The sequence below is a fragment of the Phodopus roborovskii genome, unplaced genomic scaffold (genome assembly GCF_943737965.1).
Source record: "Phodopus roborovskii unplaced genomic scaffold, PHOROB, whole genome shotgun sequence".
NCBI lineage: Eukaryota > Metazoa > Chordata > Mammalia > Rodentia > Cricetidae > Phodopus > Phodopus roborovskii.
In genome coordinates, this window is record NW_026126480.1 from 59,353,972 (window position 1) to 59,426,060 (window position 72,089).

Genomic DNA, 72,089 nt, shown 5'->3' on the forward strand with positions numbered 1-72,089 from the left:
AAGTGTTGAACCTTTTCTTCTGGGGGAACATAGAGCCTCTGGTTTGTGATAGATTTGTGCATCTATCAACATACAGTCTTATTCTGTGTGTATCTATTAAAACACTCTACTTAATATATAATGTTACTTCATAATATTGAACTTACATCCAAAACCACCATATTCACTCTGATTAAAGCTTATCTGGTACTTAATTTGTTCCTGAGTATTTTATTCTTTTTGGGGTTTCTCTCTTTAAAGCTAAAAATTTGGGGCTGGAGAAATGAGTCAGCAGTTAATAGCACTTGTTGCTCTTGCAGGGGACCTAGGTTCAGATCCTAGCACTTACATGGTGGTACATATCCATCTGTAAGCCCAGTTCTGTAGAATCTGATGCCCTCTTGAGACCTCTGTGGATACCAGGAATGCATGTGATCCATACACATACATGGCAGACAAAATACTCAAGCATAAAATAAAACAAATAAGTCTCAAAAAGTTTTTTGCTTTATCATTTCTAATATTTGTATTTGCGTGGATGTGTTCTTTTTGACTTTCTATATGTTAAATATGTTATTTCATTATCTTGGAATAAGGATAGTTTTTTATGTATAGAGACCTAGCTTTATGTCAGGATACTGAATGTCTTTCTATTTCTTGATTTAGATTTTCTAATATAATGGTAAATCATAGAATCTTTATTTTGGCAGTTGTCCATCCTTCTAGATCAGTTTGGATAACAGCCCTGTTCCTAGGGCCTTATTGGGCAGGTTTTGTAATCCTAGAGGTCTCATAGTTGGCCCAACCTCAACAGCTTTGGGCAGAGGTCATCTGACCTGTGAAAACTAAAAATTGTTACTCATTTTTGGAGACTGATGAGGGAGCCCTGTAGTTCTTCAAATCACCTTCATGGTCATTCCTTCTTTGTCTTGAATGATGACACATATTTTGCTGAACAGCTCTGTTTTGTTCTAGCTGTTTTTGTTCCTAACTGTACTAACTTATCTTACAATTGGAGGATAATTTGGACACACCCTTACTGTTGTCTCTGAATATTCCTCACTTTTAAGTATGGATAGGCTGGTACTTTCCCAAATGCGTTGGTTTGACTAAGAATGTCCCCCATAAGGTCTTATATTTGAATGCTTAGTTACGAGGGAGTGTTGCAATTTGAAAAGATTAAAAGGTTAGGAAGTATGGCCTATTGGAGAAAGAGTGTCACTGGGAGTGGGCTTTGAGCTTCCAAAGCCCATGCCAAGCCTGGAGTCTCTCTCTTTGGCTGTGGGCAGGCTGTAGAACTCTGAGCTACTTCTCCAGAACCATACCTGCCTGCATGCATGCTTCCATGCTCTCTGCCATGCCGATAATGGAATAACTGCTGAAACTGTAAGCAAATTCCCAATTAAATATTTTTGTTTTAAAATAAGAGTTGCCTTGGTCATCTGCCAGCAGGGTGGTAGGATTAATGGTCAAAAATTTATCAAAACTCAGCTGCCTCTGCCATTAGACACTTTCTGGGCTATCTCTGATAGTTCTAATCTCTTCTTTCCTGAAACCCCATCCATCTTTTGTATCTTTCTTTGTATGTCAGGTGCTGACTGAGTAACAAAGGCCTGGTTAATCGCCTTGAGATTTTCCAGATTCTGTGGGTCTATAGATGTGTATAACTGATAGGTGTTAAGGAAAGCTGAAGGCGATTCATCTGGGCCCTGTTTCAGATCTGTTACCTTAGATAGGTCAGTGGGCTTCTGGGCTGCCCATTCTATCCCTTCTAACAGAATCTGGGGGGTACTCACTGAGTGCCTCCCACCTTTTTCTGTGTTGTAGTCCCATTGGGGTCTCCTTGGCAGAGCATGGCCAGTCACCTCTGCCCTTTGGTCATCGACCATTGAAGCTATTCTGGGGAGTGCTTCAGTTGTTTTCATGAGAATCTGTTCCCTTTCTTCAGTAGTGAAGAGGGCACAGGGAATCTGCTGACAGTCATTCCATGTGGGGAGATGATTGAAAAAGAATCAATTAGAGAAATTAAGGAATTGAGACTAGTGCCAAAAGGGGGTTCTGTTTCTTCCAGTTGTAGAGGTCTGTGATGGGGACATACTGGTAATAATCATCAGGAATGGAGATGTCAGGAGTGGAGTAGGGACTGAAGGGGGTACCATCTCAGAACTAGAATGGGAGAAGTCAGGAGGCCCCCTGACTCCCTGGTGGGTGTGAGGAGGAGAAAAGGCAGGGGAAGAAGGTAGGGAAGAGCTGAGGGTTGGGGGAGAGGATAGGTGGATGTAGGGAAGAACTAGATGGTGGGGTAGGGGTAGTTGCAGATGTGGGGGCAGAGTGAGGGCTTGGTCATGAGAACAGGGGTGGCAAAGGTGGAGGTTGAAGTGAGGAGGAGAGAAAGGGGCAAATATGGCTATATGGAAGGACAAGGGTTCTTCCTCCTGTGAGTCCTGCAGAACAGTTTTATGAAGGGGTTCATTGGTCTACAGGCCCTCAAAAGGTCCATCTGCTGACAACGAGTGCTTGACCACCTTGCCTATTGCAGAGCATATGGACCTTCTTCTAGGGGGGCAGGTTGGAAGTTGCTTCATCCCAAGGCAGGATGTATCCAATCTGATCTGGGTGTCCTGGGTCACTGCAGGTGACATTACCCACTGCTCAGGCTATCTGAGAATCAAAAGTACCCTGGGAGGGCCAGTCAAGCCTTAATGTGTGCCATTCAGTTTCACAGAGTGTTCAGAGGCGACTCTTGGCAATAGGATAATCATAATCCTCCTTAATTATAGAGGGGAAAAGTTTATCAAAAATTTTAAGAACACAGGTTAGAGGAATGTTAGGTTTGTTACCAATATTGTTCCTCAGTTCAGTCACCCCATGTCCAAAATAATCCAGTTAACACAGAAAACACAATTGGCAGAAAGGACAGTAAAAATGAAAGCCAAGACAAGATGTACAAAGACAAGACCAACATGACATAAAATGAGACAAAGAACCTTAGGTGGGTGGTGAGACTTCTCACTTTTTGCCTTGGACTGGGAAATGTTGGGGTTCCTTTGAACTGCCTCCACATCCCAGATAAGGATTCCACAAGACAGCACCATACTATAACTCACCAGGAAGCCTCTGTAGATGCTTGATGCTTTTCTTAGCATGAAAGTTCACTCTGAGAGTTCTCAAACTGAAGGTGATCCCTGAGGCTTGGAACATCTGAAGGCCCTCTCCTCCTGAGGCAGCCCCCTAGCTCCTCTGAGTTCTGGAGAGAAGGTCTTAGTTTAGAATTTGGGTGGGAAGTCCGAATTTATCTTGGGCTCTCCAGAAAATGTTAATCCCAATAGCAAGAATAAGACCATTATCACAATTGGAGCCAAATTTTAAGTAAGCTTGGTTTTTATTGGGGTGCACTCAAGATCTGACCAGCCACTACCTCATAAGTCAGATTAAAGATATCAGGTCCAAATCTATCTCCCGGGTCCATTTTAAGAAGAAAAATTGCCAGTAGTTTTACAGAAGGGAGACAATGGGATAATAAGGAAACACACACACACACACACACACACACACACACACACACACACACACACACGCTAAACAAAAAACAACAAAAACCTTAAAAAATCATGTGGTCAGGGGGAGCTCATGGACCCCAGTCGGATAGCTGGGAAACCAACATAGGACTGACTCAGACCCCCTGACTGTGGGTGTTAGTTAGGAGGGCTGGGAAGTCTATGGGGCCTCTGGTAGTAGATCAGTATTTATCCCTAGTATACAAATGGACTTTGGGAGCCCATCCCACATAGAGGGATACTCTCTCAGTCTAGACACATGGGAGAGGGCCTAGACCCTGCTCTAAATGATATGACAGACATTGAAGATCCCCATGGAAGGCCTCACCCTCCCTGGGGAGCAGAAAGGGGATGGGATGGGGGTTGTGGGGGGGATAGGAGAGGAGGGGAGGGAACAGGGATTGTCATGTAAAACAAGTTTGTTTCAAATTTAAATAAAAAATATCATTAAAAAATTATGTGGTCACCTACTATGTGATTAGGGAGGGGTCAAGGTATTCTCAGCAGCAAATCGAAGTCATAGGCCAGGCAGGTTCCTCTTCTTTTTTTCACAGCAATAGAATAAGATACCACGTCTTCAAGTTCTAGTTTGCTTAATGTCGTCTTTCAGGCATTTCTCTTTTTTGTTTCTCTTTCCAAATAATTCCTTTAACAATTTTCTTAGAAGTCTCATTAGTTAGTGCCCACACGGGCAAGTCTCCCCTCCATAAGGCACTAAGGCATGAATAATACAATTCACCCACGTTACTTGCCATGTTATAGAAAGGAACACATTTTGCAATCCTGCCCATAACCTCATTTCCACCTAGACTTAAGCTGAAAGGACTTTACTTTCTATTAACACTGTGTTCACAATTGCTTAGGTATTTTGTAAGAAGATGGAAGTTGTCTCTAGGACTTTCCTCTTTTTTTCTGATTGTTCATCAGACTTACCCTTAATGGTCTACTCATGACAATGCCATCTTTTAATTGCACAAGTTTTAAATCCTTCCAGCCTCTTCTTATTATGCATTAAAAGTACTTATTACAACAGCATGTCCACGTTTTGATAACAATTTTTGTTTTAGTTTTAGCTCCTATAATGAATTACGAAGAGGCTTATAAGCAACAGAAATTAATTTCTTGCAATTCTGGAGACTGAGAAGTCTGAGAGCAGAATGACATCATGGTCAGGTTCTGGTGAGAGATGCAGACTACTGGCTTCTCACTGTGTCCTTACGTGAAAGAAGCCACACAGTTTCTGTGGTTACATTACCCTCTTGTCAGAGTAGGGATGAGAGACAGTGCTTTAGCACTATGTATGGAGGCCATTTTAAACAGCAAAATAACCAAACAAAAATACAAAATCCCTCCCAAATGTGGCACTAAACACACAAGGAAAATTGCTCTCATTTATAACATGAGAGTCCTAAACAGGAAGGAAGTTGTCCCTTTGACAGTTATGGACTGATTTTCATTTTTCTTTTGCATGATTTTATATCTTACAAAATTTTGACTTTGATAATTAGTTATAATAGCTGCTTTGGTGGGGTATTTGGAATTTTCTAAATACATAACCATGACATGTGTAGACATTTTGAGTTCTTCTTTCTTCTTTTGAATGCTTTAACTTTTTTCTTGTCTAATTGCTTTAGCTAGAATTACAAGTATTAAGTGACCTATAAGGAAGAGTCAGCTTCTTTGTGTCACTCCTTATTTTAATGAGAAACTCTTCAACTTTTTAAGCATTAAATAGGATGGTAGCTGTAGGCTTGTGTTACATAATCTTATTATATGAGGTTCACTTCTTTTATACCTAGCATGGTGAGTTTTTTAAAATCACGAAATGATAAATTTTATCAGTTAAAATTTCTGTATCTATCAATATGGTCATTTTTATTATTCATTCTATTATTGTGGTACATCAGATTTATTTCTCTAATTATGTTGATTACATAATATTCCAGAGATGAATTGTATTTGATCACAGTGAATAATTTTTGAATATGCTGTTGAATTTAGTCTGTTAACATATCATTGAAGACTATGTAGTTTTCATTATAACTCACAGGGGACATGCAAGAATTTTTGTTGCTTGGTGCTTATGTCATCAAAGTTGTTTATAACAGAGGTCCAATTTATGGCAAGTCTTAGGACAACAACCAACTGCTGTACTTGACCATTATCATATTTTAAACTCTCAGTCACTTCTCAATCATACAACTGTCTTTATGGAGTCACAAAAATTATTTTATTTCTTGTACATTAGTAAGACTTAAAAATAGAAAAAAATTTATTTGTGTATATCATAGAGCTTAAGTGAAATTTACAATATGACTTTGTGTGTGTGTGTTGGTATCTGGTGTCTTTCTCACTCACTATTTACCTTATTTTTTGAGAGACAAGGTTTAGCACTGAACATGGAGCTCCCTAATTCAACTGTACTGGCTGGCTAGCAAGTACCTAGGATAAACTTGACTCTATCTCCCAAGCTCTGCCATATCTGACTTTTTAAATGTGGGTGCTGGGAGTAGAAGTCAGACCTCATGTCTGTATGGCAAGTACTTTGTAAATTTACTCATCACCCCAGTCCTTGATGTCCTTGGGAAAAACAGACCATGATACTAGGAATGTTGGCATTTGGTTAGACTCAAATGAATTTGGTAACTTGGATTCCTCAAATGATTATGGTTTTATGTAGCCATGGAAATAGTGCCTGTTTGAAGAAGACACATGTTTGGTAAATATTTAAGTTCATATGAATTATGCATTGCTTTGCAAAAATGATACCTACCCTCTCAAGATCTACCTGTTCAGCCCCCATCACTGCCAACTCACATCAGTATGCTCCAGTAGGGATGAGAGCAACCCATGGGTTGCTTAAATGATATTGCTAGATAGTTTTGGAAGTATGCTGGAGACCACATGGACAACATACTCTAAAACTGTTATCAAGCAGGATATCCTATAGAATTAGATTGTGTAACACATATATTCTGGATTTTGAAATCACTGTCTCAGTGTGATCATCTGGGAGTAAATTAACACTGTTTACTGAATCACACGGTGACCTGAATTCAATAGACCAAGGTGACTGATGTAAGTGGAAGTTTTCTGTCCCGACCTCCCAATCCCAAGTAACCACTCAGAGGCTTAATATTACTTATAAATGCTTGGTCAATAGCTCAGGCTTATTACTAACTGACTCTCACATTTTAAGTTAGCCTATATTCTTTATTTACTCTTTGCCATGTGGTGGTACTTTTATTAACATGGCATGTTCATCTCCTGCTCCCTCTGCCTGGCGACTTCCTGACTCCACCCTTTTTCATCCAATCATCCTCAATTTGGTTTTCCCCCTTAACTGTATCCTGTTCACCTATTGGCCAGTCAGCTCGTTTATTAAACCAATCACAGTGACACATATTCACACTGTATGAAGGAATGTTCCACAGCAGACTGATCTCCTCTGGCATAGTTTAGAGCAAAGAATCCAGTGTTTCCTGGAAGCGTGAACGTTAACTTGAGTTTGTTGTGAGAGATGTGCATGAAATATTTTAGAAGCAAAGGGAGACGTCTCTTAACTAAACAAGGATAGTTAAGGGAGGAAGAACCAGTCTTTGAAAAGCAGTATAAGAATGACAGTGGTAGATGTTGCCACTGAGGATGCCTTGAATTTGATAGGAAGGCTAGTGCCAATGTTAAGCTTCCAGAGACAGAGTGAACATAGTCAACCTATTAGGTAGCAGGAAACACAATCTGAACCTGGTCTTTTTAAATTTTTATTATTATTATTTTTTCTTATTTTACACATCGATCCCAGTTCCCTCTCCCTCCCATCCTCCCATGCCCTTCCCCGACCCCTCCTCCCATCCCATTCCCCACCCACTCCCCAGGGGAGTGTGAGGCCTTCCAGGAGGGATCATCAAAATCTGTCAAGTCATTTGGAGTAGGGCCTAGGCCCTCCCTCCTGTTTCTAGATTAAGGAGTATCCCTCCATGGGAAATGTGCTTCTGAAGTCCATTTATATACCAGGGATACATCCTGGTTCCACTGTCAGAGGTCCAATAGACTGCCCAGGCCTTCTAACTGAGACCTACACTCAGGGAATCTGGGTCAGTCCAATGCTGGTTTCCCAGCTATCAGTCTGGGGTCCATGAGCTCCCTCTTGTTCAGGTTAGCTGTCTCTGTGGGTTTCTGTATCCTGGTCTTGACCCCTTTGCCCATCACTCCTCCATCTCTGTAACTAGATTCCAGGAGTATGGCTCAGTGTTTAGCTGTGGGTGCCTGCTTCTGCTTTCATCAGTTACTAGATGAAGGCTCTATGATGCCATCAATCTCATTATCGTGGAAGGGCATTAAAGGTAGCCTCTTCACTATGGCTTAGATTTTTAGTTGGGTTCATTCTTGTAGATCTCTGGGAATTTCCTTAATGCCAGATTTCTCCTTAAATCTATAATGGCTACCTCTATTATGGCATCTCTTTTGTTCTCCTCTATTTTTTTCCGTCTCAATCTTCCTGTTTCCTCATGCTCACTTTTTCCATCCTCTCCTCCCCTTCTCTTTCTCCTAACTCCCTCTCTCCTCCCTCCATGATCCCAATTTGCTCGGGAGATGTTGTCCCTTTCCCTTTCTCCAGGGAACCACCTATGTCTCTCAATGGCTGGGAGTACCATTTTCCCCATAGACTCTTAAAGCTGTGTGCAATTTAGCCTACTTCCAAGTGGTGGCAGCAACATCACACAGGGGCCTGCGTAGATTTTTGATAGTCTTAGATTTAATCATGCTAATTGAGTTGTCAGGCTCATGTTCACTTCAACTGTCTAGTTTAATCACAAAAATCTGAAACCACGAATGATCAATAGAGTAGCTGTCCATAGTACAGTAGGAAATTGAATTCAGGTCCTGAGCTTTGTCTTAGATTTATTAGGGAGACCTGATGCAAGACTTTGAACCTGTTGAGTTGAAGATTTTGCTGGTGTCTATGGAAGAAATACAAGCTGATACAACGTTTCAAATTCATTATGAGAATCAGGATGTTTTACTTCTAAATACCTCTGTATTTCTTTCTGGGCTTTGTTTCAAATTTACTCATTAAAACACCAATGCTAACGTGCAATAAAACATAAAATCAAATTTTAGGAGAATCTACCAGAGAATTCAATCTAATGTGTACAGTATGCTAGTGAGATAAATTTAAGTTTGATTTTATATTATTGTCTTCTACTGTGCTTTCTATGCTTTCTAATTCTATATGACATTTATTTGTCTACATGTATTTTTTTTTTTTTTTTTTTTTTTTTTTTTTTTAGTTTTTCAAGACAAGGTTTCCCTGTGGAGCTTTGTAGATCTGCCTGCCTCTGTCTCCTGAGTGCTAGGTTTAAAGGTGTGTGCCACCACTACCATCTGGCCATGGTTTTGTATTTTTTAAATGTGACAAAACTAAATAAAATTAAATTAACCATAAAGAGCTCTCTAGAAAGACAGAACCAGCAAATGTGTTTATATAGACTGTTAGAATGATAGGTAGATGGATCACAAACGGAACATTTCCCAGAGGAATCCTTCATGTGATCATGGAGGAAAATTAGCTCCATAAAAGGCTGTCCAGAGGTTGGAGATCAGGTAGGCTGTCTTGTGACTCAGTTCCAGTCTGAAGGTTTCAGAACCAGGCAGCTGGATGATGTAACCAGAATGATGTGTGAGCGGAGGGCCTGAGGACTTGGTAGCACAACTGATGTGAATTACAGAGTCCAAAGGATGGAGCCATGCTGCTTAAGAGCAGAAGAATGATACCAGCTTCGGGGCGGGGGTGGGGGGTGGCGGGGGGGAGGGGAGCGTTGCTGTTGCCTCCATTTTTGTTCCTCTGGACTCCCAGCTGACTGGATAGTATCCACTCTCCGTTTTGCTCAGTTCACAAATGCCAAATGAATGTTGTTACTGAGGGCAAATACTTTACAAGCTACATAGATGTCCTTTAAAAAATGGCCGCCTAAAATGAACAATGATAACATTTTATGCATTAAAATATTTTGCCTTTAGATTATTTGATATGTGTAGTGTTTCACATACATGTTTATATGTGCACCACATGCATGCCTGATGTTCGTGAGTCCAGAATAGGGCATCAGATTCCGTGGGGCTGGAGTATGATTATGAACCAGTGTGTGGGTTCCAGGGGTGAACTTGCATCCACTGCAAGAGCAGCTGCTGCTTTGACTCACTGGGCCATCTCTCTAGCCCCTCATTTTATGCATTTTAAGATGTAGTTCTTAAGTGATAATACTAATTGCAATGCACATTAATACTTATACACATTGGTATTAGACACATTGTTTTGTAGATTTACTTTGAGCAAGTATATATTGACTGCAATCAGATTTGACTTTTTAAAAGATAGAAGTATAGCTTGTGGTTTTAATATAAGTGTATTTGAAAGTGTCCTTTATCTTTCCATTTCTATAAAATAGGTTGACAAACACATGGCATGACCCCAGCCTCCACTTTCCTACTTGGGACGCTGGGGCAGGAGCCGCTCTCGGATCCAGGACTTGGAGACCAGCCTGGGATTAAAGGCATGCACCACTGTTTTTGGCTTGATTTCTTTATTATTTAGATTCTGTCTTGATCTCTTTATTTAGATTCTCTGTTTAGCTTTTTATCATTGTCATAGTGATCAGAATTGCTGTTGTAGACAAAGTGTATTGCTACACTTTCTTATTAGCAGTACATAATTATAGAGTTTATTTATTTTTTTTAACTACTCAGATTTTTTTTTTTTTTTTGAGACAGGAAGTCTGTGTAACAGTCTTGGCTGTCCTGGAACTTGCTCTATAAACCAGTCTGGCCTTGAACACACTACCTGCTTTTGCCTCCCAAGTGCTGGGATTAAAGGCATGCACCGCCACTGCCTGGCACTACTCAGATCTTTACTTAATACCAATATCACTCTCCACTCTCCACTTCATGCATGAGGCTGGTTTACTTCCAGTCCTAATATAAATGTTTCTTGCAACCAAAAGCTTCTTTGCCTTTCATGCTCACATTTTGATTACAGTGATTTTAGCTACTCAGTTTTCTTACCTAAATTAAGCCTGTTTCCTTGTGTAGCAGGAATCCTAGTAATCATATTCCTGCACAAAGAAGATACATTTTCATACATATGTTTATTCATCTAGTTTTTATATAGTTTAGTTGGCTTTTCTTTCTCCTCAGTTTTTTACACTTTGAAAATCTTATATATGTCTGCATTATATCTTGATCATATACTCCTTTTAACCCCTCCAGGGCTCCCAGTCACATCTCCTCCCCAACTTCATGTTGTCCTTTTAAATTTATTTATTTACTTATTTAGACCCAAGGAGTTCAACCAATGCTTCCCATATGCACATGAATATGGGGGCTATTGTCTTATTTCTTGTTTTGCTTTTCAGGCTGAGGCTGCTAACTCGATTTCTATGACAGAGTTAACACTTTTTTTCTATAAGTTTTATTCCTAAAGAAAATATTTCAAAAGAAAGAATGAGCAAAAAAGAAAAGCTGCGTTTCAAAATAGGAGGCTTTTGGAGCTCCATGGATCTTGGATGGGGGTTCTTTTTACTGAACTCCAGAGGACTTGACTGGCATCCACAGGGAACCACACAGGCAGGGACAATACTGGGAGTAACACCCAGCCATAGAGAGAAAGTGACTTGTTTTCATCACAGTGAAAATGAATCACAATAAAAAGTGAATTAGGAATTTCTCTGATGTCTTTGCATGTCACAAGTCCACAGAGAAGGGGAAAGAGACCTGGTTGATGAAGGTGATTTTATACAAGAATGTTTCCTCTTGCCAATCCTTCAACTATCTGGATAGTCCCTGCCCCTGCCCCTCCCCCCCCTTCCCCCCCCCGCTTAATTTTTCTTTTTTATTTAGTCCCTCCCCCCAGAAAGTTTCTCACCATGTAGCTCTGGCTGGCCTGGAATTAGCTATGTAAATAGGTTGGCTTGAAAAAGAGATCTGCCTGCAGTTCTGGGATTAAAGGTCTGAGCCACTACACCAGGGTCCCATCTCTTTTTTTTCATTGAGCTATCCCCCACATTTGTTTATTTTCACTCCAGTTTACTGAACACCAATCCTTTGATTTGCCAACTTTTAAGAGGAAACTTAACAAGGCAGCCACAAATTGATTATCAGAAAAAAAAAAAAAAAAAAAAAAAAAAGGCTTCATGGTTTGGGGTTGCATGGAGCAGCGCCTGCTGCTCTATCAATCATCAGTAACTTTTTTTTTTTTCTGGTGAATGAAGATTCTAAATTTAAAATCCTTCAAAAATCTCTGTTGTTTGGTCCAGCATATATTTGTCAGCATTGAAATCTTTCTCTTTGCATTGAGAATAGAGAAAGCACTTTTATGCTTGGTTATCAAGGAGGCTTATTAATAAATGTTCACTGCGGTGCAAAACTGGAGAGAAGCAAAAGAGCAAAGTATATATTAGGTCACACTTCCCAGACTAGTGTGTTTATTAGTGGGCAACTAAAGAGACTCACAGCAGAATGTTTTGGATGCCAAAAAGAAGCATTGGCGAGCTATTTGAAACAGGACATGTCACAAATCTCTCCTCTAAAAAGGGCCTGTAACTTGAGTATAGAATTCACTTCAGCAAAACCACTGCAACCCAGGGTGTGTCTCTCATTTTTCCAACCTCTCCAAATCTTTCCCAGATGGACTGGAGCTAATCACATTCAGATAGATGTTTGTCTGAGCCTCCATGCCTATTTTAGCTTCCAGCAAAGAACAAAACTGCAGAACTTTGCATTTGGACCAGGGCTACAACTCTCCATCTGTTGAGGGATACATGCAGACAAACAAATTGTATATGAGGCTATTTGGAGAGAAAAGAATCAAAGCTAAGTAGACAGTGTGTGCCAGGCACTCATGGGTCCAGATAGAGGACTAAGAAAAGTTGAGGTCCTAGGACATGACACTTTCCTGTTTCTCTCTACGAGTATTACTTTTTGTCTGTCCCCAAACACCCATCCTCCTTGTTGTCAATGTATTATTTATAGGTTGGTGAATGGGCAATTTTCCCTTTGTTTGGTCAAAGAAACTTTTCTTTCTACAGTGGTCCTGATATGCATTTTGTTTATCTATTTTAAACCAATTTCATGGTTTGATATGTAGAATTTGGTAGACACCTGGTTGCTGGTCCTATGATTTACCAGTTACCCTTAATTCATTCATTCATTCATTCATTCTTTCTTTCTTTCTTTCTTTCTTTCTTTCTTTCTTTTTTCCCTTAATTCTTTATGGGACACATGTGGCTGAGAACAGTTATGGATGTGGTCCAACACAAAATCATATACTTACTCAAAATAGTATGAGCTCCCTAACTTGAGGGCTTTGTTCTCCAGTGTGATATAGATGACCATGTCAAGCTGCCATGTCAAAAGGTGGGACACACCTGCAAGGGCATGTTGCACAATGCAGGCTTTCATGAGATGCTTAATCCCCACTCCAAGATCAATCATTTTCTATCTTTAGTCTTAAAAGTGAACAAATGGGTCAATGACATAGCTCAGCCCCAAAAGGGACGTATTGCAAAATTTGATTACTTGAGTCCTGTGTTGTGGAGTAGAGAATTGATTACTCCCAGTTGTCCTCAGCCCTCCACATGCACCCTTTTCACCACACACACACACACACACACACACACACACACACACACACACACACGGATGATTTTTAGTTACAGAAAATTGGACAAGTGTACTGCTCACCATTTCTGTTATCATCCACACAAAGGATGATTATCCCTGCTTTAATAACCTGTGTTCATATAGCTCATTGGCTCTCCTGATGTAAAACTGAGCAGGGGAAGCCCTCCTGCTTGCACATCCAATGCTCTCTATACCCTCTTGGATGATCAATGCTCAACCTTCCTGAGCTCTTGGTGTCTCATCTTTGCAGACATAAACAGTTGTTTATATCAGAGTTCACCTCTTTCATTCCCCTCTCAATGCTGGCCAGGCTCCTGTGCAGTATGACTGGCTCACTGGCCCTTCTTCCCACAAGCACAGGAATAGCCGCAGCAGTCACTCACAATCATGGTTTGGAACCTTTACAAGCTGAGTGTGGAAGCATCTCTCTTCTAAGCTGCCAGGCCAGATGGCTGGCTGGCATTGTCTAACTGGGAAACGGGCAGACCACAGACTTTTATGGGCCACATTCTAGAAGCAAAAATGCAGCCAAGTTCTGAAATAAAACTATGATGTTAGACTTTGCTTCAGTGCCTGCACACATAGGGAAGTCAGCATGCATAAAGAGTGGTTTGGTATTATATGGCAGAGTAGTGTTTGTTCTAATAAAACTCTAAGATAAAATAAGCTATTTTAAGTCAATATGAATGGACCTAATTATTGTATGAACAGACAGTTTAGCAAAGAGTATTTTATTAATTTTATATAACAAAGCCAATTAAATGAAAACAAACATATACAAAATTGGGAATTGGGGGGGGGTTCTTTCCAAACTACCCGCTGGTAAGGGGCCCTGTCTTGGGGGTTGGGAGGAGGTTGAGGGTCTTGGGGGGGTGTGGGGGGGGGTTGTGTCCAGTGTAAAACTTCTGTCTTGCAAATAAGTAATCTGGGTGTTTTTTATCTTACACAATCTTTAAGAGGAAAGCTTGAGTCACACACACACACACACACACACACACACACACACAAAAGGAAATCTATTCACTGACTCCAATTTCATTTCTGATAACTGTGAACTGAGGAAGTGGCATGCAGGGCCACATCTGACCCCTGACTTTGACCCTCAACCTGCAAAGCAACCATCAGTGAGACTCTATTTGGGTTGAGCTGTGCTGCTGCTGCAAGGTATGTTGTGAACCTAACCAAGAAGATGTGGCTTCTGAGAAGCCTTGCACTACTGGCCTACTCTCCTGCCACCTCATGTATCCTGTGACAGATACCACTGACAACTGGGCGTGTGTGCCTACCTGCATGCCACCTATTTCCCTCTTAGTTCCTGCCTTTATTATGAGACAAAGCTGGTGTTCTTTCTGCATTTAACATTTTTGGTGTTGGTAGATTTATATTTTGGGAGGCTCTGGAATTGTTTTGTATCACAGATGTTGTTTTTGGTGGTTTTCCCACAGAAGGACATGCATGAAATTTCTACTCAGCCAGCTAACGTTTATCCTGGTTTTGAAAGAATGTTCTGGCTTGACCCACACGCTAGGCATGAGCTCTTCCTCTGAGTCACTCTGCAGGTTGGCCTTAATACATCTGTTTTACTTTGACTAACTTTGATTCAATTGGTTTGTTTTCATTAAGACCATTTTACATTTGCCAATCATGATTGCATTATTATGATATTCAATGTGGTTTGTTCAAAGTGGAATGATGGTGCCAAGGTGATGAACATATCCTCCATTACCCACTTTTCCCTTTGGCATTCCAGATGTGCTATGTCTTGGAGGTGTCTTCCCAAAGCACGTCTTTTTAAAAATTATGTATCTATATCTGTCTGTATGTGTTTGTGGCATGTGTATGCGTGTGTAATTGAAGATAGATTCTTCTCTTATTCAATACATCCTGACCACAATTTCCACTCCTTACAGCTACCTATCACCTCCCCCACTCCCCCGCCAGACCAACTCTCCATCTGTTTCCTCTTCAGAAAAGAGCTGGCCTGTAAGAGATGACAGTCAAACAGGACAAAACAAGATACAATAAGGCAAGGCAAAATCCCTCATATTGAGGCTGGACAAGGCAACTCAATAGGAGAAAAAGAGTCCCAAGAACAGGCAAAAAAGTCAGAGATGCACCCAGTCACACTGTTAGGAGTCCCACAAAAACATCAAACTAACAAACATAACATACAAACAGAAGACCTGGTACAGACCCATGCAGGCCCTGTGCTTTTTGCTTCAGTTTCTGTGAGCCCATATGAGCCCTGCCAAAGCTCCTGTATTAACAACTGGATTCCTTGAATGAGACATTTGGGAGGTGGTAGAACCTTTGACAGATTGGAGCCTAAACAATGGTCACAAGTCATATATTATGCAAGTGCCTTGGACCCAGTCTGTCAGCCTCTCTCCCTCCTGGTGAGGGGCAACACTAACAGAAAGTCTATTAGTCAGCTGGCAACTACACTGGTGTTTGGGATCCCAGAGTGGCATTTCTCAGGGTGAGCTTTAAGCACAAAACCCATATTCTCAGCTGATAACTTCAGTCAACAAGAATAGTAAGCCAGAAGCAGAACCACAGAAGCCAAAAAGCAAGATTAGCGCACTTAGAAGCTTTTCCAGAACTATGGACTTTGATGGAGTAGGTCTTTGTTTACATTTTGTCAGAAAGCACTGTCTACATGCTAAGCTTGACAGCTTGAATGGCACTTTCATCATAGATTCTGAGGCCCTGTTACATTCACTGGCTCCGGATGTGGGAGATTTACTCCAATGTGCTCCCCACCATCGGCACCAGCGCTCTCATCACAGCCGTAGAGTAACTGCACTGTTCCGTCTTGGACCACAACGTCTAGAACTGTGGCTAAAACCATTTATGTCTTTATAAGTTAATTGCCTCAGGCATCTCACTGTAACAGTTGATAGCAGACTACTATGGCCTGTTTACTTAAAGGCAAGTTTGACTGTACTCTATTTTCCAAGGGTGATTTTCCTCAGAGTTCCTGGTGATACACAGGACAGGATGGGGGTGCAGCCTTTCTTGGTAAGCATCTCTGTGATGTTATCAGCCTGCCAGTTTGGAAGGAGATGATTTCACAGTGCTCTCTTGGTCACCTTTCTTCAGTCAGTGATAACTGACACTCAGCGTTCTAGCATAGGAATAGTGTTTGGCTCATCAAATGTGTTTGATCTACATTTGCTGAATGAGTGAATTAACCTTAGCATTTTATTGTATGCTACTGATTTGACTCATAATGTTGAAATTCTCCTGGTTTTTATGCTTAGAAAATTTCCAGGCCTACCTAAACAAACCAAACCAAACCAAAACCCCCAAAAACCAACAATGAAAACACTAAAATGAATGAGTTATATAGGAAAAAAGTTTTTGTTCGAGATCTCAAGTAAATAAGATTGTCATGACTATTCAATAATTAACATACTCTATTGCAACAACACATAAATTCATTTTCTTTAGTTTTAAAAGGGTAAATTTATAAAAGTGCCATAATGAAATCTACTTTATGTATGCTAATTTTAAAGAGCTAATGAAAGAATTGTTTTAGAAATGAAATTCATAAAAATTGTGCATTGGTAGACCTTATTTTTTCAGGTCAATTAAAATGTGTAAGAACAGGTATTTAGGTTTTTTTCCTTCTGTATTTGATACAGAATTCCTCTAACAGATTGCAATTTAAAATTTTTAAAGCTTTAATTATAATTTTGGAGTGAGAATAAATGTGATTCTTTTACAATTTAAATGTTCATGCATTTATATATCTTTACCACCTGAGAATAATACTTCACTGTGGAAATGCTAAGATAACAGTGTAAGCTAGTTAATTTTGTGAGAGAAGTATTAAATAGAAAGTTAGGGTGAAATAAGTGTGACTAGACATGTGTAAATAAAACATTTTTTTTCTACTTAATGATTAGCAATTAAATGTGTTTAAATGATTTAAGTTTTTGGAAATGCTACATGAGCAATAGTATGTTAGTCATTTACTTATGCTGAAAATATGAAATGGCTTTAAAAAATGGCTTCAAAATACTTTTTATTTTGTGTTAAACATTTGGATTGAATCCACATAGGTTTCTTACTCTTTCCTAAAGCTTACCTATAAATGATACTAAAATTAAAAAAAAAAATTAAGCACAACCACTGAGATGTGGGCCAACGAGATGGTTTAATAGATAAAGCTTGCAGCCAAGTCAGATGACTTGAGTTCAAAACTCCAGGATCCACTTGGTGGAAGGAGAGAATAAATTCTTGCCAACTGTTCTTTGATATTCACATGGGGGCTGTGGTGGTACCCCTCCACACAGAATACATAAATGTTTAAAATATGGTTTGAATATGGACTGTCCCTAATGGTTCATGTGTTTAAAGTCTTTTCCCAGCAGACAGCACGGTTTTAAGAGGGTCTGCGGTCTTCAGAAGGTGGAGCTCGCAGAGGGAAGTGAATCATTGTAGCCAGTCTGCTTCTCCGTCAATCTCCCACTGCCCCGTATCAGAGCCGTCCGCCAGCATGCTATCTCCACCATAATGGATTATTCCCTTAAACAGATCCTATCTGCAGCAAATTATTTCTGTTGGCTGTTCTGCCATAGCTACAATAAAAGCACACAAATGGGTAGGAAAAGTCGGAGAGAAGAGAATTGATACTTCTCATGAAAGTAAGGTAGTAGGAACCTGCACAGAGTGGGCAGGACTGAAAACTGACCCTTCAGCTGAAAGTGTAACACAAAACAACTAGGTTTCTAGGCAGTCCTTCTCCCCATCTTGTGTTCAGACCGCCTTTTCCATAGCCTGTCATCATTCCATCAAAAGACAGAGCCTATAATCAAGGGCTCTGTGGGCCCAGGTCCATGAGATATGTCTAAGAGGGAAAGCTGATACAGCTGAAAGCTGAAACAGAGGGGTAAGATCGTGTCTACACAACAAGGTGCTGGAGCCCCCATTCACCATACACATTCTACTCTATCCCACTAACTCTCAGAACACTGCTTATTAGGTTGGAATCTCCTGGGAGACAGGATGCTTCCAAGCAGAGCCCAGACTCCCCAAGACAAAAAATAACTGCTTATGCCTACACTGATCAACTAAAATTCCCTGTAGGAACAGCAGCAGAAGCCCAGCCAACCACAGTCCATGACCATTAAAGTCAAGCTTCACGCTTTCATCTTTAAGGGAGTAGACTTTAATTTTTTTAAAAGTAAGTCTAGTTGCATATCAACGTTGAGCAGGAAGTAAAGAGAGTCCTCACAACCCTCCTACCCTTACACAAGTGAACCCTTCCTCATTTGTTGCCACTGTGTCAAAATGGTGTTTTTGGTACAGCTGATAAACCCTCACAGGAACATTATCACCCAACACATAACTAGTTTTCATTTGTGCTCTGCTTTCTGTGCTGTTCACTGTGAGTTTTGACAAGTATGTGATAACAGGCAGCCAACATTACATTATCTTATAGTCCTAAGTGTTTCTCTGTGCTCTGTCCATCTCTACCTGGTGAATGAATGACCACTGATATTTTAAATGTCTCCATAATTTTGTCTTTTCTGGAGTATCAGACAGTTAATAGTATATATACATATATTTTTTTTTTGTTGTTTTAACTTAGCACTATCCATCTAAGATTCTTCTGGATCTAGTGTTTTACTTTGATACTGTAGTTATTAATTCTTTTTTACTTTTATTTATTTATTTATTTATTTATTTATTTTTTGACATAGGGTTTCACTACATGGCTCAGGCTGACTTAGAACTCATTATGTAGACCAGGATGCCCTTGAATTTACAGCAGTCCTCCTGGCTCAGTCCCCTGAATATTATATTACAGATTGGAGGCGCCATGCTGGCTTATTTTCTTTTTCTAATTGAAACCTTCTAATGAATATTCAATGTAGGTAACAACCAATTACCTACAGTGTGGAGTACCTTTACTATAGATTATAAAGCTTTCATATTTAAAAGTTCATGTAAGACTACCCTGCAAAACCTTCTCAAGTTCCAGCCCAGCCCTCGTCCTCTTCCACCGGCTATTGGCCAGAGGTGAGTCTGGGCCCAATTGGGGCTGCCTATCCCCTACAACCTCTTTTCCCCCCTCCCCTGCCTGAACTCCCTGGATTGGCCCCTGATCCTGCTGCTCCTGTCTCTGGTCCCCATCGAGAGCACCCTTGGAGCTCTGATACACCCCCACCCATCCCCACCTCCAGCCTACCCCCCTACCCTGTGCCCTACCCCACCTACAGTCCTGCTGCTCTGGTTGAGCACTGGGACAGAGGGTGGAGCCAACAGTCCACCCTACTTCAGAGACTTCTCTGAGCAACTCCGAACAAAGGAGACCTGACTATCCACGCAGGACCACCTGTAATTTCCACCGGGCTTGGTCTCTGACCCCGCCTCCAGTCCTCTGGAGTCCCGGGCCCCTCCCAGAGATCCGCCTTTCTCTGTGGGTCCACTCGGAGTTCCTGCAGGCAAGATCCTTGACCCCCAAATCCGGGCCCCTGCCAAAGAACGAGGTCTCAGCGGGAGAGCGCCAGTTTCCAGTGAGATCCCACTACCCTGCAAAACCTTCTCAAGTTCAAGCTCAGCCCTCGTCCACTTCTGCTGGCTATTGGCCAGAGCTATTGGCCAGAGCTATTGGCCAGAGGACCACTGTGAGTACCTGCTGGCATCTTCTTCTGGATCCTCATCCTTGACCCTATCCCTGGATCCCTGTCTGCAGAGAAACCTCCTAGAGAGCTTGAACCACACAGAGCTACAGATATTGAATCTCAGATCCACATAAGCCCATTGGGGAAGTACCAGAGAGAGAGGGAAGAGACGCCACCAACACCTACTAGAAGAAACTATGGGAAGAAAGCAATACAAGAGAACACCTAACAACAGAAAGACAAACATGACACCACCAGAATCTAGGGAATCTACACCAACTAGAATGGAACACAACAACAAAGCAGAGGAAGCAGAAGGGTACGACTTAAAAATCACCATCATAAAAATGATAGAGGCCCTCAAAGAAGATGTGAGAAAATCCCTTAAAGAAATGGAGGAAAAACAAACAAAAAAGTGGAAGAAATGAACAAATTCCTTAAGGAAAGTACAGAAAGCCAAGAAAAAACAATTAACCAGGTGAAGGAAACGGTTCAAGACTTGAAAACTGAAATTGAGAAAATAAAGGCAACACAAACGGAAGGAAGGCTGGAAACTGAAAAGCTGGGCAAAAAATCGGAAACCACGGACACAAGCATAACCAATAGAATTCAAGAGATGGAAGAGAGAATCTCAGGCGCAGAAGATAAACTAGAAGAAATAGATTCATCGACCAAAGAAAATCATAAATCCAACAAATCCTTAACACAAAACATCCAGGAAATGTGGGACACCATGAAAAGGCCAAACCTAAGAATAATAGGCATAGAGGAAGGTGAGGAAGCCCAGCTCAAAGGTGCTGAAAACATATTCAACAAAATCATCGAGGAAAACTTTCCAAATCTGAAGAAGGACATGCCCATGAAAGTACAAGAAGCATACCGAACCCCAAATAGGCTGGACCAAAGAAAAAAGACCCCTCGACATATAACAATCAAAACACCTAGCATACAGAATAAAGAAAGAATATTAAGAGCAGCGAAGGAAAAAGGACAGGTAACATATAAAGGCAGACCTATCAAAATTACACCTGACTTCTCCATGGAAACCCTCAAGGCCAGAAGGTCCTGGATAGATGTTCTAAAAGTATTAAGAGGACACGGATGCCAGCCTAGGCTACTATATCCAGCAAAACTCTCAATCAATATAGATGGAGAGAACAAGATATTTAATGACAAAACCAGATTTTCCCAATATGTATCTACAAATCCAGCCCTACAGAAAGTATTGGAAGGAAAACTCCAACCCAAAGAAGGTAACTACGCCCACAAAATGTAGGCAACAGATAATCCAACTACACCAGAAACCTAGGGTGAAGCAGAACAAATATATTCACAATACCACTGCCAACAACAAACCTAAATCAAACAAGCATCAACAATCAATGGACCTTACTCACCCTCAACATTAATGGTCTTAACTCACCTATAAAAAGACACAGGCTAACAGAATGGATACGAAGACAGAATCCATCCTTCTGCTGCATACAAGAAACACATCTTAGCTCCAAAGATAGACATTACCTCAGGGTAAAGGGTTGGGAAAAAGATTTTCGAATCAAATGGAAATAAGAAGCAAGCAGGCGTAGCTATCCTAATATCTAACAAGTTAGACTTCAAACCAAAATTAGTCAAAAGAGATGAAGACGGACATTTCATATTCATCTCAGGAGAAATCCATCAACACAAAGTCTCAATTCTGAACATCTATGCCCCTAATACAAAGTCACCCACATTCGTAAAAGAAACACTACTAAAACTCAAAGCTCATATAAAACCTCACACACTTATAGTGGGAGACTTCAATACACCACTCTCAACACTAGACAGGACCACAAATCAGAAACTCAACAAAGAAACAAAAGAATTAACAGAAGTTATGTCTCAACTGGGGTTAACAGACATCTATAGAACATTCCATCCAAAGACAAAAGAATATACCTTCTTCTCTGCTCCACATGGAACCTTCTCTAAAATCGACCACATACTAGGAGACATAACAAACCTCAACAGATACAAGAGAATAGGAATAGTCCCCTGTATCTTATCGGACCACCATGCTTTAAAATTGGAATTCAACAACAACACAAAAAGCAGAAAACCTGCAAACTCATGAAAACTTAACAATGTGCAATTGCACCACTCCTGGGTCAAAGAAGAAATAAAGAAAGAAATTAAAGACTTTCTAATATTCAACGAGAATGAGGATACAACATACCCGAACTTATGGGACACCTTGAAAGCAGTGCTGCGAGGGAAGTTCATTGCACTAAGTGCCCATATGAAGAAAACAGAGGATAGTCACATAAAAGAATTAACAGCCCAACTGAAAATCTTAGAACAGAGAGAAGCGAATTCACCCCGCAGGAGTAGACGCCAGGAAAGAATCAATTTGATGGCTGAAATCAACAAAATAGAAACCAGGAAAACAATACAAAAAATCAATGCAACAAAGATTTGGTTTTTTGAGAAAATTAACAAGATAGACAAACCTTTATCCAAATTAACGAAAAAGCAGAGACAGAACATGCAAATTAACAAAATCAGAAACGAAATGGGGAACATAACAACAGACACAGAGGAAATCCAGACAATTTTCAGGTCATACTTTGAAAATCTGTATTCCACAAAAATTTAAAATTCAAAGGAAATGGACAAGTTTCTGGATAACTATCACTTACCAAAATTAAATCAAGAACAGACAAACAACTTAAATATACCTATAACCCGCAATGAAATAGAAGCAGTCATCGAAAGCCTTCCAACGAAAAAAAGTCCAGGGCCAGATGGATTCAGTGCAGAATTCTACCAGACATTCAAGGAAGAACTAATACCACTACTCCTCAAACTGTTCCACAAGATAGAAACAGAAGGTTTATTGCCAAACTCTTTTTATGAGGCCACAATTACTTTGGTACCCAAACCTCACAAAGACACAACTAAGAAAGAAAACCACAGACCAATATCCCTGATGAACATCGATGCAAAAATATTCAATAAAATACTGGCAAACTGAATTCAAGAATACATCAGAGAAATCATCCACCATGATCAAGTAGGCTTCATCCCTGGACTGCAGGGATGGTTTAACATACGAAAATCTATCAACGTGATCCACCATATAAACAAACTGAAAAAGAAAAACCATATGATTTTCTCCCTAGATGCAGAAAGAGCCTTCGACAAAATTCAACACCCTTTCATGATAAAGGTATTAGAGAGGTCAGGGATAACAGGAACATACCTAAACATAATAAGAGCAATATACAGCAAACCAACTGCCAACATCAAACTGAATGGAGAGAAACTTAAGCCAATTCCTCTAAAATCAGGAACAAGACAAGGCTGTCCTCTCTCTCCATATCTCTTCAATATCGTACTAGAAGTTCTAGATAATGCTAAAAGACAACAAAAAGAGATCAAGGGCATCCAAATTGGAAAGGAAGAAGTCAAACTGTCTCTATTTGCAGATGATATGATAGTTTACATAAGCGACCCAATAAACTCTACCAGGGAACTCCTACAGCTGATAAACACCTTCAGCAAACTAGCAGGATACAAGATAAACTCAAAAAAATCAGTAGCCCTATTTTTTTCAGACGACAAAGAGGCAGAGAAAGAAATCAGAGAAACATCACCCTTTACAATAGCCACAGGCAACATAAAGTATCTTGGTGTAATGCTTACCAAACAAGTAAAAGACCTATATAATAAGAACTTTGTGACTCTAAAGAAAGAAATTAAAGAAGATACCAGAAAATGGAAAGATCTCCCATGCTCTTGGTTAGGTAGGATAAACATAGTAAAAATGGCAATCTTACCAAAAGCAATCTACAGATTCAATGCAATCCCCATTAAAATCCCACCACAATTCTTCACTGACCTTGAAAGGATAATAATCAACTTTATATGGAAAAACAAAAGACCCAGGATAGCCAAAACAACCCTATACAATAAAAGAACGTCAGGAGGCATCACCATTCCTGACTTTAAGCTCTACTACAGAACTATAGTTCTGAAAACAGCCTGGTATTGGCATAATAATAGACAGGTAGACCAATGGAATCGAATTGAAAATCTTGATATTAATCCACACACCTAAGAACACCTGATTTTCGACAAGACAGCTAAAATTATACAATGGGGCAAAGACAGCATCTTCAACAAATGGTGCTGGCACAATTGGATGAGGGTGTGTAGAAGACTGCAGATAGACCCATGTCTGTCGCCATGCACAAAACTCAAGTCCAAATGGATCAAAGACCTCAACATCAATCCAGCCACATTGAACCTCTTAGAAGAGAAAGTAGGAGGTAGCCTTGAACAAATTGGTATAGGAGACCGCTTCTTGAACATAACTCCAGGGGCACAGACACTGAAAGAAACAATTAATAAATGGGACCTCTTCAAACTTAGAAGCTTCTGTAAGGCAAAGGACACAGTCGACAAGACCAAACGGCAGCCCACTGACTGGGAAAAGATTTTCACTAATCCTATATCCGACAAAGGGCTGATCTCCAAAATACACAAAGAACTTGGGAAACTAGTCAACAAAACACCAAATAACCCTATTAAAAAAATGGGGTACAGAACTGAAGAAAGAATTCTCAATAGAAGAAATCAAAAAGGCTGAAAGACACTTAAGAAAATTCTCCACATCCTTAGCTATCAGGGAAATGCAAATCAAAACAACTTTGAGATACCATCTTACCCCTGCCAGAATGGCTAAAATTAGAAACACCAGTGATGGCTTATGTTGGAGAGGATGTGGAGAAAGTGGAACACTCCTCCACTGCTGGTGGGAGTGCAAACTCATACAGCCATTTTGGAGATCAGTATGGCGGTTCCTCAGGAAAATGGGAATTAGTTTACCACAGGACCCGGAAATCCCCCTCTTAGGCATATAACCAAAGGATTCACATCCATGCAACAAAGACATCTGTTCAACTATGTTCATAGCAGCACTATTTGTAATAGCAAGAACCTGGAAGCAACCTAGATGCCCCTCAATTGAAGAATGGTTAATGAAGATGTGGCACATCTACACAATGGAATACTACTCTGCAGAAAAAAATAATGGTATCTTGAAATTCGCAGGCAAGTGGATGGCACTTGAAGAAACCATCCTGAATGAGGTAACCCAGTCACAAAAAGAGGAACACAGTATGTACTCACTCATATATGGATTTTAGAACTAGATCAAATGATCACCAGCCTATAATTCACATCACCAGAGGAACTAGGATACAAGGTGTATTCTAAGAGATTCATATAAAGTCCCTCACAGAACTGGGAAGGGACAAGTCCCCCAGAGCTCAGGTGAAGTGGGGGAGGACAGCGAATGGAGAGAGAAGTAGGAGAAAATGAGGGGGAGGGGGGGGGGGGGGGGGGGGGGGGGGGGGTGGGGGGGTTGGGAGAAAATGAGGGGGGGGGAGGAAGGAAAGGGGGGGGGGGGGGGGTGGGGCCGGTTAGGAATGGAAGATAGGAAAGAGAGAGAGACAGAGACAGAGAGAGAGAGAACATAAAAGAGGGAGCCAATATTGTTTTGAAGATAAAGTTGAACACAAAGAAAGGTCAAGAGAACTACAAGATTGCTCCCAACTAACAATCTCAGCTTCTGTGGAAAGGCTATCATAAATGCCCTTCCCGGAGAGTGAGATCAACAACTAACTTCTCCATGGAGCCTTCAACTAATGCCTGTTGAAAATAGGAACAAACACCCATACATAAACACTGAGTTGAACTAGAACCCAGAAGCAGATGGAGAGGACAAGTCCATGCGGCAGAAGCACATAGAGACAGCTTACCTGAACAAGGAGGAGCTAAGGACCACGAGACTGATAGCTGGGAAGCCAGCAGGGGACTGACTCGGGCCCCCCTGAATATGGGTCTCAGCCAGAAGGTCTGAGCAGTCTGAGAGACCTCAGACAGTGGAGCCAGGATGTATCCCTGGTGCACAAAAGGACTTTGCAAACATATCCCCCATGGAGGGATAACTGCCTTATTCTAGAGACAGGAGAGAAGCCCTAGTCCCTACTTCACAGGACCTGTCACATCTACATGACCCCAACTGGATGGCATTCCCCTACATATGGAATTGTGGTGGGGGAATGGGAGGGGAGGGTGTTTAGAGTGCAAGTGAGAGGGCAGAGAGGGTAAAAGGGAGGGAAGGAGGGAGGGAGGGCTGAAGGGGAGGGAGGGAGGGAGGGAGGGAGAGGGAACTGGGATCGACATGTAAAAAATAAATAAAAAAAAAAAAATGCTTTGACTCCAAAATTTAACTTGAAGAACAAGTTACTGGGGAAAAGGATTTCTATTTTTGTTTCCACAGAAAATGAAAAGATGTGGATTCCTTCCAGACTAATGTGGTTTGATCACGCCAGACCACCTGAAACAGAGTACAAGCTGATCCTACATTCAAAACAGCTGGACAAAACAGCCCTACAGACTACAGCTAGGATATCTGAATCTTCGAATCCCCCAAGACAGCGCCCCTTACCAGCAGGAAGTAGTTTGGAAAGAACGACGCCCAAATTCCCAAATATTGTGTATAAATGTGTGTTTTCTTTTAATTGGACTTTGTTATATAAAATTAAATAAAAATTATAAATAAAAAAATAAAATATAATAGGAAAGAGAAGAACCACTTATTTAGGATAGACTATATTATGGAAATTATATACTCATCACCATGAATTGCAAATTCTGTTCTTTTCATTAGTTTGCATTCCATAATGGTTCAAAATTCATCTTATTTAACTTTACACAAATATGGGTTTTTGCTCTCATACAATTGAAATTTACCAAAACTTTTATATATGTGCTACTATATATCTCACTGAAACTACATTATATAAAACTATGTGTTAAAGAAAAAACCACATAAAAAGCACTTTATGGGAGCTAAGAGCATACACCACACCTCTAGGGATTAACATGGCCTCTGGGAGAGCAGTCAGGGATATAGAAGGAGGTGGATTTAAAAGCACAGTGGGCAAAGGACTGAGCAACAGTAGTACTCAGACATTGTGAGAAATGCACATTTCTTTTTGTGAGAGACTGGATTTTCTAAAATTGATTCAACAAAGGACACAGATGAGACATAGAAAAAAAGTTCATGTAAGATACTTTTTAGCAATTTAATGTGTAATTCTGGTGTAGTAGGGATGCCTAAAGAATTATTAATATAATTTACATCTGTTTATTGGTGTGTGCATGTGGAGGTCAGAGTCTTGTGGGCCCCAGGGGTTGAACTCAGGTCACCAGCCTTGTTGGAAAGCACCTTTATGTGCTGAGTCCTCTCACCTGCATGAGGAGTAATCTAATTTTCATTTTATAGAAATTAAAGGTAATAACAGATGTATGTGTATATGGTAAAGGAACCAGATCCTTCTTTCCTTCCTTCCTTCCTTCCTTCCTTCCTTCCTTCCTTCCTTCCTTCTTCTTCTTTTTTCTTTTCGAGATAGGGTTTCTCTGTATTGCTTTGGAGCCTGTCCTGGAATTAGCTCTGTGGTCCAGACTGTCCTTGGACTCACAGAGATCCACCTGTCTCTGCCTCCTGCCAAGTGCTCAGATTAAAGGTGTGTGCCACCAACTCTCAGCCAGAGATTCTTTCTATAAGCATAGAAATGACTGGATTGTTAGGACTGTATATAATTGATTTTTATTATATTGATAGTTAAATTACAAAAGCATGTAATTGTTGCCTAGCTTTCATAACCATCATCTGAGGAGAAACGGGGGAAGGGAGAGATTTCTTTTATGTTCTCAGTCATCATTGTTTGAATGGGGTTGGTTTTAACTTAAGGTTCAGAGGTAAACCCTAATTGTTTTAAGTCAATCACTTAATATTTTCCAAGAGAGCGTTGGTTCCTGGGCTCCTCCTCAGACCTAGTCCCACAGGTCACTTCTGCCCCTGGCTCCACCCTCAATGGGCATGGCCAGTGCCACAGAAGGAGACAAAGTGAATATCCCACTACAATTCCCCTTTAAGTCTAAAGAAAAGATTTAGGCTTGATACACAACTATATACAAAACAGTGAATAACAAGTGTGCTCTAAGAAAAGGAAAATTGAGAACAAAACAACCTACATATCTAGTCCTAGGGTAAAGGCATAAAACGGAGTTTATAATAGAGTTGTCCTAAGCTGGAAAGCTTAAGTCTAGTACCTAATAGAAAGAGAGAATAATAGTTGTCATAGTTTAATCTTCAACCTCATCAAGACCTGAGAAGGAAAATAATGATACTAGGATAGACAGGAAGTGCAGATGGGCAACTTCAAAAGGTGCAGCGAGGACAGAAACAGCAGGCTACCTGGACAGTCACCCAAGGTCTCACACCAAAATTGGTACACCCAGTTTTGGCTAAGGCCTAGAGTATCTGATAGAACGCAACAAAAGCAGGGAGGTAGAAAGGCTGTCTTACCCTGTCTTGGCAAGGTTCAGCAGTCTTCTATGTTTGTCTCCTGCAAGCATATCAAGGTGGGGGCAGTTCTTTGCCTAAGAAGCCATTAGCTGAGGCAAGGATGGACTCCAGAAGGAGCAACAACAGTGTCCAACATATTTTCGGGAAAGTACATGGTGCTGTCAGGAGCAACAGTGTCTCATGTCAACAGAGCACTAATATTAAAACATTTAAATGCCATGTTCTGCATGTCTATGAAGTGTTTGAAGATTAAGCATCTATGTCTGACTAATATCATAGGTATAGGAAACATGGGTAAAGATAATCTGTAATACTCAGGAACTTAGCTAAAAAACTGAAACTTCTCTAGGTAAAGCAGGGACAAATACCTAAACACTATATGTATGTATGTATATATGTATGTATGTATGTATAAATTCCAAAAACAGAGGTAGAGTAGAAATGTCTAGTAGAAATGTCTAGACAAGAGGTAGAACTATAAATGTCAGCATGATAAAAATATCCCAAATTGTATCATATACAAAATATCTTGAACACAAGCAAAAGTATATATACATAGAATATGGTAATAATAATGTGCACAAAACATCATAAGTGGAAAGATTTTACACAATATGACAAAAATATAATATACAATTCTTCCAGGAAGGGAATATAAACTTAATTTTACATTGGTTACCACAAATAATAATATATAACACTGTAAGCTGTATAATACTAATATCTCACTTGATGGGAGATGTCATTCTGTATATGTTTCTCACACTGGTTAATAATAAAGCACTGTTGGCCAATAGGAAAGGAAGATAGGAGGGACTAGGAGACAAGGAGGAAATAGGAAGTAGGAAGGAGGAGTCAAGATGGAGAGTCTGGAGAGAGCTGGATGCCAGCCGCCTCCCCTGTAAGAGAAGGCCATGCAAAAATACATAGATCAGCAGAAATGGGTTAATAATTAAGGCAGAGCTAGCCGATAAGAAACAAGTAACCAGGCCAACAACATTGTATCAAATACAGAGTCTCTGTGTGTTATTTGGGGCTGGCGGGACAGTAGGACAAGACCAGACAACGGGAGAAAAATAATTCACAAGAAGATAGGCTAATCTACTTATATCCATTCTAAACCATATCTTTCCCAACCATACCCTATTCCTGTCTAAAAGAGGTGCCCAAGTCTAAGCATCACCTTCCATACCCAACACTAAGTAAGTAAAACCAACCCAAAGCAGATGAATATTAGCCCTAAATTCCAAGCATGGGGAAAAGGGGCAGCATTATCACAAGATTACTTCCTGCTGAAAGGGGATGATGACTGCTCCATGGGATCCTGTAGAAAGAAAATTTTTAGCAGCCAAATTTCTCGACCGGACTGGCTGTGACATATGTAGCTAGTCACTATGTGGCAGGAAATGCTTGACTGTAGTTCTATTTGAAACTCTGGCCAGGGCGTAATAAGAAGGTGCACCATTACATCTAGCTAGTTAGGAGCTGTCTCAAGCAAAACAGTCTCAAACCGGTTTTAGGGTGATGTTTGTAGAACAGATACATCATGTTGTCTCAAGTGGATATGTTGAAGTGGGGCCCCATATTCTTTCCGGAGAGTTCAAAGACTGCTATCAGGAATTGTTATTATTCCTTGTGGAAAACTTAAACATCAATCTCAAAGTAATATTTTCAAGTTTTAAGGTATGTATATAGGGAAAGGCAACAATAAGCATTAAAATGTATATGAGAAAATTAGGATTTCAGAGAGAAAATTGCATATAAGCAAATGAATTCCCAGATTTTGTTTTCTTCTGCCTTACACCAATTGGCTTCTTGATATAAGGTAGAAACTGTGAATTTAATCTTAACAACATACTTGCATTTAGAGAAGGAATGCCAAATCCAACTCCAAAGACAGCATTGGCTTACATGAATTGGGACTACAAGAATACTAGTAAAGAGAAATAGATTTCTGTATAGAAATAGTTTACTAAGATTAAATATTTTTTTACTATAAATCAGATTCCTCTTCATTAAGTGATTGTTTCTGGAGAGATATCTTCTCTTCTGTAGGCACCTACATGTTCATTGTCTTTTTGGCTGTTTGAAGATGGGTGCTCTCCGTACCATGAGAATGATATACAATTCTGCCTTTTGTACAGAATTGTAAGGACTTTGAACCACTTTACTTATTTTTCCTGATTTATATCCTGTCTTACTTGATTTGTTTGCATCAGTGTAGAATGCATGAACTCCAGAGATAGGTTTTTTCTTACAATGCATGGAAAGATCCAAATCGTTTTCTTTATGAATTTGATTCTTTCACTTTTGGGATAATTGTTGCTAATCATTTCCAAAAAATTACTGCATGCTCTCTGCCAATATTCATTATCTTTTCATAAGGAGGAAATTAACTCATTAGTTAAAGGTACTATAATTTCTCCTGGGTTCCTTCCTGTTAGTTGACAAAAGTCTTAATTTACCTTTTATAATCAAGTCAGAGATCTTTTCTACATATGTTTTCAGTTTTTTATTCTGTTTATGTGGTAGAAATATCCACTATAATATGATATCTTCTTTCTGCATCAAAATCCCTGAAGGATATTCTCTAGATGATAATATAACCAGAATACAGTCTAGTTTTGGATCCACATGGTCCACATGTGCTTATAGTATCCTCTTTTCTATCCATTCTAATTCCTTTTAAGCTTCAGCTGATAGTATTCATGGACTATTCAAGTCCTTGTCCCCTTTTAGGGCCATTTTCAAGTTTTTCAAATCATTCCCTTCTACTTCAATAATGGTTTGCAGTTGAGAAATCTCTCCTAGTAATTTTTGAAGATCATTAAGAGTCTGGTAGCGATCTCTCTTGACCTGTACCTTTTGTGGTCTAATTTTCTGTAGACCTATTTTACATCCTAAGTAGTTGATAGAATCTCCTTTTTGTATTTTTTTGGGTGCAATTTGTAATCCCCAGCAAGGTAAAATTTCCTTTACTTTCTAATATTTCTACTTTACAGTCAGCTAGTGATATATCATCCATGTAATGATAGATTATAGATTGTGGAAACTGTTTACAAATTATTTCCAGTGGTTTTTGTACAAAATATTGGCACAGAGTGGGGCTATTTAGCATTCCCTGTGGCAAAACCTTCCATTGCTATCTCTTCACTGGTTGAGAATTATTGTAATTAGGTACCATGAAGGCAAATTTCTCTTTCTCTTGATCTTGTAAAGGTGTAGTGAAAAAGAAATCCTTTAAATCAATAATCATAATAGGCCATTTTTTAGGTATCAAAGAAGGCAAAGGCATTCCAGGCTGTAGAGAGCCCATTGGCTGGATAACTTTATTGATGGCTCTCAGGTCTGTAAGCATTCTCCATTTACCAGATTTCTTTTTGATAAAAAAATACAGGAGAATTCCAAGGGCTGGCTGATTCCTCGATATGTCCAGCATTTAGCTGTTCCTGAACCAGGTTTTCTAAAGCTTCTAACTTCTCTGAGTTCATAGGTCATTACCCTACCCAGACAGGTTCCTCTGTTAGCCATTTTAAGGGTAGAGCTTTTGGTTGCTCTGTTTGTTTGGCACTTGTATTCTGTTTTTGTACAGTCTGGATATTGGTGTCTGTCTTGTATAGTACTTTATAGTATTTTTTCCACAATCATGAGGTCGTTTATGGTTCCTATCTAGTACTGGAGGAACGTTAATCTGTGTATTCCATTGCTGTAATTGATCATGACCCCATAAATTTATCACTATATCAGCCACATATGGTTCTCAACCTTCCTCTCTGTCCTTCTGGTCCTATGCATTCAATCAATCTCATGCTCTGTTTTACCTGAGACAAGGTTCCAATCCCTAAGAATTGAACATTTACCTTGTGCAGGGACCATCTTTGAGGCCAAGATTTATTAGGATAGTTACGTCAGCCCCTGTGTCAGCAGTACCTTCAAACAGTCTGTTACTCATCTTAACTATCAATCTAGGCCTTTGACTTTTTATAGAGGTTTGCCAAAATATACGTTTTTATTTCCTTCTATCATGTTTGATTCAACTTCCATCACTAGTTTGTCATCTAGAGTGGTATGAGTTTTTATAATAGGCACAGGACCTTCTAATTGTCCTGTGGGAGATTGTCCTCCACTGTGACTGGGAATGTTTGGACCACCTTTGACATGGGAGCCTTCGAGAGGCCCCTCAAGGGGTTTCCCAATGGTAAAGGGTTTCCTTGTTTGTCTCTGGTCGATCTACACTCATTTGTCCAGTGTCTGCCTTTGCCACACCTTTTACATAATTTAGAAGGCTGAGGCCTTCTGTTCAATTCGTTCCTGGGAGTGTTATTTCTAGAGATGCTTTGCCTACAATTTCTTTTTAGATGTCCTATCTTACCATAGTTATAACATCTGATATGTTGATATCTTTTCAAACCTTTGGAGATGGCTTCTCCTACCCAAGCTTCTATGTCATCATAATTAAGACTCTGTTATCTTGATGTCTTCTCAGACCTTTAGATATGGCGTCTCCTACCCAAGCTTCAGTTTTATTGTCATTATACTCAATGCTGGCTGTGTATAGGACCCATTCATCCAGGGGTGCTGATCTGACTTTTAAAAGCCAAAGCACTTGTTTGCATTGTGGATTTACATTCTCATAAGCTAATGATTCTATCAGTATTCATCTAGAATCTATGTCTGCGACCTCTAATTGTACTGCTCTAGACAATCTTTCAAGAAACACACTAAAACATTCTCTCGGTCTTTGCCTTATCTTGGTATAGGATTCTATCCTCTTCCCTAGTTCATGAACCTTATCCCAAGCATTCAAAGTTGCTGTACTGCATAGAGACAAGATATGTTCATCATAGGCAGCTTGGGTTTCTGGGTCAGCATAAAGACCTTCACCAAGAATTTTATCTTGGGGAGCTTTATAACCTTTCTTTAAGCCTTGAAGTTCAAGAGTTTTTTGCTTCCTCTCTCCATAAAGCCCTCCATTCTAATTGAGAGGAGTTTTCAAGGACAGCTGATATTAACTGATCCCAATCCATAGGGGTTACCTTGTTATTAATTGCCCATAATTCTATTAATTGCTTCACATATGGTGAGTGCATGCCATAAGAGACTACTGCTTCCTTTATACTTTTTAAATCTTTCATACATATTGGTTCCCACTGATATGCAATGACACCTTTTGGGTGTTTGTTTGTTGCTGGTTTTTCATTAATAGATACAGGGAAAGCTTCCCTGACTCTAAATGGTGTAGAAAATTTTACATCTTTTTCATGCCCTGTTACCTGTAGTTGTTCTTCTGATGTATCAGATTGAAGGTCTTCTAAGGCCTGAAATCTATTTTCCATTGCTTCTTTGAGTGTCTGAATTTCTTGACTCATATAACTTTCTAGAGCCTTCATTGCATGAGTCAGTTTCTTACTTTCTCCAACTATGAATGATGCCATGTTTTTAATATTCTCATCCTTAGATATTATCTGAATGGCATGTAAACTGCCTTCCAGAAACAATGTTTTATCTTCTAGCTTGCCATTATCCTTAGACATGGAAGAGATTCTATCTGCTAGTCTTTCTATCTGATGTTCCAATTTTTTAACCTTATTAGTAGCTTCATCTGACCAGGAATGAACTGTTTCTGCTAGCATGTTAATGCATTGTGTTATTTCTGGTTTGGTTATTGAGGCATCAGACATGGAACAAATTTTGTTTTCTACTTGGTCATTTTTATGTTCCATGTTTTGTATTCTACTTGTCAGCTCTATATTGCCATCTTCAATATTTTGAATCTTTGTTACTAAGTCTCCCATGGTTTGTACAAGTTCCTTATTGTTTGCTCTAACCTCAAACCATTTCTTTAAGAATATAATATTAATGATGAAACCCATTGCTATTATGAAAAATGTATATATTGGTCCAGTCATAATTTTCTTCTGCTAAAATTCCTTCTATATATGAAGTAGAAGAATTCCTAAAGTCCTGCATTGTAAAATTATCCGCCATAGGTATAGAACAATTAATCTCAGGTATTATAGCAGCTTAAATTGCAAAGGATGTTACAATTACCTTAGGTGTAATTCTGCTGTCCTGGAACTTTGATGCTTTTAGTTGTAGATGTCAACTTGTGGTATTTACACCTGGAGGTGTTCCACCAAATAGCATCTGACAGCAGAGGATCTGTCTGATCCTGGTTCTGCCCGGAAGTGTAGCACCAAATAGTGTCCAGCAGCAGACGATCCTTCTGATCCCTGTTCCTATAGAATAGCTCTTAACAAACTAAGGCAAGCAAAATTTTGTTAAATAAAGGAGTGAAATGAGCCTTGTAAAAATTGCTGGGACTTCAGGGCTAACAGGTGTCGCCTGCAACTGGCTCTGCTGGGCTGCAGGAACACACAAACAGGGCAGGCCCACAGTCTAGGCCTTGCATGGGAACACACGAGCCTGGTTGGCCTGGTTGGCCCCCACAGGGCTCTGTGTGAATGCAATTTGAGGTAATGGCAGAAGATGAGCAGTGGTCTCAGCACTGTGGTGGATATAAAAGGAGGTGTAGGGCAGACACAAATGTCTCAGAAGCTGTGGTGTGTCTGCCTGGTTAGACATGGCTACCGCCTATTCAGGGATGGTGGGGGAAGGGAATGGTGTCTGCCACCCGGGTGAAACCCAGGTTCCGTGAAAATCCTGACCCCACTTCTGACACCAGATATTGCAGTTTAATAAGGATCAGGATAAACAAATAGGCTAAACAGATGTTTATTCAGGGAGAAATAACTTACAACTTAGACAGATGAACACCTGATGGGAGATGCCATCCTGTAAATGTTTCTCATACTGGCTAATGAATAAAGCACTGTTGGCCAATAGGAATGGAAGATAGGAGGGACTAGGAGACAAGGAGGAAAGAGAAATAGGAAGGAGGAGTCAAGATGGAGAGTCTGGAGAAAGCAGAATGCAGTCCGGCTCCCCGGTAAGAGAAGACCACGTGAAAATACATAGATCAGCAGAAATGGGTTAATACTTAAGACAGAGCTAGCTGATAATAAACTAGTACCGGGCCAATAGCATTATATCAAATACAGAGTCTCAGTGTGTTATTTGGGGTTGGCACGGCGGCGGGACTAGACCAGTGACGGGAGGAAAAACCTTATACCTAACAAACACCAGCAAGTTCCACTGGATTCTCTCCTCTCCATGTCCTGCCCACAAAAGTGCATTCCCAGGCTTCTCCTCAGACCTAGTTCCACAGGTCACTTCCGCCCCTGGCTCCATCCCCAATGGGTGCAGTCAGTGGCACAGAAGCAGACAAAGTGAATATCTCACTACAAGGGACCACATTTATTTACAGTTTTTCCAGTGCTCTGTATTGAAGAGATGATTGTTAATTATGATTTCCTGAAGCTCTTGTTGCATGCACACCAGATGAGCAAGTGTGTCCAGCTTTAATTCTGGTTACTAGTTCATCTGCTTTCTTTATTACTGTACCATTTACTGTATCTTTGTAATGTAATCTACTGCTTAGTATTTTTTATTTAAGTTTATTTTCACTAAAGAGCTACTCTGCTAATTAGTTACTGCTCATAGTCTCACATTAGATAAGGATTCTTAGGTTTTGAGAGATTATCTGCCCAAAGTCACATAGTTCTACGGACCAGAGTCAGAATTGAACTCAAATTGCCTGCTATCAGCTCTCATAGTTGAATCACAAATTGTGGCTCTGTCAAGAATAAGTTCCATTGTGTTCCTTGGTGTCTTGTTTTTCTCACACATACATGGGAAATGATCCTATACATCTGCTTTGCAGGGTTGACTGTTTCTTCCCATTAACTGAATGAGGTAATTATGCATGAGAAATGAAACCCTTAATGTGATATACTACTTATAATCGTATCTCAATGGTGTATATTAGATCTTAGGATTTGTTCAATCCTATTTTATACTTTGAATTCAATTGTTTCATCTACATCTCCCATTCCCTCCTCTGTATACCCCACCTTCATATCCATTGTTTTATTTTTTTTTGTGACATATCTGTATTTGCTCTTTTCTTCCTTTATTTTCTGTCTCTCCTTTAAAGTTTTCACATATAAATATGATCATGCCTTATTTATTTATTTATTTATTTAGATGGGGGTATCATATAGCCCAATCTGACCTAAAGCCCACTAAATAGCTGATACATAGCTGAGGCCTTGAACTCCTGCCTTGAACTCTTTTTTTTTTCCTCCCAGCTTAAAGTCCTTCGTACTTTCCATTCTACTTTCTTTTTTAAAAAATATTTCTTAGTTTTTCTTATTTTACATATTGATCCCAGTTCACTCTCCCTCCCACCCATGCCCCTTGACACTCCTCCTGTCCCATTCCCCGCCTCCACAGGGAGGGTGATGCCTTCCAGGAGGGATCAACAAAATCTGTCAAGTCATTTGGAGTAGGGACTAGGCCCTCCCTCCTACCTCTAGGTTAAGGGAGTATCCTCCATGGGGAACGTGCTCCCAAAGTCCTTTTGTGCACCAGGGATACATCCTGGTTCCACTGGCAGAGGTGCCTTAGACTGCCCAGGCCTTCTACCTAAGACCCATGTTCAGGGGCTCTGAGTCAGTCCCATGCTGGATTCCCAGCTATCAGTCTGGGGGTCAATGAGCTCCGCCTTGTTCAGGTCAGCTGTCTCTGTGGGTTTCTGTCACCTGGTCTTGACCTTGAACTCTTGATCTGACTGCTTCAAGAAATATTCTTCAATATGGAGGGAAAGGATTATGTATTTGAGAAGCAACCTAAAAAAACCACTGTATGTTCCCTCTCCCTTCCCTTCTTCTATCTTTTCCTTTCATTTATATTCATTTATTCTCATTATGTGTTCCTGCTTGAACCTAAAATTATAAAAAATAATTCAACTCATTTTCAATTTCCAAACAGTTATTTCATACATCATGTAGCTTTAGGTTTACTATGGTGGAAAAATTACTAAATTAAAATCACTACAATCAGTGAAGAAATGAAAAATCTGTCTTGCCATCTCTCTCTGTGTACTAGCTCTTAAAACACACTTAAACATACTTTATTCTAAAAACAACTGTGATTAAGGTTTTAGCTATCTGGGTTCTAGTTACAAGTACTAGCAGATTTTTCTTTTTTGTTAAAAAAGTTGAGAATTTCATAAATTCATACAGTGTTTTGCTCATGTCTATATCCCACCACCTTTAAAACCTTCCCATCATTGTCACATTCCCCTTTTACTTTCATGCCCTCCATTAAAAATGACCCACTGAATCCAATTAGTGCCACTCATATATGCACAGGTATGCAGATATCCAACTGTGAGAGACCATCCCCTTTAAAATATAATGCTCCATCCTATCATAGTCATAAATTTTCAAATGGTTCCTCACTTTAGGGCTGAGAGCTTGTTGCCCCTTCTCCAGCCTTGCTAACATGTTAATTGGCTTGCTGTTATTTAGACCTTGTGTAGGCAACCATAGACACTAAGCTCATGAGTGCAAAGGTCTTGTAATAACCAGAAGGCACTGAGGAGCAAGTTTTTCAAGCTGTGTTCAGTTTCAATGACATTGTCTTAGACCACCTGGAAAGAGCTAAGACACACCAGGAGTCAAAGAGGCCAGGTTATTACCACATCTGTCTTCTCAGCTGTTAATATGAAAGGTATCCTTCACATTCTTACTTCTGCCTTCCCCGTAGGGGTGGTACCTGCCCAGATGCTACCCTTTCTGAGATAAGTGTGCTGCCTTCTTCATCATTTTCTTGAGGGGCCCCCTTGATTTCTGTGTTCCTCAGACTATAGATCAGAGGGTTTAACATGGGGATGAGGATGGCATAGACCACAGATAGTACCTTGTCTTGGTTTGTGGAGTGCTGAGAGCTGTGGTACTTGTACACAGAGAGGACTGTGCCATAGAAGAGAGTCACTGTGGCCATGTGGGGACCACAGGTCTTGAGGGCCTTGTCACAGCCTTTGAGTGAGGCTATTTTCAGGATAGAAACTGCAATGAAAACATAGGATAAGAGGATAACAAGAAAAGAGCCAAACCTAACAAAAACAGCTGTCAGGAAAAGAACCAACTGGCTGATGAAAGGATCAGAGCAAGACAAGGGAATGATCTGAGGCATGTCACAGAAGAAATGGTGAATGACATTTGGCCCACAGTAGTGAGAGTAAAACAAACAGCTGTTTGAACAAAACTAATAAGAAAACCACTTACATAGACACCAGTAACCATCCTCCAACAGAGGTTTGGGGCCATGATGGATGAGTACTGCAGAGGGTTACCGATGGCCATATATCTGTCATAGGCCATGGCAGCCAGCAAACAGCACTCAGACATACCCATCCAGGCCAAAAAGAAATACTGAGTGGCACAAGCAATGAAGGAAATTGTTTCCTCAGCTTTTAAGAAGTCCAAAAGCATTCTTGGGCTAATGGAAAAAAGAATATGGGTATCTATAAGTGACAAGAAACCGAGAAAAAGGTACATGGGCATTTTCAAGTTAGGGTACATCCTGATGAGGATTATGAGGCCCAGGTTCCAAATCAAAGTCATGAGGTAGGTCCCTAGGAAGACAGTATAAAGGATGAGCTGCAGTTTTGTTTGGTTCAAGAGCCCCAGGAGGACAAACACAGTTACAGAGGTGTCTCTTGACATAGATATGATTAACATCACCTGCTAAGGAAAAGTAAAAGAAGGAGATTATTTTATTATTCATCTCCCCAAAGCCCACCTCATCCTAGAATGTTAAGCCTCATTGTTTCACAATAAAATATATCGATCCCTGCTTTGGGCTTATATAAGAACCATGGCATGGAAAGCAATGTTCTTGGTGAGATGGGTAAGTCAAAGCCTCTTATAAAAAGCCTATAGCCAGGTAATATATAAAACATCCATGTGGAGGCATAATTATAATCTAGAGACCCTGTGTAGCATGAAGAAAATATACAGTGTTATGGGCTATTACATGCTAGATGCAGGCAGAAAGGTAAAAGTTGAAAGACTACTAGGTGTAAAGACTATCTCTCCAAATGTCTCTTTATCAACAGAACTTATTCTGAAACACTGTTGTGTAAATGAACAGGGCAATGAGAAGGTCATTGAAAGTGCTGTCAGTAACAGGACAACTAGAGATGAAAAGATGATTCCATTCCAAGTTACTCAAGTATGAGGAACCGAGTCTTCATGCAGGTTCCAAGTACTTATGTAGAAGCCTGGGGCTGGCAGAGTACATCTCTAACCTCAAAGCTGGGTGGATGGGGGCCAGTGCAGACAGCGAGATATTGCAGTTGGTGATTAAATCTAGCCTGTGTCAACACAAACTGTAAAACAAAACAACAAACAAACAAACAAACACAAAACCAAAATGGAGAGCTATTAAGATACCTAACATCTAACGCTGGCCTCTACCCACATGTGCAAACACACATGCACATGTCCACATAAGCATGTGCATATAACACACACACACAACCATAACATATTTTTCATAAACATTCTTTCAGGAAAGGGGCAGAAAGGCAGGACTTACTCTCCATGAAAGGGAGATAATTTATTTTTGAGGAAGAATTTATAAGGTAGCACATTATTGTTCAAAATTACTCTAACAACTGATGCTCAGAATGCTCAGCTTTCCCCAGTGGCGCCTGCTGGAGTGCACACCCACAGAATTCTGAGAGAGAAAATAGCTACAACAAAGCACACAGAGACCTGGTTTAAACCAGCCACCATATTGTTAATCTCAGAGGTATCTTTACATTGCCATGTTGTTGCTCTCATCCACTAAGGATTGCTATTTCTAACTAAGCTGTGTTTGTAGTTGCTTTCTACTAATGAAAAGGGCATAATACTTCTTGTTTTGTAAAGCTTATCTTGGCCTTTTTCTCCAAGATTCTTTTTTTTTTTTTTTATGAGAAAGAGCTCTTCCTCACTGAGCTCAACCTACATTTTTGCTTGCTCAGGAAATGAAAAGAGAAGGAAATTGAAAGATGACATCAAAAAGTAGTATCTCTGATAACTTCATTTCCTTTGCGATATTTGACTGACAGCCCTCCACAGTATTTACTTAGCTGACACTGAAAAAATTATGATTAAACCAACCATTGTCAGAAACAAAATATGAAAAAATTGCTCTATTAGGAACAATGCATATAGGACTAATTGTAAAACACCAAGTACTACATCAATCCCTCTTTCCATTCCCTTTTCCCTCTCTCTACCCTTCTTTATGCTAATCTCAGTCAAGCATTTTAATAGTTTAGAAGTTCCTCATAGCCAGGTCTGGTGGTACATGCCAGTAGCCACACCACTTAGGAGTGTAAGGTAGAGGGTTGCTTGAGTTCACAAGTTCAAGACCAACATATACAACATAATGAGATCATGTCTCCAAAATAAATGCCCCTCAATGTTGGCCATGCATCTTGTGTGTGCACATGTATATCTGTATATATTGCATGTAGAGAACACAGATAACAATCATTTACTAGCTCATTTACTCTCTATCTTAGTTTTTGAGAGAGGTCTTTTCCTGAACCTGGACTTCTTAAATTTGGCTATACTGGCTGGCCTCTACCTCCTCAAAACTGTGTTACAGGTGCATGTCACAACACTTGGCTTTTTACATGGTGTTGAGGATCCAAGTCCAGAGCCTCATGCTTGCAGGGCAAGCACTTCACAACTGAGCCATCTCCCTAACTAACCTGGCTATGCAATAAAAAAAAACTATTTGTAATAACTAATAACTAATGAAGACTAATGACATGGTCATGTAATGTTTCTGTACATGTTTTCAATTTATGTTTAAAGCAGGCTAAATATATTTATCTTTTCAAGTATTTGTCATTTCTGTGTTGTGAAAAACAGTAAAATTTCTTTCTTCCAGCCCTTTGAAATTCTCACTGAACCACTGGTGAACTATACCCACCCTACCATATGAAAGCAATCTTAAACAAAAGGAACAAAGCAGGAAATGCTTTTTGACTTCAAATTTAGAAAGTTCCTCAAAATATATTAGATTTGATCAATTAGGGAACAATAGCCCCCCCCCTTTTTTTTTTTTTACAAAGTTAACGTTTTTTTGATGAAAGAAATCAGGTAGGTTAAGTGCCTCAACATTGATCCTCACCTCTGAGTCTGTGTTCTCAGACCTCAACATCAACTGAGTGAGCAATGGCTTTTGTAGCCCTCCCATCTGGTCCCTATTCTCCATATGTTAATGCATATTCACACAGTCTACATATTCAGATCAAACTTCTAGGAATCTGACTGCTGTGTTGAAAAGCTGTACAAAAGCAATTACATAGTGAGACCTAGCACTGAACGACAATTAGACAAAGCTATTGTAAATCTGTAAAATCTGGATCTGAGCCACCAGCACACCTTGTAGCAGAGTCTAAGGGACTCACATAAAGTTTCCAAAATATTTTCTTTCATGTGATCCAACTCCTTCTACTTTGTGGTGCACCCAGGTGTTCTGAAGTGACCAACAAATGTTTCCACTTCCAGGTTCTGGGAGCATCTCATGTCTTCATTTCTTCCAGCTGAGCACATTGTTACTGTTCACAAGGTTTCATTCCCTTGGTCTGCTTCAGCAATGGTCCAGCTGTAGAGCAAAAGGGTCTTAAGTGCTTGTGGATTTTCTGTCACACATAAGAAGAGAACTCAATGCACAACTCACACCAGAAGGAGCCAATTAAAGCAGTACAAACAGCAAATCATCTGTCTCCTGGGTCACAGATGAGAGACCAGCATTAGGAAGTAGTCACTTGCTCATAATCCACACACTTGGGAATGCATTCATCTTTTGAGGCCTTCTGAAACTAACAAATCTTCCTTTCATCTTCAAAGAATCCTGGAGCTCATATAGAGGCCATGGCTAACCTTGTTGATACTTTGCCAGTTTTCCATAGAACTCATCACTACTTCTCTGTGCAACTCTGGGTCAGATTGCTCATAATGAATTAACAAATTCTCCATTTTCTTATCCTAGACCAATTTTCTTAACTTTTAAACATGGCTGCATGGTAGAACATGTTCAAAAAGGCATCACAGATATTTGAAATAAGAAAAGTGACAAATAGATCTGTTCTTTTTCCTCATGTTTGTGTAACTATCTAATTTAAAGAATAAAGAAAGACGGAAGGAGCATAATGGCAGAAATGAAGAGAAAAAGAGGAAGAATTAGGTAATGTGTTTAGGAAACTTTGAAGGTCCCCAAAGCACATACCAAGTAGACCCCTTTAGCTATCTGACCTTGCTATCTTCCCTATCCAAATGTATAGAAAGGAAAATGCTTTGTACTAAGACACCAGCAAGGTTTAAGCTCATGTCCATTGGTCCTCAGGTTCTGACTTTGCCTTCAGGAAACACTGGGCAATATCTGGAAAGAGTCTTAGAGGGAGGGAATAAGAGTGACCACTCAGAGAAAACCAGTCTATTCAGATGCATGAGATGACCACTTCTTCAGGTGACTGCAATCTACCTCCAATTTTATCTTCATTCACCCTTTTAAAACTTTTGACTTAGCTGTGTTTGACAAGATAATATTTAAAATTTGATTTATATCTTATGTGTATGAATGCTCTGCATGTATACCTGCATGACAGAAGAGGGCATCAGATCCTATTTTAGATGGTTCTGAGCCACTATGTGGTTGCTGGGAATTGAATTCACAACCTCTGGCGGAACAGCCAGTGCTCTTAACCTCTGAGTCATCTCTCCAGCCCACAAGATAGTATTTGAAATTGTTGCTTAGGGTCTGACCACCTCTGCCTGTGCCAGAGTCAATTTCTAGGCTTCTGCCAGGTCCTGCCATACCTGCAACCACTCCCAGGTCTATTGTGAGCCACCTTCACCACCCTATGAAGTAGCCAGCATTCCTAATCCTCTCCAGGGTCCAGTTTTATAAGTACTCCTGACCTCCTGTCCACTCCTTTTCTGCAACCTATCAGATTTAGCATGGGTCACACATGTATACTAGCCTAGTCTGACCTTCCCTGTCTTCACTGCAAAAGAGCCAGGCTTTGGCCAGGAGTCTCCATAGCCAAGACCATAGGACACTCCCATGTCATTTCCAATCTTTCCAACCAGATAGATCCAGCTCCACACTTCAGGCTTGGGACAGGAAGCATGTCCTGTACACCAGCTCAGTCTTCTCTGTCCACTTGTCTTCATTTCACACCTGCCCCAACATCTTATCTTCTTCTCCAAAATGCTTTCTCCATAACAAACTCAGGAATAACAAATGAAGTACACCTGCTCAAATCCCTTTGTAGAAATAACAATAACATGAAAGATTAAATCATTATATTCTCTCCAAAATCTACCAGTCTTCTAGAAATGCTTGCCAATGAGAATTCTAGTTCTAGATGAACTCTAGGACACAGAATTTAAAACAACAGTCATGAACTTCATCAAAGAATTAGAGGAGTTTAAAGAAGACACAAAGAAATAGTTCAATGAAGTCAAGGAGAAAGCTTAAAGAGAGTAAATGCCTGAGAAAACAAATGTAAGGTTGATGGAAACGACAAAGACAAGATTTTTGAGTGGAATTCATTCAGGAGATAGAAACACAGGAAGACTCAAGCTGAAATGTAGATGGAATTGAAAAGACCAAACAGCCCCATTAGAAAGCTCAAAGGAAGGCCTTATATGCAGAAAGAATCAAGCAGAAGATGGGATATCAGGTTTTGAAGATAAAATAGAGGATCTACACCAGAGGAGCAAGGAATGTGAAAATCTATAAAAATACAGGAAAAGGTTGGATGTGCATGGTAGGGGCCTGTTTGTTGAGGCATATGTAGGGAAGTACCAGAATAAGACCAGAAACTGATTGTGGTACAGGCAAGGAAGGGCATAGAAGATTGGGACACAGGGTATGAGACATGGCAAAATGTGGTGCATTGCAGAGAAGGCATGGGTGCGGAGGGCAGGGAGACTCACTGGAGAGACCCTGTACTTCAGTTTTGACATGGAATTAGACTTTTTTTTAAAGATAGGGTTTCCCTGTGTAATCTCAGTTGTCCTGGAACTCACTCTGCAGACCAGGCTGGCCTCTAATGCCCAGAGATCCACCAGCCTCTTCCTCCTAACTGCTCAGATTAAATGCCTGGATAGATTTTGTTGTTGTTGTTATTGTTGTTGTTGTAGTAAAGCGTTAATTTCATTTATTTATTTATTTATTTATTTATTTATTTATTTATTTATTTATTTTACATACCAATCCCAGCTCCCTCTCTTTCCCCTCTTCCCACTTCTCCTACTTTCCCCAGCCAGAAAGGCTGTGTGAACACAAAAGGAGTGGCAGGACCAGCCTAGAAACCTAGTTGCTACATTTGTATGCATTACATTTTCAGTGGAAAGGTCAGTTTCCAGCCCTGCCCACCCTGTGCAGATTCCTACTACCTTAATTTTTTTTGGGTGAAGCACTGGGAATCAATCACTCCTTTTTGATTTTTCATACCTACCTATGTTGTTACTTCTCTTATACCTTCGGGAGAATCCTTAACAGAGACAGTATTCTGGGGGGAGGGTTTATTTTGCCTTACAGTTTAAGGGAGTTTAGGTTATTTTGGAGGAGAAGGCGCCGTGTTTAGGTGCAAACAAAAATGAGTAGAATATGCAGGGAACCATGGAGTTGGCCTGACCTAGGTTCCTTGGGTAGCACACATCACAGTTTCTCCAGGATAGAGTCCGTGGCTCATGGGACACTATGTGCCTTCCAATTCCTGAGAGACTGAAGCACTCTGACAGGACATTTGGTCTTAGACATTAATCTTGTGTACCCTGTATGGTTTGCAAATTTCATTCCATCCTGACAACTATAACTGTATTGATCCTGGCAATTGTTATTATTTTTTGTTCCTGATAAAGGTATAAAAAGGGTGATTGCTTTCAATAAAATGGTCAGTCTCAGTTGGGGTGTGGCCCTCCAACTGGACTGATATAATTTCTCATGGCCATATCAGATGACAAGTAAGCTAAGGTGCTTACAAGGTATATTTAACAGTAGTCTTGTCATTTTGCTATGGTGGTGTACTATAGGCAATGGCTTATGTTTTTGTGGATGTTTTAGAACATCCATGATAATAACTTGCAGGGAGCTATCCCAAAGCAACTTTACTTTATAAACTCTTTAAATTTAGCATGCAAAGTATTGTGAACCACATTTGCCTTAGAGCTATCAAAGATTTTTTCCATGGGAATTATTAATTGAATGCTTTCTTAGAGTATGCCAGGAAATCTGCATGGTTTTGACTGTATGAGTCAAATTACTGAACTTTATATTAAAGTACTTTGATTAATTAATTAATTTGGCAAATAGTAAGTGCATTTGGGAGTTAGGCACTATTCTGATGCTAAACATCGAGTCCAGCAATTAGTAACTGAAAACAATTTTTCTCCTTTTAGAAACCCAAAGGGTCAGATTTATAACATCACAGACAGATGTGAGACTCTACCCCTTCCTACGCTGAATCTTACTAAGAACCCTAACTGAGAGAAGGGCACAGTTAACTTACCTTTCATCGAGCATGCCTAATTAGTCAGTTATCCATGACTGTAAGATGCTTGAAGCCATTAGCTGATAAAGACAAAAGGTTACATAGCCACAGTGCTGGAAGTTGTAGTGTGAGATAGGACAGTCCCATTGCTTTAGGGTTGGATGGAAAGGGTGGAGAGCACATTGGAGTAAACTATTCACATCCTGAGCCAGGATGAGAGACAAGGACAGACTATACCCACACGTCCTTACGTGGCATACAGCTAGTGACCATTGATTAGAATGCATCCTGACCATCTGCAGTCAAGTGTTACACTCTCAGCCCTTGTTCTAACACCATGCCTGTCTGCTCCCTGCTGTGGAAGCAATTTTTTTTTGTTGTTGTTTTTCGAGACAGGGTTTCTCTATATTGCTTTGGAGCCTGTCCTAAAACTTGCTCTGTAGCCCAGGGTGGCCTCAAACTCACAGAGATCCAATGGCATCTGCCTCCCAAGTGCTGGGATTAAAGGCATGCACTAGTGGAGAGGGAGTTAGGAGAAAGAGAAAGGGAGGAGAACATGTGAGACCAGGATGATTGAGTCAGGAGATGAATAGACAAGAGCAAAAAAGGGGATACTATAACAGAGGGAGCCATTATAGGTTTGAAGAGAAAACTGATTCTAGAGAAATGTCCAGAGACCTACAAGGATGACCCCAACTAACAATCTGAGCAACAGTGTAGAGGCTACCTTAAATGCCCTTCCCCAATAATGAGATTGATAACTACCTTATATGCCATCATAGAGCCTTCATCTAGGAGTTGGTGGAAACAGAAGCAGACACCCATAGCTAAACACTGAGACGAACTCCTGGAATCCAGTTGCAGATAGGGAGGAGTGATAAGAAAAGGGGTCAAGACCAGGCTACAGAAACCCACAGAGACAGCTGACCTGAACAAGGGGGAGCTCATTGACCCCCAGGCTGATAGCTGGGAAACCAGCATTGTACCAACTCAGACCCCCTGAATGTGGGTCTCAGTTAGAAGGCCTGGGTAGTTTAAGGGACATCTGACAGTGGAACCAGGATGTATCCCTGGTGCATGAAAGGACTTTGGGAGCACATTCCCCATGGAGGGATACTCCCTTAGCCTAGAGGCAGGAGAGAAAGCCTAGACCCTACTCCAAATAACTTGATAAATTTTGATGATCCCTCCTGGAAGGCATCACCCTCCCTGTGGATTGGGGGGAAGAATGGTATGGGAGGGGGTGTCAGGGGGCATGGTAAGGAGGGAGAGGGAACTGGGATCGATATGTAAAATAAGAATAAGAATATATATATATATATATATATATATATATATATATATATATAGCAAGCACCCAATTAAATGCTTTCTTTTGTATCATTTTTCTTCACAGCAATAGAACAGCAACTAAAACATCATCGTTTCACACTGAATGCATACATAAATCAAACATTACATTGGCTTCCATAAGTAGACACAATTATGATCTGGGAATTTAAGGTAGTGTTAACTAAAATAAGTTAATGAAATAAAAATAAAGCAGGTTGACATTAAGAGCCCCAACCTGCAGAATAAACCAGAGGAAGAGCTCAGGTCTAGCTTGTGGGAAGCCTGGTATCAAGCCACCCCATGCTTGCAAAATTAGGAAAAAAGTATTTAGCTAGCTGAAGTAGAAATCGTATACATGTACTTCTGTTGGAAAACTATCAACTCTGTATGCTGAACTACTAAGAACCCCGATTGTGATAAAAACATTTCCAGAGCCTCCTAAGATGTAAATCCACCAACACCAAAAAATGTTAAATGCAGAAAGAACATCAGCTTTGTCTTGTAACAAAAGCAGGAACCAGGAGGGAAATAGGTGGCATGCAGGCAGCACATGCACTCAGTTTTCAGTGGTATCCATGAGGTGACAGGAGAGTAGGCCAGTGGCACAAGGCTACTCAGAAGCCACATCTTCTTGGTTAGGTTCACAACATACCTCACAACAGCAGCAGCAGCTCAACCCAGATAGTCTCACTGATGGTTGCTTTGCAGGCTGAGGGTCAAGGTCAGGGGTCAGATGTGGCCCTGCATGCCACTTCCTCAGTTCACAGTTATCAGAAATGAAATTGGAGTCAGTGTCCTTTTTTGTGGCTCAAGCTTTCCTCTTAAAGATTGTGTAAGATAAAAAGCACCCAGATTGCTTATTTGCAAGGCAGAAGTTTTATTAGAACAAACACTACTCTGCCATATAATACCAAACCACTTTATGCATGCTGACTTCCCTATGTGTGCAGGCACTGAAGCAAAGTCTAATATCATAGTTTTATTTCAGAACTTGGCTGCATTTTTGCTTCTAGAATGTGGCCCATAAAAGTCTGTGGTCTGCCTGTCTCCCAATTAGACAATGCCAGCCAGCCAGCCATCTGGCCTGGCAGCTTAGAAGAGAGATGCTTCCACACTCAGCTTGTAAAGGTTCCAAACCATGATTGTGAGTGACTGCTGCGGCTATTCCTGTGCTTGTGGGAAGAGGGGCCAGTGAGCCAGCCATACTGCACAATAGCCTGGCCAGCATTTGGAGGGGAATGAAAGAGGTGAACTCTGATATAAACAACTGTTTATGTCTGCAAAGATGAGACACCAAGAGCTCAGGAAGGTTGAGCATTGATCATCCAAGAGGGTATAGAGAGCATTGGATGTGCAAGCAGGAGGGCTCCCCCTGCTCAGTTTTACATCAGGAGAGCCAATGAGCTATATGAACACAGGTTATTAAAGCAGGGATGATTACGCCTTTGTGTGGATGATCATAGAAGTGGTGAGCAGTACAGTTATCCAATTTTCTGTAATTAAAAAAAACAAAAAAGAAAAAATCATATGTGCAGGCTCATTCATGCCTCTGGAGTGTCATGACATATGACTAGATGTCAGATACACCAATATTCAGTGTTTATTATTTTCTATCACTTTGTAGGACCCTGGAATAGAACTCAAGTTGTCACATTTGGTGGCAAGTACCTTTACCCACTGAGCTACCTCATAAGTCTAGCTTTTGTTTTTCTACTAAAACCATTGCATCAGCCCAAGAACCATAGAACATTAGAATGGAGAATGTTGAACACACACAGGATCTGCTAGTCTTTCAGGTGCAGCGAATCTCTATAATATTATTTGGTGACCATTAGTGCAATGAAGACACACAAGTCTTCTTAGAGCAAATCTAACCAGATGCTGGAAATATCAAAGTACATTTGCTTGTTTTATCCAATTGGCTATGCCAACCTGGGGGCAAACCGTTTTTAGTGTAGGACAGTAGAAATGGCAGGGCCCCTCAGGTTGCTCAGATATGGTTATTGGCCATGAATTTTTTAGATGCCAGAGAAGTCTTTGAAATACTAAGTAAATGGCACTTTCTTGCCTCCAGTCCTTATGATTAAAACCACTTCCTTTTCTCTTAGGCTATGGTTGATGGCTATAAGCATATGTCCCCAAAGTTACTAGTTCTTAGCAATAATTTCCTTACAAAGAAGCCAGCTTTTTTCTAAGGGAAATATTACTTCCAAACAGGAAGTCCTCACCTGTTCATGCTCACCTGGTAAGAAACACAGAACAGCCTGTGGTCTGATCTTGTATTTAGAGCATGTGTCACGATGCTAGTGACACAAGGGTTTGGGAATCTTCTCTGTGGGCACATTCCTATGAGTTAGCAATCTTCATTCTTGTATAAAAAGTATGTAATCTTGATGTATCTCAAATGCCTACGTAGAGGACAATGAATGATAGCCATTGTGTAATGTGGAAGCTGTAACCCTTTGGGTCTTAAAGATGTGTTTCCATGGCATCAAGTCAGTTGGGTCACACAGATATATTGTCTGTTTCAAAGTAGAACTTCTTCCTATGAAGTCTCATGAAATTTGTAGTGTTCTAGCCATGTGCATATTATTGTGGACAACAGTGACTATGGCAGGACACCTATGCCAAAAATACCAGATTCTGTGACCTTAGCTACACATTGTCTTTTTCTGCAACCTCTTCATGGACTCTTTGATTTCCTTGTTCCTCAAACTGTATATCAAAGGATTCAACATGGGAATCACCACAGTGTAGAAGACAGATGCAAATCTGTCTAAGCTGGAGGAGCCACCAGAACTTGAACTCAAATAGACAAAGATACTAGAGGTATAGAATAGGGAAACAGCTGTCAGGTGAGAAACACATGTGTTTAATGCCTTGAATCTACCTTTAGATGAAGTGATCTTAAGGATGGACAAGACGATATAGCCATAGGATATCATGATAACTAGCACATTTACAAACCCAAAGATCATTGTTAATATGGCAGTCAGGACTTGGACAAAGAAAGTGTCTGTACATGACAGAACCAACAACTGGGGCATGTCACAGAAGAAGTGCCTGATGACATTAGGTCCACAGAAGTGGAGACGGAGTAAAGCAAACAACTGTAGTAAAGAAGCAGTGAGCCCAGACATATAGGATGCGAGCACCATCAGAACGCAGAGCGTGGGTGACATGACCGATGAGTAGAGTAGTGGGTTACAAATGGCAGCATACCTGTCATAGGCCATGGCTGTCATGAGACAAGATTCACTTAGCCCTATGGTGGAAAAGATGAAATTCTGAATAATGCAGCCCACAAAGCTGACAACTTGTTTTTCAAGGAAAAAGTTTGAGAGCATTTTTGGGACTGTGCAGGTAACATAGCAAAGGTCTATGATGGACAGGTTACAGAGGAAGAAATACATGGGAGTGTGGAGATGGGAATCCATCCTTATTAAAACAATGAGGGACATGTTCCAGGTCAGAGTTGTAATGTAGATGAGCAGGAATGTGACAAAGAGCAGTGCTATGATTTGGGGAAAATCTGAGAATCCCAGGAGGATGAACTGGGTGATATTGGTGCTGTTTTCCCTTGCATTCATTTCCTCAGTGTTCCTAAGGTCAGAACAGAGACAAGAAAGTACATAATTGACCAAGGTGAAACCACAGCAATACTATTTCCATACCATCTGTCTTTTTCTTCTGTAATTCTTGAAAAAGAAGAAATGCTTCATTGACCTGTAGAAAGATCCATGTCTTTCTTCACAAATTGTCAAGAAGACTCTGAGAGGAATTGGGGGAGGTGGGAGAATATGATCAAAGCACATTGTGTGGAATTTTCAAAACATTAAAAAAATTAAGAAGAAATCGAGCTGGATATGGTGGTTCATGCTTTCAGTCCCAGCACTGAGGAGGCAAAGATGGGCAAATCTCTGTGAGTTCTGGACTATCTCCAGGCCAGTCAATACTATACAGTGAGACTTTGTCTCAAATGAAAAAGAAAAATCTACCCTTCTGATAAAGGTTTTTATATTTGTTTCTAAACTGGGAGATGCTATAATTTATAATTCTGCTGTGTTTTAGTGGAGTGAAATAATGTACACAGAAGCCTTAACAGGGAAATACCCCAAAGGAGGAGAGTATACTTCATTATGTCGTGTTCCCAAGATTATCTCAATGTTAGTGTATGTTGCTTCTTGAAAAATGTCATGAGTTATGGTGAGGATTTGAGAGTTTAGAGTGCTCCCAATGTTCAAGCCCTCTGTTAAACTGTTTTAAGTAGCTAAGATATACTTATTTTGACTTGATCAATAAAAAAAGATAAAAGTAAAAATCCTCAAATGTTCACAGAGACAGTTATGGCTGGCAATAGAGGCCAGTACACAGCACACAACTAGGTATGTAGGCACTGTTCAGTAGATGATTGTTGTCACCATTGAGAGCTGATGATCAATCATGTGCTGTGATAGAAATGCTGGGGTTGTCTTTTTCCTTTTTGAGAAATTAAGACCACTCTTATCAACTGCATGGACAGTGAGGCATTCTTGCTCTAGGTAGGGGCCTATTAAGACACCAGCCCATGAAAGTGAAACTACTTTGGGTCATGAAGACAAGTTGCCCTCTTAGTTACCTTTTGATTAGTTTGTTTGGCTTTGGGTGGAAAAGATTACAGGACAACCAACATCATAATGGGATTGACCTTAATGGAAAGAAAAAATGAAAGTAAATATTTCATTTCCAAAATCATAAGGGTATAATTATTTTATACAATTCTTGAGTTGGGATTTACTAACAGTAGCATTATTGGTAAAGCCTGTTGTTTATACTCCATGCCCTGTCTTGAGATGAAAGTGACAGTCAGTGACAACAGACAAATGTTTTAAAAAGATGAACAAAGTACTGATGGGAGATGTCATTTTGTATATGTTTTTCATACTGGTTAATAATAAAGCACTGTTGGCCAATAGGAAAGGAAGATAGGAGGGACGGGCGGGCCCTCAGTTACTAATAATTACTATAGACATTGATAATTCATCAGTCTTAGAATAGCAGGCATGAACCCAGAGAACAAATACCTTGTAAATAAATGTAAATATTGCTCGCAGGCCCGCCCCCCCCCCCCCCCCCAAGTCAGTTTTATGCCCAAACAAAATTGTTTATAAATGTTTAGTTATATTTAAAACGGAAAAGGGAAGACACAGCCAAAAAAAAAAAAGGAATTAATGGTAGATATGATTACGTGGAATGGATTCATAAAGATACAATTAAGGTCAATTTTGTCATATGTATAATTCTCCTCTTGTTTGTATAGCTATTTAGAAATATAATGTATAATGTAGAACAGATTATAGATAATTACCTATGATAGTCAAAGCTTAGAGTTTAGTTAGGGTTTTCAAGAACACAGAGAGTATTTAAGATAAATAGTTATTCTCAAACCAAACCACAAAAGGAAAAAGGAGGGACACAAAACAAACCCGAACCCCCCCCCCCCAAAAAAAAAAAAAAAAAGCCCCCAAAAAAACCAAAAAAAAACCAACCCAAAAAAAACAAAAAAAAAACAAAAAAAAAAAAAAAAAAAAAACATATTGAAGGATGAAATAAATAGATGCATTTATATGACATTGAAGTAGAAAACATATTTTAGCTCCATAGGAATAAAGCAGTCTTAGAGGAAATATAATTTAAATCTCTTGACAGAAGAGCTCCTAGCAGCTTATAGCTCCTGAGGGAGGGAGAGTTATTCTCCTATGGGAACTAGCCACTGATAGGTTTCTTGTGCCCCAGTGGATGGCCACACACCCATGTGCATAGGGCAACAGTAATTGGACTCTGGGGTTGTTAACAACCAATAAATAAATAAATAAATAAATAAAGGAGGGCATGAAGTTGGGAGAGTAATGTGGAGATTCTCTAAGGGGATTAAAGGAAGTAAAGGATATATGATCTAAGTACATTGTTTAAATATATGAAAAAACAAATACATAAGTAAATAAATCATTAAAAAAACAGTGAATTGGACCCAGAAATATTGGCACACACCTATAATTCCAGTGCTTGGGAGACAGAGGCTGATAGATCAAAATCAGTTTGAAGCCAGCCTGGTCTATTTAATGAGATCCAGGAAAAGCAGGGATATAGAGTAAGACCCTGTCTCAAGAAATATAGTAAATTTGGAAAAAGCAATTAGAAATTAATTTAGAAAAGGATACTATAGTAGTACCTGTGATATAAAAATAAACCATTGACAAATGCTCAAAGTGTTTTACTTTATAGGAAGAAACAATTCTTATACAACCTCTCTCCTTCCCCTCCCCCCTCACACACACACACTCACTCATACACCACAAGAATAATTTATAGTACCAAACATTAAATGTGGTGAATACTGGATGTTTCACTACTACATACTAAGTGCCATATACATTAATGCTAGTGTAAGGAGTACGGGTTTTCCACCCGCCGCTGCGCCAGCCCCAATTAACACACTGAGACTCTGTATTAGATATAATTCTGTTGGCCTGCTACTAGTTTCTTATCGGCTAGCTCTGTCTTAATTATTAACCCATTTCTGTTGATCTATGTATTTTCACATGGTCTCCTTACCAGGGAGTGGGGCAGGTGTCTGGTCTCCCCAGTCTCTCCATCTTGACTCCTCCTTACTACTTCCTATTTCCTCCTTGTCTCCTAGTCCCACCTATCTTGCTTTCCTATTGGCCAACAGTGCTTTATTCATTAAACCAGTATGAGAAACATATACAGAATGACATCTCCCATCATGCTAGCATGGTTAAACACATTAATAAATTCTCCTCTCACCATTGGAGAAATGTTCTATGTTTAAATGGATTAAAGGACAAGCTTGAAGTAAGCTTTCAGAGTCTATAATATCTTAGTAAAGATGACATTCCATTTTCTGAGACTCATGCCTAGATACTTGTATAGGAAATTATACTAAGAATTTTGGAATAAACTTCCAACAGATATAAGGAAATATACAATAAACCCAGCTTTGGACGTGTTGTTAAGAATACCATATTTTGGTTTAATTTTTATGTAGAGTTTAAGAACATTGAGGATCTGTTTACTAGTTTTTTTAAATTTTTAATTAATGTAATGACAATTTAATATACGGTTTAATGTAATGATAATTACTCTTAGAGTGTGGCTAATAAAATTTCTGAGTAAACACTGTATATGAGATCAAATAAAGCTGTCTTTTAATTGTACACTTTCACAGATTACATCCCCCAAATCACCAACAGCAGGTGAAATGCCTGACTCAGAAGCCCACTTAATTTCAGTACCATTTCATGCACTCTGGCAACAGGACAGCCAATCTTGTAGTATCCCGTTTAGTCCAGAAGGGAAAAGAATGACAAGTTGAGGGTGGTTTTCTTTTTTTCTTTTGAACCATATAATTATCTTGACATTTTTCATGTTACAATTTAGAAAAACTAGTGGCCATTAGCTCCTCTTGTTCAGGTAAGCTGTCTGTATGTGTTTCTGCCGCCTGGTCTTGTCCTCTCCATCTGCTTCTGGGTTCTAGTTCGACTCAGTGTTTATGTATGGGTGTTTGATCCTGTTTCCAACAGGCATTAGTTGAGGGCTCCATGGAGAAGTTAGTTGTTGATCTCACTCTCCGGGAAGGGCATTTATGATAGCCTTTCCACGGAAGCTCAAATTGTTAGTTGGGAGCAGTCTTGTAGTTCTCTAGACCTTTCTTTGTGTTCAATTTATCTTCAAAACAATATTGGCTCCCTCTTTTATGTTATCTCTCTGTCTCTGTCTCTGTCTCTCTCTCTTTCCTGTCTTCTATTCCTAACCAGGCTCAATCTTCCTGGTCGCACATGTTTTCCTTTCTTCTCCCTCGTTTTCTCCTACTTATTTCTCCATTTGCTGCCCCCCCCCCACTTCACCAGAGCTCTGGGGGACTTGTCCCTGCCCAGTTCTGTGAGGGACTTTATATGAATCTCTTAGAATACACCTTGTATCCTAGTTCCTCTGGTGATGTGAATTATAGGCTGGTGATCATTTGATCTAGGTCTAAAATCCATATATGAGTGAGTACATACTGTGTTCCTCTTTTTGTGACTGGGTTACTTCATTCAGGATGGTTTCTTCAAGTGCCATCCACTTGCCTGCGAATTTCATGGGACTGACTCAGGACCCCCTGAATATGGGTCTCAGCCAGAAGGACTGAGCAGTCTAAGGGACCTCAGACAGTGGAGCCAGGATGTATCCCTGGTGCACAAAAGGACTTTGCAAACACATCCCCCATGGAGGGATAACTGCCTTAATCTAGAGACAGGAGAGAAGCCCTAGTCCCTACTTCACATGACCTGTCAGATCTACATAACCCCAACTGGATGGCATTCCCCTACATATGGAATTGGGGTGGGGGGGATGGGAGGGGAGGGTGGTTAGTGTGCATGTGAGAGGGCAGAGAGGGTAAAAGGGAGGGAGGGCGAGTGGGAAGGAGGGAGGGGGAACTGGGATCAACATGTAAAATAATAAATAACAAAACAAAAAAATGCTTTGACTCTAAAATTTAAGTTCAAGGACAAGTTACTGGGGAAAAGGATTTCTATTTTTGTTTCCACAGAAAATGAAAAGATGTGGATTCCTTCCAGACTAATGTGGCTTGATCATGCCAGACTGCCTAAAACAGAGTATGAGGGATCCTACATTCAAAACAGCTGGACAAAGCAGCCTTACAGACTACAGCCAGGATTTCTGAATCTTCTTCGAATCCCCCATGACAGCGCCCCTTACCAGCAGGAAGTAGTTTGGAAAGAACAATGCCCAAATTCCCAAATACTGTCTATAAATGTTTGTTTTCATTTAAATGGACTTTGTTATATAAAATAAATAAAAAAACAATTTAGAAAAACTGGAGAAAAAGGAAAATATTTCTAAATATACTCACTCTGTTTGAAGCAGGTTTTGCAGGAGTTTGGCATTTCCCAGATGAGTGACACTAGAACCAATTGGTGTAAACACTAGTATAAATAAATACTGGTTGGAGATTTCATCATGTGGGTCTAGTTAATCAAGGTCCTCACCAGTCTTGTTCTAATGAAAACATGGTCAGGTGGACTGAGGCAAAGCTGTGGCTGTTTCCAATGAGAATTCAAGCAAAGAAGCTTCAGAGGGATTGCCAGGCCAGTTCTGTCTGCCCTGGGTGGGCCTGTGTTACTTGTATTCTAGACTCTGGGGCGCCAGAACAACAGGGCTAATGGATTTGTGCATTAGCACTCTGTCGTGTCATTGCCACTCATTTTTGTCTCTCATTCCTCAGCAGCCATGAATCAACACTCTTTATTTAAACGGAAATTCCATTTCTATAACTTCCAAAGCAAAACCCCCCAGGGGAAAAAATTAAAAGTGTCCTTTGGGTAGGGGAAATGGTAAACACAGATAAACATATTTTGGTTTAGGAAATTCCCCTGAAACTTAGTAAATTATTGTTTTTGATTAAATTCTTAATTACTGACTTGTGCATTGTCATGTTTCATATACATTTTCTTATTCAAATCTAGATGGTCCTATTATTTCCATTTTGTGGGTGAAAAAGCAAGACAGTAACAAAGTTCAAGGTCATACCTTAAGATAACACATAACTAGAATTCAACACTATTGCCTCATGGTAATGCCTCAATTTTTCTGAGCATTCCTTTTATGGCTCAGAGAATATGAGTCAAGAGAAAAGAGCCCATGGAAGAGACCTAAGTGGAAGGTGAGGAAGTAAGGGAGAGGAAAGAAAGAACAGGATGTTCCTCAGTAAGTGCTGTTGCCGTGGGTGTTATATGGGGAGCATCATTCAGTCACTGAGATTCAAGGAGCTGCAAAGGTTGAAATTACTTATTTCTTCATCAAGCTTACTCTTTAGTGGGCCTACTTCATTCTTATATAGTTCTTCTGAGCGCACAGAATCACTGTTGATGCATAGCAGGAAAGAAGGCCACCACCAGGGATCCTCTTAAATGTGTCATGGAGAGTAGAGGTGGAAGAGGAAAGTCTTACACTGAGAACTCACTCGTGGCATTTGCTCTCTGGTGCCTGGTTGTCATGGAGTAGCTGTCCCTGCGTGTTTGGGGGCCCATGTTGCCATGTTCCTCTGGATCCATGCTCCATTTCCGTGGTCTAATGATGGGTCTAGGATTGTAACCTCTGACTGATCATGGAAATGCAAATCAAAACAACTCTGAGATACCATCTTACACCCATCAGAATAGCAAAAATCAAAACCACCAATGACAGTCTATTCTGGAGAGGATGTGGAGTAAGTAGGGGGCACTCCTCCACTGCTGGTGTGAGTGCAAACTTGTACAGCTACTTTGGAAATCAGTATGATGGTTTCTCAGGAAAATTGGAATCAGTCTACCTCAAGATCCAGCAATTCTTCTCTTGGGCATATTCCCAAAGGATGCACATTCATATAACAAGGACATATGTTCAACTATATTCATAGAAGCATTGTTTGTAATAGCCAGAATCTGGAAGCAACCTAGATGCCCCTCAATTAAAGGATGGATAAAGAAAACGTGGAACATTTACATAAAGGAATACTACTCAGTGGAGAAAACAATGGGATATTTAAATGCAAAGGCAAATGGATGGAACTGGAAGAAACGGTCCTGAGTGAGGTAACCTAATCATAGAAAGACAAGCATGGTATGTACTCACTCATACATGGATATTGGACATAAAACAAAGGATTACAAGCCTATAATCCATACCACCAGAGAAACCAGGAAACAAGGAGGACCCTAAGAGAGAAATACATAGTCCCTGGAGAAGAGGAAAGGGACAAGAACTGAGCAAATTGGGAGCATGGGGGAAGAGGGGAGAGAGGTAGGAAAAAGAGAATGGGAGAAGAGGATGGGGTGGGGGAAGAACATGAAGGATCAGGAAGACAGAGTTGGGGGAAAAATAGAGGAGAACAAGAAAAGAGATATCTTAATAGAGGGAGCCAGTACAGGTTTAAAGAGAAATCTGGTACTAGGGAAATGTTCAGAGATCCACAGAGAAGACCCCTACTATGAATCTAGGCAGTAGAGGAGAGGCTGCCTTAGATGCCCTTCCCCTATAATGAGATTAATGACTAATTGCCATCCTACAGTCTCCATCCAGACTCTAGGAAGTTGGAAGCAGAAGCAGGCACCCATGCCTGAGCACTGAGCCAAACTCCTGAAATCCAGTTGTAGAGAGGGAGGAAGCATGAACAAAAGGGTCAAGACCATGTTGAAGAAACCTACATAAACAGCTGACTTGACCAAGTGAGAGCACATGGACCCCAGTCTGACAGCTGAACCAAACAAAACCCTTTGAATGTGGGTGCTAGTTAGGAGGCCTTGGTAGTCCATGGGACCTCTGACAGTGGAACCCAGATTTATCTCTAGTGCACAAATGGACTTTGGGAGCCCATTTCCTATGGAGGGCTACTATTTCATCCCAGATACATGGAGGAGGGCCTAGAACCTCTCCAAATGAAGTGACAGACTTTGATGATCCCCCATGGAAGGCTTCCTTGTCCTTGGGGAGTGAGTTAGTGGTGGGATGGGCAGTTTTGGAGGGGCATGGGAGGATGGGAGGGAGAGGGAACTAGGATTGATAGGTAAAATAAGATTATTTCTAAATTAAATAAATAAATTAAAAAAGAAAGTTCTATCAACATCCAAAACAAAACAAAACAAAACAAAACAAAAGACCAGCAAATAAATACCCCCCCCCAACAAAAACAAAAGCCAAAAAACCTCTGGCTGCCCTTAGAGTCATTTGAACTAGAGAGGACACACTCACAGGTCTAGTCCTAAACTCAATTTCCAAACACAAGGCCAGAGTTTACCAAAATGGGACAACCAGTTAGTAACACAGACTGATAATAAACGGGCATGGATGCACTTTCTTGCTCCATAGCACCTTCACTTCTGATGCATAGTTTCATGTACATTTGCTCTCCCAGTCCCTGAGAGATTGATGTATTCCCTCAGGCAGTGACGCATTCAGGCCACTTTGTGTTTCTCCTTATGTTTCCCTAGTAGTCAAGGAAGCATGAAGACTTGACAAGACAATTGGTCTTAGACATTAACCTTGTGTACCCTGTATGCCTTGCAAACTTTACTGTATCCTGGCAACTATACTATATTGATCCTGGCAGTTGCCACTATAGTCTGTTTTTATTAACGATATAAGAAGTTCGATTGTTCTCAATAAAATGGACACGGCCTCTTGTATGGTGTGGCCCCTTCAACTAGCCTGATTTAATTCTTCATGGTTATAACAGGTGACCTTGGCCCTGGTAAGTAAACAAAGGTACTTACAATCTGACACTAAAAGTTTCCCAGAAGAAAATCTTTAAGAACAACTGCAGCTCTTTGACAATGATTTCTTGGAAGTTCTAGCAAAGTTTAGGTCTGAAAAACACAAGTATGCCAGTAAGACTGTATATAGTAGGAGTTAAGACTAAAATGCCGACACGTGCTCATGTTTAAACACTTGCTCCAGAGCTGGTGGAGCTGTTTAGAAGGTCATGAAATATTAGGGATAGGGAACCTCACTGGCATATGCTGGCCACTGTGGAATAGTTCTTCACAGTTTATACCTGGTCCTTACCCATCTCCATCTAGCCTTGTGTTCCAAAGCTGGCCAGCCACTGTCTGACATGCCTTCTCTACCAGGATGTGGAAACATGAAACCATGATTCAAAGTAAATCTTTCTCTCCTTCAGTTACTGTGTCACAGGGACAAGAAAATTAGGGAATACACCGTGAGTCCAAAAACAAAACAAAACAAAACAAAAAAAAAAAAAAAAAACTTCTACACAGAAAAGGAAGCAACAAAATGGAAAGGTAAGCTAGATACTGTGGGAGAGGCACTGTCTCCTTAGTATAGGGCAGTTGTATCTAAACTCTGTATGTGTACATGTGGAGGTTTTTTATAAAGCTTTGATGGTAATAGCTGTCTTTCTTATTTTTCAAATATGACTTTGTATTGATTTTTTTTGGTGGATTTCACATCATGCATCTCCATTCCGCACATCTCCCTGTCCTGTCCTATCCATCATCTACTCTTGCAACCTCTGGCCCTGAGGATAAAACAAGATAAAATTTAAAAGAAAATATGAGAGAGAAGAAAAGAATAGAAAAATCTTGTGGAAGCTATAGTGTGACATAGTGACTCACACTGTCCTTTAGTCCATATATTGTTACTTGCAAGTGTTCATTGCAATAAGTGGTTGACCTGGTTTGAGGTCTCTAGTTTCTGCTAGAGCCTCACGGGGGCTCCTCTTGGATATCCTGTTGTTCTGGGTCATGCAGATCCTGTAACTTTTTGGTCTGCAGGACCAGCCCCTTCATGTGTTCCAGAAAATCATAGATGGGGTGCATGATGGGATGGGCCAACTTATAGTCCTGATTCTGGGTCTGTGTGGTTGCTGGGGTTGGTCAGTCCACCAGCTTTCCCTCATCTTCAACACCAGGAAGAGCTGTCCAGTTCTGCCCTGGCTAGCTCACCCTGTGGAGTAAATAGCAAGGGGTGGGGCCAATTCTGTCTTTTTACTAAATTGGTTTCTACATTTTGAATTGTTTTCCTGTTTTCATTCTGATGTTTGTATCTTTGTGGTCTTCACTCTGGCATTTATTCATATCTTCTTTGCATTCCTTGAACATGTTTATAATTGTTATTTTAAATTGTTTTGTGTGTCATCTAAGTTGCATTTTCAGGCAACATTAGTATAACAGTGTTACTTTGTGGAGGAGACATATAGTCTTGGTTACTTATGTTGTTTGTGACTTTTCAAGTGAACTTGTATCTTTGGTAATGTTTTCTCATATGGATATCTGTGCAACCTCTTTGGAGTGGGCATTTGGATCTCTGCTCTTTTCCCAACTTGTCAGGTTTTGGATCAATGAAATGACATTTCAAGTTCAGCCTTTTTAAAATATATGTTTTCATACAATATATTCTGATCATTATTTTCCTTGCTCTAAGTCCTTCATGATTCTTCCCACCTTCCCACGTATCCAAATCCATGCCTTCTTTCTTTTGTTCTTAAAAAAAAAAATAAATGTGATCTCATGGAACTGAAAAGTGCCTGTAAGGCAAAGGACACCATCATTTGAACAATGCAGCAGCCTAAAGAATGGAAAAAGATTTTTACCAACTTCACATCTGATAGAGTGTGGAGAGTCCCTGCAGGCTTTACAGCAGGGAGGGAAATGATACATGAAGAGACAAGCATGAAATTAGGTTCAGATTGATTTTGGTACTGGTGCTGTACCAAGACTTCTAGAGTCTGATTCCAGATCTTTTACTTTAACCATATTTAAGTAGTGCACAATTTTGGAAAAAAACTTTTTTTTTGTGAAATATTAAATTAGTTCCAAGTGCACAACACATTTAAGACATGCTTACATTGAGATTCTTTACAAAGTACATCTGACTTCTTTCCCAAAGATGGGTACTGTTGACTCAGAGAAAGTGCCCTAGATATAGGGTCTAGGGAGACTGAATGAGGTAAACAATACCTGTGGGTTTCAAGATTGGTCTGGCTCTAAGATAACATAGAAGTCCCTTAGGTTGTTGTAAAGTGTAAGAGACATCACTTATATGAACACTTTTTTTTTTGCCTAAAAGCAATGCTTAATATTTGGGAGGAAAGGGGTCTGGGATAAGTAAAACATAAATTTTGGGAGATGTGGGCAGAGCCAGGCTTATGAGACAGCCAAGGATCACCAAGTTGTAACTATATCCATTTCCTGACCAGGTTTTAACTGTATCCATTCCCTGACTAGGTTGTAATTGTATCTATTCCCTCACCAGGTTGTAACTGTATCTATTCCCTCACCAGGTTGTAACTGTATCCATTTCCAGCATTCTAAGAGGAACAGCTAAGCACTCAATTCCATTGAAGAGACGGCTTTTCCTGGCTTCTCCAGTGAGCATCTGTGTGCACAAAGATTTTTTGCCCCTCTACAACAGAGGACTAATGTACAAAATATATAAAGAATGCAAAAAACTAGATACAAACCTTAAATAATCCAATAAAATGGGGCACATGTCTAAACAGAGAATTCTTAACAGAGGAATTTCAAATGGCTGAGCAACACTTAAAGAAACGTTCATTGTTTCTGTCACTTCTCAGATTTTTTTGGAAGTCACTTGCTTGCACTGCCTGCTTAGTAACATTTCCGTCTTGGGTCTCTGAAGTAGTTGAAGACTATTTAGTGTAGTTACAGTTTTCATTGTTTACCAGATTCAGTAAAGAAATTCACTAAAAATATGTAAAATGTAAACAGTTGAGAGACATTAAAAGATAATTTGATAATGCAAATTGAAATAGGAACTAAATTAGGTACAATTTCTATCACCAATATAGAATAGGTAATGAAATAGTTTCTCAGAATTTGTCAAATGCAACTGGACATTGTTGATGAACTTATTGCCTGTATACATTGTATATACTTTTTGTATAGTTTTTGTTATGTTAGTTGTAGCTTTCTTTTTGTACTAGATAAAAAGAATTGTGATGATATATTATTTATGATTTATTAAAACTTGCCTGAGGATTCAGAAAGTAAAGTCAGCTATAAGCCATAGAAGCCAGGTATACACCTTTATTCCCCACACTCAGGATTAAGAGGTAAACGGATCTGTTAGTTCAAGGCTGAACTGAAATACACAAAATTGATCCAGTCCTAAAGAGAAACATCTCACACAAAGATGATCCCAGAATCTGGGGTCATATATCTTTAATTCCAGCATTAGGAAGACATATAAGACAGGAGCAAGGTCTCAGTATCAGGCATTCATTCTCCAGCCAAATTGAAGATAGGAAGACATTGAAATCTCAGGAGTCTCCAGCCATGCTGAGGAGAGGTTACAGTCTGAAGTTTGGTAGAGCCAGGGTTGCCTTTAAGTCTGAAGAAGAGTAACAGTTAGTGAACAGCTATTTGCTTTTCTTATCTTCAGCCTGAAGCTTGAACTACCCCCCACCCAGAAAAAGGAAAAAAAAACTGTTGAATGTCCTTAGCCAATGGGGAAATACAAACCAAAACTACATAGAGATTCTACTTTATTCACCTTATACCTGACAGAGTGGCTAAGGTCAATAACATAAGTGACAGGTCATGCTAGCAAGGATGTGAAATAAGAGGAACACTCATCCATTGCTGGTGAAAGTGCAAACTTGTATAGCCACTATGAAAATCAATATGGCAGTTCCTCAGAAAATCAAAAATTAAAACTTGGTCTACTTCAAGGTCCAGCTATAGTGTTCTTGGCCATATACCTAAAGGATGCTTCATCCTACAACAAGGACATTTTCTTAACCATGTCAACATTTTTCTATTCATAATAACCACAAAATTTAAATAACCTAGATGTCCTTACACCGAAACCCCACTGATGATGACAATACCTACACAATTCATTGAACATGGAGATAATGAGCTGGTACCTTCATAGAGCCTCTATCCCTACATTCTAATGTCTTTGGTATGAGAAGTTACTCTGCAGGCTACCAAAAGAGGAGCATAAACATCACCACAGTCAAAACCTCTTTGATGTACAAGGCTGTCCTGCTTACAAAATATACCAGGGTAATGGTGGCTCAGTGCTTGTGGAAGAAACCAACAACATCTGATTTGATTTAAGGCACACTCCACAGGATTGAACCCATTCCAAATACTGCTTGGGTGACCAAGAACTGAAGAATAGATAGCTCAGAGGTCTAGGGTAAAACCAGATATTACTTGCTTTAATAAATAGTGATAAAATGACTCAATAATTTTATACTATACTTACAGATGATTGTCTTATTAGTCATCATCAGAGAAGTTTCCTTCAACACCATATGGGAGGGGAATACAGAGACCAACAACCAGGCCTTACTCAGAGAGAGGGAGAGAACTTGGAACACTCAGCACTAATTGGGATATCTTCTTCAAATGCCTCCCCTCAGAACTCAGAGAATCCCAGGAAGGTGGAGATGGAAAGAATGCAAGAGCCACAGGAATGGGGGCACCAGGAGAACAAAGTCCCTGCAAACCAACTGAGCAAAGCTTATGTGAACTCATAGAGACTGAAGCAGCAAGCACAGGACCTGCACGGTTCTTTGTGTATGTATTATAACTTCTGGTTTAGGGTTTTATGAGACTCCTGAGTCTGTGAATGAGTGACTCTCCAATTCTGCCTTATCTTGGGCTTCTTTCTTTCTGTTGGTTTTTCCTTGTCCAACTTTGATGTGATGGCTTTTATATTATCTTACTGTATTTTATTTTGTTAAAATAAAGTAGCAAATAGTGTTGCTGTGCAATTGATGTATCAAAAGTGGTCCTAGCTCAACAAGGAAGACCCTAAGAGAGATATACATTGTCTCCCTCAGAGAAGGGGAGAGGAACAAGAGCTTCTGAACAAATTGGGAGCACTGGGTGAGTGGGAAGGGAGATAGGAGAAAGGGAAGTGGAGAAGAAGTGGAGGGAGGAGAAGACAAGGGATCAGGAAGACTGAGTCAGGGGAAGAATAGAGGAGAGCAAGAAAAGAGATACATTAATAGAGGGAGACATTATAGGTTTAAAGAGAAATCTGGCACTGGGGAATTGTACAGAGATCCACAAGGATAACTACAACTAAGAATCTAAGTAATAGTGGAGAGGCTACCTTAAATGCCCTTGCCCTATAATGAGAACGATGACTACCTTAATTGCCATACTAGATAGAGCCTTTATCCAGTAGATGATGGGAGCAGAAGTAGAGATCCACAGCTAAGCACTGAGCCGAACTCCTGGAATCCAGTTGTAGAGAGAGAGGAGTGATGAACCATGCTGGGGAAACCTACAGAAACAGCTGATCTAAACAAGTGGGAGCTCACAGACCTTAATCTGACAGCCAGGGAACCAATATAGGATTGAACTGGGCCCCCTGAACATAGGTGTCAGCTAGGAGGCCTGGGCAGTCTATAGGGCCTCTGGCAGTAGAACCAGTATTTATCCCTAGTGCACGAACAGACTTTGGGAGCTCATTCGCCAAGAAGGGATGCTCTCTTAGCCTAGATACATGGGGGAGGGCCTAAGCCCTGCCCCAAATGACTTGACAGGGGCCACATCCTTGAGAAATCAAGTAACTCTCCCTTTGTAGGGAGAATCAGCTGTCAATAGCTACTTATCTAGAGGTGGGCGTCATTGCCTCCCTGTACATGATGAGATATGTCTGGCTTGATATGGTAGAGATTTTGTGCATATGGTCACTGCTGCCCATGAATTCCTGTGTGTAATTGATGAAGACACTATTTTGCTGTAATCGTTGATTGCCTATAGATATTACATCCTTCTTAATGAAAGGGTTTTCATGAAGTGTTTATTTTGAAAGATCGGACTTGTGGCAAATGTTAGATTTTTAAATCACATTGCTAAATACATGCAATTAATAATACAAGATCTTATGTATACCATGAAATTTAAACTTTTGATAATCTTTATCCAAATTAATTCTCTTCAGAGTTCCCTTATGGCTTGGGTATTATTATTGCCATTTAATACAGAGAAATACTGTGATTTGGAGAAACTACAAACCAGTAAGAGGGAAATCCAGAGTTCAATGGTGAAATGTTTTTAAATTTGTATCATCATTTCTCTCTCTCTCTCTCTCTCTCTCTTTCTCTCTCTGTGTGTGTGTGTGTGTGTGTGTATGTGTGTGTGTGTGTGCGCATGCATGCGTGCATGCGTGTGTGTGTGTGCATGTATTTGTGTGTAGGACAGAGGGCTAACATTGGGAGTCAGTCCTCTCCTCCCACCATGTGTCCCCAGAAACTCAAGTCATAAGCTTGATACAAGCATCCTCACTTACCAGTCCTCAACACAAACTTTATGATACCAAACCCCAAGACTGTGATTGGGATATGACATTCTCTGTCCTGAATTTCAGTTTTTTTTTTTTGTCATGAATTGGTAGATAGCTTATTGCCTTGACTTCTTCCCTTAGTCGCTGGATAAGCTGCAGTCTGTCAGAGCTGCTGTACTGATTGACTCACAACAGAGATTTATGAAAATGTGCATATCTAAATAAAATGAAATGTTTTATATATTGTATGCATATATATTTATCAATGTCATAGTATATTATCAGCCTGTTGTGCTATCTTGGGGAAAATCCCTTAACATCTCTGAACTCAAGTTTGTCTCCTAGAAATTAAGATCTGGGGAATAGAAGATCCCTATGGCCTTTGGAGACTAAATGCCTCCAAGGTCAGTACAGTTACAATGTGGTGTTATGATAGATCACAGGGGAAGTTAAGATTTGGTGCACATGGCCAATGGGGCCTGTAATTATCAGAAAAATCTCCATGACAACCATGATGCTAGAGAGCAAATGTCTGTAATGTGTTCTATAATTGGCTTTTCCCCTTTGCTCTGGATCTCAACAGCACATTTAAGAGGATTCCCTAGTGTTGCTCTATCTCACCATTAGACAGTTAGGTTAATGGTCAAAAACATTCACTAATGATATACTAGTGTCCCTCCTGGAAAACTGTTTGGGATATTGGCAGTGCCGACATTCATCAAGAATTCTGTCTTCCTGTAGTCTGGGTGAAGATCAGAAGGTAAGAATTGTAATTAAAATCCATTACCTTTATGTCCATCATTTTTCCAGGAGGACTCCACCGTCTAATAAGATTTATGGGATTAGATTTTCCTATTCTCCTAGCCACTCTCTTCACTTCCACATCCTGTATATTTTTCATTTGTACTTACTCAAATTATATGCTGTTCATATATGTTTAAAATATCAAGTATGTGTCTAGGGTGCATAGCTGGTTGTTGAATTCTTAGGTCTTTATCTTAAATTCTGCTACTTTCCATTTCCTGCTTGTAACAATGGAGCAAATGAGAGAGGGTAGGGCAAATGAGATTATCTATTAAACCTAGTTAATTTTAAAAGGCAGAAATTGAGACGTGGATTAAAAAAAAAAAAAGGAAAAAAGGAATTGACTTAGTTTCAGATTTCCTAAGAGCAAAGCATGCTTGTCCACATATCTCAACTTTCCATTTTCCCTGGAACTCTTTCTGTTATATTTTTGTTGATTGAGGTAATAAGAATCATATTCTATTCAGATGCATAGCTTTGGCTCATGACTTCTAGTTGTAGGAGATAAAGCAAGTCTTATGGAACGACTGGATACTCGAGCACAGTTCCCCTAGATAGCTCACAATCTTCCAATAGCTCTCCAGTGTCACCTGTGGTGGTCCTCAGAGACACTAGCTCTAGCAGTACAGATACAAGAGTCATCCACTCCAGGCACAAATAGTTTTGGTCTAACTGTCCATTTCACTGTCTTTTCCTCACATTTTTCTCACTAGGCAATGTGTATTTAACTTATTATTCCCAGCACATTTCATTAAACTGGCCAAGTTCTTATTAAATCAAAATTGATAAGCTGTATCTATCCAGGTGAATCTTTAACAGCTTTTCTACTTAAACTGCTTGGGATATGCTGAACACATATAGAACACTAATTAAAAATGCTCATTTTTTTCTGTAACAACATTTAAATAAATTGGTCTAGAAAAAATAATAAGAGTAAAATAATGGCCCCCCTTTATTTTAGTCAATTCTGGGAATAGTGTTACATAAAGTAGACTTAAATGTGTCTTCCTGAATCAACAGAATGCATTGAGATAGTGGTAAACATTTCAATCATACTTTTTGAATTGATTAGTCAAATTGATATTACCCATTAGAGTTTATAATTTCAAAATGTTTCTATAAAATTTAACTTGGATGAACTGAGAAAACATTTTCTTTTCTTCTTGATTTTCATTCTTTTTTTATTTAATTTTTTTTCTTATTTTACATATCAATTCCAGTTCCCTCTCCCTCCCATCCACCCATCCTCCTACCCCCCTCACAGACTCTCTCATCCCACCCCCCAACCACTCCCCAGGGAGGGTGAGGCCTTCCATGAGGGATCATCAAAGTCTGTCAAGTCATATGGGGTAGGGCCTATGTCCTCCCTCGTGTCTCTAGGCTAAAGGAGTATACCTCCATGGGGAATAGACTCCCAAATCCGTTCCTGCACTAGGGATACATTGTGGATCCACTGTCAGAGGTACCATATACTTCCCAGGCCTCCTAACTGAAAACCACGTTCAGGGGGTCTGTGTTGGTCTTTCGCTGGCTTCCCAGCTATCAATCTGGGGTCCATGAGCTCCCCTTTGTTCAGGTCAGCTGTTTCTGTGGATTTTTCCAGCCTGGTCTCGACCCCTTTGCTAATTACTTCTCCCTCTCTGCAACTGGATTCCAGGAGTTTGGCTCAGTGTTTACCTGTGGGTGTCTGCTTCTGTTTCCATCAGCTACTGGATGAGGGCTATAGGATGGCATATAAGGTAGTTACAATCTCATTATCAGGGAAGGGCATTTAAGGTAGCCTCGCCACTGTTGCTCAGATTGTTAGTTGGGGTCATCCTTGTAGGTCTCTGGATATTTTCCTAGTGGAAGATTTCTCCTAAAACCTACAATGGCCTCCTCTATTATGGTTTCTCTTCCCTCGTTCTCCTCTATTCCCCCCCCCCCCCACTCAATCTTTCTGATCCCTCATGTTCTTCTCTCTCCTCCTCTTCTTCCATTCTCCTTCTCCTAACTCTTTTCCCCCTCCCTCCTGCTCCCAATTTGCTTCGGAGATCTTGTCCCTTTCCCCATTTTAGAGGACCATGTGTGTCTCTCTTAGGGTCCTTCTTGTTCCCTAGCTTCTCTGGTGGTGTGGATTGTAGGTTGGTGATCCTTTACTCTATGTCTAAAATCCATATATGAGTGGGTACATACCATGTTTGTCTTTTTGTGGCTCGTTTTTTCTAGTTCCATCTATTTGCCTGTGAATTTCAAGATTCCTTTGGGTTTTTTTTTTCCCACTGAGTAGTCCTCTATTGTGTAAATGTACCACATTTTCTCCATCCATTCATCAATAGAGGGGCATCTAAATTGCTTCCAGGTACTGGCTATTACAAATAATGCTGCTATGAACATAGTTGAACAGATATCTTTGTTGCATAGATGTGCATCATTTGGGTATATGCCTAAGAGTGGAATTGCTGTGTACTGTGGTAGACTGATTCCCATTTTCCTGAAGAACTGCCATACTGATTTCCAAAGTGGCTGTACAAGTTTGAACTCCCATCAGCAGTGAAGGAGTGTTCCCCTTTATCCACATCCTCTCCAGCATAAACTATCTTTGGTATTTTTTTTAAGCCATTCTGACAGGAGCAAGATGGTATCTCAGAGTTGTTTTGATATGCATCTCCTTGATGGCTAAGAATGATGGCTCTTTCTTAAATATCATTGAGCCATTTTTGGATTCTTCCATTGAGAGTTCTCTATTTAGTTCTGTACCCCACTTTTTAATTGGATTATTTGGTGTTTTGGTAAGTAGCTTCTTGAGTTCTTTCTATATTTTGGAGATGAGCCCTCTGTCAGATGTGGGGTTGGTTAAGATCTTTTCCCATTCTGTGGGCTCCTGTTTTTTTCTTGTTGACCCTGTCCTTTGTTTTACAGAAACTTCTCCGTTTCTGGAGGTCCCATTTATTAATTGTCCATCTCAGTGTCTGTGCTATTGGTGTTATGTTCAAGAAGCAGTCTCCTGTACCAATTTGTTCAAGGGTATCTCCTACTTTCTCTTCTAAGTGGTTCAGTATGTCTGGATTCATGTTAAAGTATTTGATCCATTTGGACTTAAGTTTTGTGCATGGCCACAGATAAGGATTATCTGCAGTCTTCTACATGCTAGCATTCAGTTATGCCAGCACCATGTTTTGAAGATGCTTTCTTTTTTTTTCCATTGTGTAAATTTAGCTTCTTTGTCAAAAATCAGGTTTTCATAGGTTTATGTGTAAATATCTGAGTTTTCAATTAGATTCCATTAGTCTACCTGTTTATTTTTTTGTGCCAATACCAAGCTGTTTTTGGGACTATAGCTCTGTAATAGAGTTTGAAGTCAGGGATGGTGATGCCCCTGGAAGTTCCTTTATTGTAGAAGGTTGTTTTGGCTATCCTGGGTCTTTTGTTTTTCCATTTCAAGTTGAGGATTATTCTTTATTTTGGTCGAGTCTATTTGGTGTTTGGTATACTTCTTGTTGTAAGGAGTAGATTTTTCACCAGAACCAATCAACACACAGAGACTCTGTATTAGATATAATGCTGTTGGCCAGTTACTAGTTTCTTATTGGCTAGCTCTGTCTTAAGTATTAACCCATTTCTGTTAATCTATGTATTTTCACGTGGTTTCATCTTACCGGGGAATGGGGCAGGCGTCTGGTCTCCCCAGTCTCTCCATGCTGACTCCTTCTTAGTACTTCCTCGAATCCTCCTTGTCTCCTAGTCCTGCCTATCTTGCTTTCCTATTGGCCAACAGTGCTTTATTTATTAACCAATAAGAGAAACATATTTACAGAATGACATCTCCCATCATCTCCTCTTTTCTGTCTTAATAAAAAGAAGGGTTTTACCCTTAGCATAACAAAATATATCACACAACAATTATCAAGTAAGAATCATAGTTAACAATATTTAGTCCATTAACAATTAGTAATATTTAAAGACATATTTCATTATCTATCCTATCTTCATGAGTCTAAAGTCTTATATGTAACTTATCTTTAATTCTAACCTATAACCATAACTATCTGTCTTCAACTCCTTCAAAGACCATAGAAGGATAGTATATAAACTCTAGAAATGACAGAGACAACTCGCCTGGTCAGTAATCTGAAAATTTTTTGTAATGTTCTATCTTTAGCCTATAGGCCATAATGTGTCTAGCATATTCCTCAGCAAAGGAGGAAACTAAACTGTCCACTTGTATTGGCAGTTTGCCAGTTACTTTTTTCTGTGTCCAGCAGACTGTCTGGCAGACTCTTCCATGAAGTAGGAACTTTGTAGTAATGTTCATCTTGTATCAGCAGTCATTTTCCTATGGGTCCTGCATGTCCAGTTTATACAGCATAGAGTCAAACAGTCCAGACAAGAACAGTATCTTGTCTAAATGGCTAGTCTTGTCATATTGGAAATAATTTTATAACGCGTTTTTTCGATGTCCATCTTCCTTTTTAACGTAGGTGGTGTTGTCAGGAGCATTTATGTCTCATTGTCAAGAAAAACCCTAAACCATTTTAAATACCATATTTTGTAGGTTTTTGAAAGTTTTGAAGAATGCCTATCTATCTCAAATACATCTCTGTGTATCTTGAAAATCTAACTAACTTAACTCTAATTATTTATAATCTGTACATTATATATTACATTTTAAATGAGCTATATAAACACAATAACTAAACAAAAGGAGAAATATATATCACAAAATTGATCTTAAATTGTATTAATAAATGAAAATCCATTCCAAAATAAAGTATTCATATCTATACCATAATATACTTTTTATCTTTAAAAGATTGGTGTGGTCATTAACCATTTATAACAAAACCCATTTAAATGAAAACAAATATTTATAAACAATATTTGGGAATTTGGGAGTCGTGACTCAACCTGATGCATCTGGACTACAAACATCACCTAAAAACATCAGGGTGTTTTGCTCGAGACAACTCATGACTAGCTAGCTTTAATGGTGCACCTTCTTATTACACCCTCGCCAAAGTTTCAAATATAACTACAGTCAAGCCTTTCCTACCACACAGTGACTAGCTACATATGTCACAGCCAGTTCTGTTGAGAAATTTGGTTTCTAAAAATTTTCTTTCTACAGGATACCATGGAGCAATCATCGTCCCATTTCAGCAGGAAGTAACCATAAGATAACAACACCCCCTTTCCCTACTCTTGGAATTTGGAGCTAATATTCATCTTCTTTGGGTTGGTTTTAGTTACTTAGAGTTGGGTATGGAAGGTGATGCTTAGACTCGGGTTTATCTTTTGGACAGAAGTAGGGTATAGTTGGGAAAGGTATGTTTAGATGGGATATAGGTAGATTAGTCTATCTTCTTGTGAATTATTTAGTAAGAGTGAGATAATAG

At 39.9% G+C, this 72,089-nt stretch overlaps 1 protein-coding gene and 1 pseudogene across 1 annotated transcript; both read right to left on the reverse strand.

Moving 5' to 3' along the window:
* Window positions 1–15,906: 15,906 nt before the first annotated feature.
* On the reverse strand, window positions 15,907–43,420 carry LOC127227849 (olfactory receptor 5A1-like; annotated as a pseudogene).
* Window positions 43,421–49,730: 6,310 nt separating this feature from the next.
* Window positions 49,731–50,669, reverse strand: LOC127228899 (olfactory receptor 5AN1). The gene has a single exon (XM_051194004.1). It carries the CDS (start codon window positions 50,667–50,669, stop codon window positions 49,731–49,733), a length of 939 nt encoding a protein of 312 aa, XP_051049961.1.
* Window positions 50,670–72,089: the final 21,420 nt, after the last annotated feature.

What these genes read in the sequence shown, in the direction of transcription:
- LOC127228899 (XM_051194004.1), bottom strand. Translation starts at nt 50,669, where the DNA reads ATGAATGCAAGGGAAAACAGCACCAATATCACCCAGTTCATCCTCCTG.